Genomic DNA, 72,089 nt, shown 5'->3' with positions numbered 1-72,089 from the left:
TGTACTTTTCATTGATCAAGGTCCTTGCCTTTTATGCTTTCAAATGAGAACTCATAGAACTCACATGCATAATTAACTTAATTGGAATGGCACAAAAACAAAATAACATCAACACGATAGGTTATAAACCTCAAGTCATGTGCTAGCGATGATCAATAAGGTTTATTCTTGATTTGTTCTTGAAACCTTTCAAGACCATTAAGACTCCCACTGACTCCTTGACATATAAGATTCTCTTGTCAGTAAACATTTCTCGACAAACAAATATTCAAGAGTTAGTGTAGCTTTTATCAAGACAAAACACTTCATAAGATTTGGTCCTAGTTGGTCTTTGTCTAATCCAAGACATCAAAACTTCCCACATTTTATGAATGTTATAAACCTTCTTAAGAATTGTCACTCAATGTCACAATCTTAACTCTAAGATTGGTTTTTGGAACGAAGTATGATTGACTTCTTGATTTAACCATTTTTTCAATTCTTGATTCCTCTTCTCAGACATACAATTGTACTAAGACTCACTTAGAGGATCAATTGAGATATGTTTCTTAATCATTAAGACTTATCATAAAACATAATAAAAGGTACTCTCCCTTCTTCTTAGAATAGAGAAACTTTTATCTTTCTGCCTACTTGATTCTTCTTATTCGTTCTGCTATTGATTTAAACTCTTTCAATTAATTTAGAATTACACTTAATCTTATAAGTATAATCATATTTACTAAACTTTTAGTAAATCATGACGAATATCTTTGTTACTCTTGTGGTGGACTTGATTAACACAAAACTTTGTGTACTTTATCTCCTAGTCCTTCACTTGACACTTTGTCAACGAATTAGTCTAATTTCCAAATATGAAATTTCTCACTCATCGTGCAACCAAGTTGCATGATTCCAAGTTTCGGTCCAATTGAAATTTGGGCGATGAGAAACTCTCCCTATTTGGTAAATTCTCAAATTTTCCACAAACAACATAATTAAGAATTAAATCCATTATTGCTAATAATAGAAACATTCAAACATCAATTTTTCATACACGTCATTGCAAGGATAAATAAATAATATAAAATCAAATTTTATTTTATTGCGGAAAAATTTGTCCTTACAATGCAATTCATTGAAAAACTATGCTAATACATATTTCTTAGCAATCTTATTCTAACTCTAAGTAGTAGCTCAAGAATCTAATCTTTAAGTAATGCGATCAAAATCCATTTCTTCACGGTTAGATTATGCTCACTTCTTCCCTTAAGCTTCCTCTCTTTTCTTCGATCCTACAAAACATCAATTGTAATCTTATCACATTATGCATTAAGAATCTAGAATAGGAGCTTAAAAGAGTTAGTCAATGGATTTTACCTAAAGCAGAGCCATACGTTTTGACTCTCCCATCTCTTAGATGTCTTAGGTAAATAGGGCAGCTTCGTCTCCAATGCCCCTTCTCTTGGCAATAAAAGCAAATTGACTCTTTTGGAACAACACATGGAACTACTTCAGACATTGCCTGTCTCTTATGATCAAACTTTTTGATCATGGCATGCCTTTCGTTGCCATTGCCTATATCCATATAGGTCTAGAAGACAAATTCACCAATCAACTTTGCTTTTCCAGTGCGCCAAATCTTTGCTGATTCAGCAGCAATAAGCATGTAGGTGAGATCTATAAGGGTCATGTCGTGGTTCATCATATAGTACTCTCTTATGAACTCACTATATGATTTAGGAAGTGACTGAAGAACCCAGTCAACAGCCAGCTCCTTACAGACAATGGATCCCAACATTCTTAACCTATCAATGTGTGACTTCATCTCTAGGACGTGTGCACACACCGACTTTCCTTCTTCATGTTTACTTGCCAAAAGGGCTTGAGTGAGCTTGAACTTTTCAAGCCTTCGAACTTGTGGGTTAGGGAGAATAACTGGAGGAGGTGGAGGTAAAGAAGCATGATCTCTTGTTCCTCGATCGAATCGTGGAATATCATCTTCATGTGGAAAGCTTGTTCCATGGGATTTGGGAATACCATAGGTGTCATACATTGACATCTACAAAACGGGAGAAAGCAAATTCAAGTTAGTTGATTGATTGAGTCCTTAATAAATCACCCAAATGAGATATTAAGGCTAGGACCCAACACAATACGCTACAACCTAGAAAAAGGATGCCGTAATCTAGTTGCAAAATATTTGAAGGTAAGTGAATGACGATTCACTAATTTCCACCATGAAAACGAAAAGGAAATTTAAGTTTTAAATCTATGAAAATTCCTAGATCCTTTGAGATTCATTGAACTTTTCAATGGCATGTTTAAATCTCGATATGCCCCTCTAGTTTGTGATTGGGATGCCGAGGATCACAAAGCGGGTGTGAATAACCATGCAAAGTTACATGGTGCCCCCATATGTTACAGTCACCTATTCGATGTGCCAGTTAACCACACACGCTCAACATTGAGTCACCCTTTGCTACCTTTGCTTAGAACCATTTAGTGTGCCGGTTAACCACACACGCTCCACTAACGTCTTTGCAAGGGTACAAAGTGTAATTTCATGGAATTGCATCAATTCACTTTTGCCTAAAGTAACTAAGATTGGGAATTTTGTAAAAGCATTTAGTTACTTTTGTACTTCATTATACTTATAATGGAAGGTTTCTGTCCTATCCTACCCGTTCGGCTAACGACCCTCCACTAGTCAAGAGTGCGGTGGGTAAGAGTGGATACCCATTCAATCGCCATTTTATAGGCAATTTCCTTAAACACCCCTTGTAGACCAGCTTCGTGAATGAGGCCTACTAACGGTAAGACTGACTTTTACTCATACTTATATAATATTAGACTTTTAATATTATATATAGTATAGGGTGTACTTTACACTTTTAAAATACTAGTTGGTCAAATTTAAAAAATTATACCTTTAATTTAATTAAATGTAAACCAAAAACTATATGGATTTATTAAATCTCTTTTAATTATACACCTTAATTAATTAATAAAACCATAAGGGTGTGATTTGAACTTTTCAAAACAATACTAGGGTTTTAGAATATAACATTCCTAAATTAAACTTTTAATCAACTTTTAAATTCCAAAACTTGAGGGCAAGTTTTGAAACATTTCAAAACACTAGGGTTTAGAATTTAAGGGGGTGTTTGTTTTAGCTTTTCAAAGCCAAAAGTCCTTTTTGGAAAAGAAAAAAAAAGCAAAAGATGTTTGGCAAACTAGTTTTAGAAGCTACTTTTGATGTTTTTACATAAGGAAAAGGAACTTTTTGGAAAAGTCAGGAAATCCTGACTTTTTGTAACTTTTCCAAAAAGGACTTTTGGGTTTGAAAAGCTAAGCCAAACACCCCCTAAATATACATCAAAATTAAACTTTTAATCAAAAATTTAAATTCCAAAACTTGAGGGCAAGTTTTGAAACCTTTTCAAAACATTAGGTTTTAACTATTTAAATTTCAAAAACAAAACTTTTAAGTTCAAATTTAAATTATAAAACCTAAGGGTGCAAATTGAAACTTTTCAAACTAAATAAGTCAAATATTTATCTAATAATAATCCTATATTATCTATATTTAACCAAATCCATTAATTTTGATAAGGATAATCATTCCAAACATAAAAAATCGATTTTAGGCAATAAAAACAAGTTTTGGTAATTATCCTTAACAAAATCTGCTCAAAAAATCGAAAATCTCGTCAACAGCAACCTGGACTCGTCGAGTCCACTGATGGACTCGCCGAGTTCAGCCTACTTGCCGAGTCCAACTGATGTACTCGCAGATTCGGGGCTACTCCCTGAGTCCATAAATGGACTTACCGAGTTGGGTTTTGAGCACTGATGGGTTTTGAGCAATACATCATTCCTATGGTGTACATGCAAACCCTAATATCTTTTGGATCTAGTTTGTCTAATGAACATGCAATTGAATATCCAAAGCTATAAACCCTAGATCTAGCATACAATTAATCATATTAACATAAAATAGGGTTTAAGATATTACCTTGATTGTTATGTAGTAATAACAATCCCAAATCCTCCTTGTAATGACTTTAGAAAGCTTAGAGTCACAAATGTCACTCCTCTAATGGTTCACAAACACCAAGAGCAAGAGGATGAAGAACAAGGAGAGATGAGGCTGCCAAAACGTGTAAAAACCCTAAAGAACAAGTTCACCACGTTTTTGGGGCTTAAGGGTCCTTTATATACATGTAGGCTATTATGGTTTTGAACTAGGAAACCCTAAACTGAGTGCTTAAGCCCTAAGCAGCCCATGGACCCTTCTTCAATAAGCCTTGAACGATTTCTAATGGGTTTCCCCATAGAATTCGTCAAACCTTATATTATAAGGTAATCCATAGCCCAATTGCAATTATCTTATAATTACAATTCCAGTCCCTTAAGTTTAATTAATCTCTTTTAGCCACAAACTTAATTCTTATTAATTCTTGACTAATATTAATTAAACAATATGATTTCTCCTTTAATATATTATTCCCATAATATATTAATAAATCATAACTAATCCTATATCTCCATAATTCATCCTATCAAGTTGCTTTTGTGAAGGCAACCCAAAAGGACCATGCACCATCGGGTCAAGTACATACCAAAATAGTTATGGACTTAGACACTAATCCAACAGGCTTGACCAACAGTCCCACTGTAGTTTCCCTCCTCAGTCTTCCCTTCTTTCAACTCGGGTTGTTCAATATGTATGGTCGCTTCCTCTAGATTTTGCTGGAGCAAACATCTGGTTTCCTCCATTTAACGATCCAACATCGCGTGGATCATCGCTTGCACTCCGACCATTGATATTGGCTCAGCAGCGGCTACCACAACCGGTATTTGCTCAATCACTAGGGGTTGGTTTCGGTTCCCATTTGCATTCACGTTTCTGCTACGGGTTCTTGCCATCTTGATCTATACACCAAATAAGGCAAATCTAGACCTTTACTTAGGACTGACGTTTAAATCATCCTTACCACTCCGAAACGTTTACATGCTAGTTCTAGTATCGTATTCGTACGTTTAGAATCCTAAACACATAAGGTTTCCAGATCCGGTCGGCAACAGACCATAGATCCGATCAAACTATAGCATAACAAATCATTTAGCACATAAAAGCGATTTAGGCATCATTCCTAAAATAAGCTAGTGCTCACACCTCACAATCATTGCTTAGCATTCTAAGTTTAAGTCTAGAAATAAATCCATATTCCTAGTTCGCTTAAACTACTGCTCTGATACCAACTGTGACATCCCCATTTTCACGGCCAAAAAAGACAGATTTTGTTTATGCTTAATAAAAATCAGAGTACTTCTTTTAATAAAAATGTTATGGAATTTGTTACCAGAAAAACATGATGAATACGTTATTAAAACATTTTCGAAGAAACGTATTTTATTCATTTTAAAACGTTTGGGATGTCATCGTTAATACAGAAACATAAGCATAAACAGAACTTACATTTATTTACACTAGTGATCTACATCTCTTTAAATCTCTCAGTGTAATGTGACTTCATATCAACACCTGTGATATAAATAAACCGAGTGGGTCAGGTTGGGAAACCTGGTGGGTACATAGGGTTTTCAACCCACAAAAATATGATTATTATGTTCAAACAATCAAACAATCAACCCAATTACCCATCCCCATTATCTTCTTTATTCTTAAGGATCTACCCTAAGAATCAACCATTCCTCGTTCATACAATCCTAAGGATCATCCTAAGGAATCATCACGAAGTCCATCGTCACCGGGGTTTAGGCACTAAGTCTGCATAGTCGCCAGAATTTATACAATAGGCACTAAGTCTGCATAGTCGCCAGGGTTTTGGCACCAAGACTGCATGATCACCAGGGTCTAGGCATCAAGTATGCATGATCACCAAGGTTTAGAGTACACCGAGTGAACACATCGTTCACAACACCTATAGGTTGCGAGCCTGCTAGTGTTCCACTGGATTATCTAGAATAGTCCGTGGTTGTCACCCATACTTTGCTGAATGACGAGGACAACGTTTGGGAAAAAGGCTTCTCACATCGTACACCTCTCACCCATACCTCATAGTCTATATCACCTCTCAACTCATCGTCCAACTCATATTTCATCTATTATATCTACCCATGTTTTACCCCAACATTTTCGTAGATATAAAATACATATATAGTTTAACTTATTTAAAACATGTATAAAATCTTTCACCGAGCATAGACAGCAAGTAAACAGACAATATGCACACATAGCACGTAGTAAATACTTCATATCTATGTGTAAGTTGAAGGGGACCATGCACTCACCTGAAAGGTGGTGACTCAGCACTCGGAAAGCTCTTCGATACTCTCAAAACAATTTCCTTCGATAAAACCTAGTATCAATACCACTAGGGTTTAGTCTAACGATAACCGCGACAAATTAATAGTCTGACTATTATTATTATTATATAAGTGTTAAATAACACTCAATATAACTCATAATAATAGCCCAAATAATTATTTTAAGGAACTAATAACATTACTATAATTATTTGGAAGCTATATTAAAAATTGCGTAAGCGTAGCTCACTTACAGCGAATTTTATCGAAAACCGGAACTTTATTTGGAGCAGCGTTTCGAAACCGAAAGACAGTTTTTCTCGGGACTCCGGGAGCCTCGGGGCTTCCTTAGGGTGCTAGGGGGTTTACCTAGGCTTAGGAGGGGGTTAGGGGGTAGTGAGAGAAAGTAGAGTGAGAAAGTTGGAGTGAATTTGTGAGAAAATATGGCAGCCTTCGCAGCCCTTTTATAGGCTAGTCCTCGGACGTACGCTGGGCGTACAGGTCCTCGGACGCGGGGCGTTACCTCGGTCGTACAACACATGTCGTGAAGGGGGTGGGTCATCGTGGACGTCTCGGAACCGCAGAGGGCAGCTGTACACGGCGCGTACCCGAGCTCGGACGTTGGGCATAATGCGAGGGTGGCGTGTCACTCATCCGAAGCGGGTTCATCGGACGGCTGGGAGCTAGGCCACGTCATCAATCCATGCATCAATTTCGCAAATCTCACCCTCAACTTCTAAAAATCGTAACTTTCGCATACGAGCTCCGTTTTCGACGTTCTTTATATCCACGCGAAGGTGGGGACGTAATCTAAAACTTTCGTTTAGACTCCGTCGGCTAATTTTGAATCGATTTTAAATTTTATATTATTAACAGGCCGGGACAGGATTGGTCCGTTAAATCCTCATAACTTCTTCATCCGATGTCCGTTTTCTCCCATCTTTTTCTCGTTACGCTACTCTTAACGAGATCTTCGATTCTCGTTTAGGCCGTGTCGGCTAAAAATCACTCGATCTAATATGCGAATTTCGGGCTGTACACTACTAATCCGAAACTTCGAAAAATCATAACTTCTTCATACGAAGTCAGATTTGGACGTTCTTTTTATCGATGTTCTTAGTTTAACATACTTTACGACTTTTGTTTATATCGCTAAAGCTAAAACTCGCTCTATCGGAAATTCACTATTTACGCTTCCCGGTGCCGTGCCGGTTCTGTCGCGAAACTTTGACGAGTCATAATTTCTTCGTTATAACTCGGATTTCGGCGTTCTTTATATGTATGGAAACGTTGTGACATATACTACAACTTGGTTCAAATTATTTATTCTAAATAATTTTTTGTTGAAAAGTCATTTTCGACCCCCATTGCCTCTAAATTGACTAGCCCGGATCTACGGGCGTTACACTTATGATGGCACTGTAGAAGTATAAGCCACAACCATCAACAATATATATCGAAGATACGAGCACTTCTTCGCTCAACAAGGTGAATCACTAACCTAAACATTTAACATATTTAACTGCTTGGTTAGTGATATACGCAGGCTAGGAGTTTTCAAACACTCTTCTTAGTTAGTTCTGAAGTTCCTGGACTCTCTGGGAAAAAGATGGGAACATCACGTTGGTTTTCTTAAAAAACAATGAAGAGATCGACACCATGGATCTGAACTCCTTGTATAGATTATTATATAGTCAACATTAGGGTGAAACTCTAATGTAACCTACGGCTTGGTGTCGTAATCGTCTTTGTGACAACCCCTTTCTTGGTGAAATACAATTTGGTGAATCCTCTATGTTATTTACTTTTCTGTTCTTTAACTTCTTAGTAACTTTTTTCTTGTTTGTTTTACTTGAAGTATATTCAGTCGACATAAACCTTCAGATGTAACGCCCGTAACTTCAGGCTAGATGTGACATCCCCAATTTCACGGCCAGAAAAGACCGATTTGTTTATGCTTTGTTTTATAAAATCAGAGTAATCCTTTGATTAAAAGAGTCGCGGAATTTGTTCCCAAAATAAAATTTATCAAAGCATTTCTTAAAGAAATGTATTTTCATTAAATAACAAAATCTCGGGATGTCATGTTCCGATACAGACCAAACACATAAACAATATAAAATAGACCTTACAGCAGTTATTTATAATTGCTGATCTATAATCCAAAATCTCTCTTCAAGTCCACCAACTTATACCCTTGTGTCATTACCTGTAATGTAAAGAAAACTGAGTGGGCCAGGCTTGGGAGCCTGGTGAGCATATAGGGTTTTCAACCCACAATAATATAATTGTTATATTTAATCATCAAACAATCAACCCAATTACCCATCCCCATTATCTTCGTTTAATCTTCCCTAAAGATATTATCCTAAGGGTCATTTCCTATATTATATTTACCTCTCATCTCCTTACATCTTATTTCCTTATATGTTTGTTCCTAAGAACTTTTCCTAAGGATAATCGCCTACATCGCATAGACAATACTAATTCGGGGATCACTCCCTCAATATGTGTCTAGTAAGGGTTAGGGTATCATCGCATGATTACGCAGCCACAACATCGCCTGGACTCGTAAATCATAATAAGGGTTAGACTATGATCGCATGAATACGCAGCCACAACATCGCCTAGACTCGTAATTCATAATAAGGGTTAGACTATCATCACATGAATACGCAGCCACAACATCGCCTGGACTCATAATTCATAATAAGGGTTAGACTATCATCGCATGAATATGCAGCCACAACATCGCATGGACTTGTAATTCATTACCTATCTATCATCACCTAATTATCATCACCATTATATCCTCACCTATCTCTTATCACATTATTTCATCACACACCAACTATTTCATCTACCCATGTTCTACCCAACATATTTGTAGAAATAAATTACATATACAATTTAAAACTACTTAAAAACCTGTATAAAACATTCATTCAACATCCATCTCAAGTAAACAACAATATATAAACACCTAACATGTATTTCATAGCAAGTACTTCATATTTATGTGTTAGCAGAAAGTAACCACACACTCACACCAAACATATACTTAATACATTCAAACAATAATTGTATTAAAATCGTGTTTATGAAAGGGACTATACACTCACTTGATCAGAAGATGATCGGACAACACTACGGCTCTAAGAGTAGTAGCTCTTCGGTGAAACTAGAATATCTTCAAATACCTGGCTTCTCGCACGTAGAGCTTCGACTTGGAAACTCCTTTCTCCTCGGGATCTTCGGGGCTTCGGGACTCGCTTCGGGTCTCGGGATGATATTGGGGCTTCGGGGGGGGGGGGGGGGGGGGGTTAAAATAGGGCTTAGAGAGAGTATCGGGAGTGAGAGAGAAGAGACGGAGCAACCAAAGTCGGCTGACCCTTGATTTCTATTTATAGGGTGAAATTTCTGCACTCACGTCGTGAGTTTTAAGTGTTCACATCGTGAGCACAGTAGGTCACTGCGTTCGTTACTTGTCCACTTGCTCTGGAGGCTCCAGAAGGCGTCAGAAGTCAGTTCACGTCGTGAACCCTGACAGTTTTGGGGTTTCGCGCCCGAACTTCAGAATTTCATAACTTTCGCATACGAACTCCGTTTTCGACGTTCTTTATCTCAATGCGAAGGTGAGATTATGCTCTACAACTCTCGTTTAGACTTAGTTGGCTAATTTTGACTTTAATTTTAATATATTATTTTTAGTAGGCCGGGACAGGAAAACTCCGTTCGAAATTCATAACTCCTTCATCCGAACTCCGTTTTCATCTGTCTTTTTATCGTTGGACTACTATTGATGATATCTTCAATTCTAATTTAGAAGGTTTTGGCTAAATATCACTCGACCTCAATCTCGAGTTTCGGGTTGCATACTGCTAATGCTGAAACTTCGAAAAATCATAACCTCCTCATACGAAATCAGATTTAGACGTTCTTTTTATGCACGCTCTCGGTTTAACGTATTCTACAAATTTCATTTAGATCGCTAAGGCCAAATATCGCTCTAACGAAAATTCACTATTTACGTCGCGTTGTGTCGTGCCGGTTCTGTCGCGAAACTTCGACATGTCATAACTTCTTCGTTATAACTCGGATTTTGGCGTGCTTTATATGTACGAAATCCTTGTAACATATACTAAAACTTAGTTAAGATTACTCCTTCTAAATAATCTTCCATTAAAAAGTCATTTTTGATGCTTATCGTCTATAAATTGACTAGCATGGATCTACAGACGTTACACTAGACAATTAAGATATAATAAGTAGTAATTATTATAATTAAAATCGTTGTTTAGGATAATCTATAGTCGTGCGTGTTGTAGACTATATAATATAAGTTCGTACTAAGAAAAATAGGAAAAATCAACCGAATCGTCCCTAAATCGTAAAAATAAGTGCGCCGAAACATGTATACTCACACACACACACACAAACACACACACACACACACACACACACATATATATATATATATATATATATATATATATATATATATATATATATATATAAAGTACACATCGTCCTGATCCCAAAAATATAAATTTCTTAGAAATCCAACTACGTATGAATTAGATATGATTTTTATAAAAATATAAAATCAGTCGTGCACAAAGAATGTGTGACGTCAAAATGTACAAAGAGAATGGTTGACTTTTGGATAAAGTCACCAAAATGAAATTTTAGTACTCTTTAAGATAATAATTTTGGTAAAAGGTGCACCAAAATTGGAGTCCGTACGAGAGAGTTATGATTTTTGCAAAATCATTAAATCTTATGAAAATAGGGACGAAAAATAAAGTTAGAACTAGCTAATGGAGTCTAAAGGAAAGTTGTAGATCTCATAGAGATCTTTCATGGAATATAAAAAACGTTGGAAAAAAGTTCGTATGAAGAAGATATGATTTTTGAAGTTTTCTGAGAAGCGCCACGCACAGGTGGGTTGCACGGCGCGTACCTTCTAGGTGGGGCGTGGACCACCATATTTGCGATACTTGGCAAAAAATGGGAGGAGCAATATCTCAGGTGTGCGCGTCATGCAATTGTGCTATAAATTGGCTTCGACTGCTCATTTTCCATTCTAGATCAACTAGGATGAAGGTATGTGCATGAGTTGAACCATCGATGTGGTCAATGCCACTAAACCCAATGCACCGGGTTTTAAAAAGCTCTCTCCAATAATCATCATTTGATGTTCACGGTTAAAAAGAAGCCTATGCCGGATTAAGGCCTTCATGTTAGTGATCTCGTAGGGCTTCTTGATGGTGGTTGTCTACTTGGAAGAATTAGTGTCGCCTAACATGGTGGTTGTTGGAAAAGAGGAATCATAAGTGGTACAGTTTGCGACGAGAGAGAGTGGGCTCAAAGGGACGTAGAGTGGGTGAATAAATATACAATTACAATGGCCCAAAAGGTTATCCAAACCAAACCCAGAGGGGATCGGATATATACAACAACATTACACTTAAAATACACATTAACATTCATGACAAAAAATGTAACAAATCGAGACAACAAAATTGTGTATACCGAGGTCGATTTATGAACAAAATTTGTACAATGAGAATGGGTGGTTTTGTATAGGTGCTCGTAGTGTCATCGGCAACCACTATTTAAAATTCTTCGTGTCGCTCTACTATGAAATTTTGCGTCTGCACTCACAACGAGGTTGATTTATGATCAAAATCATGATTGCATAGGAGAAAAGAAATCAATATTGCAAAGGAGAAAATCAAAAATGCATGCATGACCATTACCTTATAAATGAATTCAGAAACTACTGTTGAGGTCGATTTCTAGCAAACGAAAATCAAAAACATCATAAAAATTGGCAGTCGGCACTAAACTGTTGCTTGATTGTCGATAATTGTTCCCTCTATTTAGAATCAATTTAGTGGTTCTGAACTTTAAACGACATGCTTCATACTTCAATGAGTCCAATAGATTTCCAAAAAATTAAAATTTATGGTAGTTTTCGTGAATGGAAGAACAGAAACGAGGTATCACAAATCCAAGGTTACACTTTTGAGTTCCATGCTTTTGATTTTTGATTAGTAAATCTGAGTAATCGACAAGGGGGTAAAGACTACATATCATAAAGTCGTAAAGTTCAACATTTAAGGGATGATAGGATCGAATCGGATCCCAATTCTACGATCTTACCCATAATCCCACGATCTTGTCTTATCTTAAGTACAATCTAGTCTGCTTGTTTTTCTATACTTATGATTTTAGGATCGTATTATTTTATGATTGTGATCGAATTTCACAACCTTGGATTTTGGTACTCATTTATTTCATCGCTGTCTTTGTACATCTCCCCCCCCCCCCCCCCCCCCCCCACACACACACACACACACACACCCCCACCCCTCGTGTCGGTATATTATATAATATAGATGGTTATATTCTATAGTTGGCAACTTGGCATGTTAAATCTGTGCATAGATATGAAACATGATTTGGTGGGGGCCTCACTTCCCTTATTCCAATCTTATTATAGCAAACAAATAGAAAGGAAATGAAGAGAATCCAATCTTTTGTGATAAAAGGGTGTTGGAAGTTGGATCTCGAGGTACGTCATACGAATTTAAATATCGATCACTATAGCTTTATTAAAAAATGACACGCATAGCCTCAAAGATGGCACATTTTCTCTGTTTCTGTTTGTCGTCCTCACATTACTCGAGATCTACGTGTACCATAAACAACGAGAAAGAGAGGGCGTCTATTTTATTATGATGCAACTAAATTTTATGATAGAAAGGGTAATGAATGTGCATGACTCGATATATTATAAAAGTTTTAGATATTTAAGAAATAACAGAGGAACACTTGTTTAGAGAGAAAAGTAATTTCAAAATGTCACATAACAATAATGTTAATAGGTGTACCGCTCACCGGCTTTCACTTTTTCCCTACATCTTATTGCCACCTTACATTTCCCACACACCATTACCGATAGAAAATGGTTACCTCACTTCTCTCAAAATATACAGTAATTAGATGTTGTAATGTACAATAATGTGAAACATGAAGAAAAAAAGGTGTGGTGCTTTCTTCTTGCACGGGGACCTCACCATACCACCGTTGTGACACCTCATATCACCATGGTGTGTTATGCCGACACATCTGAAGGCCTAATGTTATGTATAGTAGTTTCACAATCTCAAAAATTATGATCATTTGAAGTTCACATGTTTTTACTTTTGTATTTATTTTCCCTCTATTTCATAGAAGCGATTGACCATTTTTTTGTCCCACATCACTACTTGTCATCGTTCATTTAGTTAATTTTTGTTTTTTTAAGTTAAGTTTGATTTATAAATTTGGACATAGTGTAGATTTGCATGCTAATTTTTATTTTTATTTTTTATATTTTTTTGTTTCTATTTATTTTTTTAGATAAGGGTGAGCATAAACAGATGATACATCATGCTATAATTGTCTGATCCTGAAACCAACATTTTTTTAAAATGTTTAAATAGGTGATATATGTTCCTTAAATATTGTGGGAACCGTTTTCAATACCGGATACCCGGTTCATTATTATTATTATTATTAATATTATTATTATTATTATTATTATTATTACTACTTTAAAAACACAAATAATATATATTGCAAAGTTATCAGAAATTGTCGCCACTTAAAAGGGTGCTAAGAAGTAAAGGCTCGTTAATTTTTTGTAGTATTGTATTATAGCTTAAATTTTTGTGTGATCTTCCTGACTATTTATGAGGATATTATGCAAGTTGTGCTTGTTAATTTGATATCAATTTTCGATAATATGACATATGGCTCCTATAGTTGGTAGAGAGATGAAACTAGAAGTTATTAAATCTTCTTGTGATATTGCTTTGAGATATTTTTTAAATATGAAATTCTATTTTTATGAGTTTGAAGGATCTAAATATTAGGAAGGCGCACTAAGTGAGGTGCCGTTGTAATATAAAACAAACTTAGGTCATCTTTACCAAAAATATTTAGTTTACTATAATTTGATATTCGGTAAACTATAATAGTAATTTATCGTAGTTATAAAGTAGCTTATAAGCTAGTTTATAGATAAGCTAACATTAGATAACTTACTCATAAGCTAGTACAAGTTAAAAGCTAGCTTTCATCTGATTTGTCAAACACGGTCTTAATAACAAAAATGTACCGAAGTTCTTTAATACACATGACAACACTAAATTAAAGGTTGATTGATGTTCTTAAACAAACAATGCTAAAACTATGAAATACTACGTAAATCAAAATATCCCGGAAAGGAAAAACAAAAAATGGAATGGAAACAACTCAAACATTTCTAACCCTAGGTATCATACCGGAATTCAAAATAAGTAACTATATACTTAATTAAAAATCTTTTTTATTGAAAAAACGGTCTGACAGGTAAAAGTTCCAAAAAGTGAGAAATTCAATCGAACCTGTCCTAATTGGTCAAACTTTAGGAACTAGAACTACTCATATGTTCCGGAACCAACATTCTACGATGGTTTCGTGTGTGTGTGTGTCTATATATATATATATATATATATATATATATATATATATATATATATATATATATATATATATATATATATATATATATATTCTAAAAAATGGTTTGATTTGGTTTTTGTTATATCAAAGTTAATTTAATAATTTAATAAAAGATCCATTTTGTTTAATCTAAATACTTAAATGCTTACTAGCATTTCCAAATCACAATACACTAACAAGTTAAGATTAAATACATGTTTAAAATTACAAACCGTAATAAGTAGAAGTTGTTTTCTACAATCTAAAACAACTCCATAAAAATAAACTGAGGAGCACAACCAACTAATTGTGCATATATTGTCTAACTTTAAACCTCTTATATTCAATACAGTGTATTCATCGCATAAAAACTCACATTAACATAACTTAATATCTTCACCACATCAACGCCACATTTATTTGGTATATTTATCATTCTTCATTATCAACTTAATTTTTATGTTCAACTTTTCAATAAATAAAATAGGAATGGAGCAAAATCTACGTACTAGCCGTACGTGGGGCGTACTAGCTGTCTGAGGCGTCGGGGCCAAATCTACGTATGCGCAGCGTACCATTTGGTACACCCAACGTACGCAACAGTTTCCTTCTTAATCTATTAAGAGCTTAATACTATGACTTAATACGTCCAATTGCAGATCCAATGTTAAAATACCACTAAGAGTCATAAAGTTTCCAACTTTATGACTTTGCATGGCCATTAAGTGCTTAATACACAAAATCTTAACATCTTAATGCCTTAAGACCTTTTAAAACATGCATAGAGAAAAAACTAAGCATCAAGACCACATTTTTTTTTACTTAAGACCGCTCACAATGTCTGAGAGGACGACTTATTTGGTTAAGAGCATGTCATGCTCAAGAATCACCATATTTGGGACCAAAAATGCCCTAAATGAAGAAATGGCTAGATCTACAAGATAGGATGATGAAGTTAGATGCTTTTTACCTCCTGTAGGTTGCTAGCAAGTGGAGAATCCCAAATCTAAGTTGCTTCCAAGCTTCAAGGTCCTTGCACTAACTTCTTCTTCTTCAAGAACACCACTAAAATACACAAATGAGCTCAAAATGCACTCTTTTCACTTAGGGTTTGCTAGAGGGTCGTATTCTCATTTGGAGGCCAGTTAGGGTGAAGGTCTTGGGGCCATAAAGTTGTTTAAATATGATTCAAACCCTAAAATTTAGGGTTTGGAACCCTCGCATGTACGCCCAACATACTAAGTCCCTCGCATGTACGACATGGCATACGAAGAGTACGCCCAACGTACTAAGTTCCGACAAGAAATTACCAAAATGTCACTATGGACCATTTTGCACTCTTTCTTATGCACAAGGACTAAAATGCAATATTTATTCATGATAAGGGTTAAAATTGAAAATACCTCATCATCGGGATGTTACAAAAAAAAAGGAAAAAAATGTTACATTATTTAAAATAAAAATAAAATTATAGAAAAAAAATGATACATTATTTAAATAAAATGAAAATTAAATAGTAAAGATTACATCAATTTAATTTTCATCTTCAAGATTTGCATGTCCTCGCGGTGTAAAAAATGATTTCGAAGATTTTTGCAACTCATACCAATCATTGATATAGGGAAAATATTTACGTTTTGGGATTCTTGATATTGTTTAAGTGTCGGATCGAGGACCTCAGAGTCATTAATCATATTTCAATGTATGTTTTTAAGGTGGTTGTAGATATCGTTAAATTCAATTATTTTTTAACCTTATATCGCACCATTTTGACGAAATCTCATCGAGACCTCGATAAACACCTTTACCCATTTCATTGTGGAAATGGTTTAGAATTGTTAGGTAAAGAAAAAACGACAAACGGAACTAGACCTGAAAAATACAAGAAAACAAAAAAAAAACAAAAGCAAAACACATGGATGTAAGTGGTTCACGCTATCTTGTTTTAGACTATATCCAATGTCGAACTAGAGAGAGAGAGGGAGAGATTTTATTCCACGCATGCTTTTTCTACTTCAATATCACATATACGAATGTTCATAAGTATATTAACGATATAGTTTGACCTAAACATCTAAAAGGCCAAGCCGAAATGAAAATAAAAAAGGAAAGAAATTGGCCTGCCTAGGCCATGCTCGAGATCTTGTGGTCTGCACCCAAAATAAAAAAATATTTAGTCATTAAATTTCAGTCTTGATGATAAGTCTCCATATCTAACAATCTCCAACGTGGAGGCTTGATCATCATTCAGTTGTCATCCAAGTTTGTATCCTCTATAACACATATACATACACACATACACACACATGCACACACACACACACACACACACACTCTCTCTCTCTCTCTCTCTCTTTCTAGTCCCTGCTTCTTCTTTAGGTTCCTAGAAGCCCGGTTGAAGCCATGCATAACTTCAACTTATCAGTTGATACCACCTTAGTAAACATATCAGTTAGATTCTTTGTATCAAGGATTTTCTTTAGATTTAATGTAACACCCTTTATCAATTCTCATATGAAATGATATCTCATCTTTATGTCTTTTTTTCGGTTGTTAAACATCGAATTTTTTGCGAGTTGTATTGCATTTTGATTGTCATAGTGGAGAACACAATCTTCTTGTTTTATTCCTAGTTTTGACAGAAAATTCTTCAACCATATCAATTCTTTTCTTTCTTCTGCAATGCCCATATATTCTGCCTTTGTAGTTGAAAGGGCAACATTATTCTGAAGTCTAGACATCCAACTTACTGATGTACCTCTGATAGTGAAAACATACCCATTAATTTTTTTTCCTAAATCCACATACCCCCTAAATCAGCATCAACGAACCTTCCAAAACCACTTTATTTTTGTTGAAACATAAAGCGACTTCAAAAGTACCTTTCAAGTAACTCATTAGCCACTTGACCCCTTCCTAATTCTTTTTACCCGGATTTGACATAAATCTACTTACAAGTCCTACTGCATATGCAATGTCCGGTCTGGTGCACACCATAACATATATCAAGCTGTCAACTACTGATACATATGCGATTTTAGACATTTCTTTCCTGTCTTCATCCGTCTTTGGGGATTGTTTCTTGGAAAGTTTTATCTGACTTCCCAAAGGTGTACTTCTTGGTTTTTCATCAGTCACGTTGAACTTCTCTAGAACCTTTTAGATATGTTTCTAATGTAAATGTTTCAAAGTTCCAACAACTCTATCCTTTTAGATATGTTTTTGATGTACATGTTTCAAAGTTCCAACAATTATGCTCATCTCGAGGATTTATTTAGCAGCTCCAAAGTCCGTTATCTTGAATTTTATGTGGAGCTGCTGCTTCAGTATGTTGATTTGCTATATGCCTGATCTAACAACCAATATATCATCAACATATAATAAAAGAATAATGTAAGAGGACCCAAACTTCTTTAGATAATAGTAATGATCCATCTCACATCTCTTGTACCCATTTTCTGCATGAAGTTGTCGAATTTTAAATATTGTTTCCTTAGGGCTTGTTTCAGTCCATATAAACCATTCTTCAGTTTAAACACCAGATTTTCCCTACCATTCACTAGGAAACCTTATGGTTGGGACCTGTAAATATCTTCACTAAAGTCACCATGTAAGAATGCATTCTTAACATCCAACTGATCTATATGTAAATTTTTAGCAGCTACTATACTCAAGACCAGTTGAATAGTAGTCATTTTCACAAATGGCAAGAAAATTTCATTATAGTCAACCTCTTCCTTCTGTTAGAAACCCTTTAAAACTAGTTTGGCTTTATACCTCTTGCTACCATCAAATTCATCCTCGATTCTGAACACCTATTTAGTTTGCAAAACTCTATTTCTAGTTGGTAATTTAAGCAAGGACCAGGTATGGTTCTTGTCAAGTGAATCTAACTCCTCCTTCATGGCTTTTTTTCCATTTTATAGACTCTTTCATTTTCAACACCTCTGGATAAAACTCTGGATCTCCATTCTCTATTAATAATAGGTAATTAACTGGTGGAGAATATTTGCTAGTGGGTTTCCGATCTCTGGTCGATCTTTTAAGATCAGGAGTTTCAACATCTATCTAATTTGGAGCTTCATTTTTTGACTGATCTGGGATTTTGGTTTTTTATTCTTCATCATCTTTAGATCTCCTATTGACTTCAGTATTTATTGTCTCTTCAACACTCCTACTATTTTCTGAGCCTTTACCTGTTTCAGGTTATAAAACATCAGCATCTGTCAATTCTTCGAACACCTCCTTCTGACTTTGTTTGCTTTTGCTTGAAGTTGATGCTTGATCATCTTTATAAAGGGAATCTTCATTAAAATTGACATCTCTACTCTTGATTACTTTCATGGTTTGGTTATCCCAACATCTATAGCCCATATCATCCATCTCGTACCCGATAAAGATACACTTCTTAGCTTTGGCTTCAAGTTTGCTTTTTTTTTTTTCTGCATTTTTAATCTTGATATAAGCGTTACAAGAAAATACTTTAAGTTGAGAGAGATACTTCATTTTTCTTCCATTCCTCTTCTAGAATTTTAACCTTAATGGGGATTGAGGGTCTATGATTTATAAGGTAAGCAATTGTGCTCACTACGTCTATCCAAAACATTTTTGGCATCCATGCATGTAACCTCATGATCTTTGCTCTCTTGTTTAATGTTATGTTCATCCTCTCTACAAACATCATTTAGTTGATGTGTTTCTAGCATAATCATTAATATTCTGATTTCGTGTTCTGCATAGTAATCGGTTGTCACACCCCAAAACCACGAACGGCGGAAACGTTCAGGGGTGGAGGACGTCATGTACAGTATCACAACAGTGTAAAATAGTAAACAAGCAACAACATCATCCATTGCGTTATAAGTAAAGTTTTAATACATGTGTGTTCTTTCATTGTAATAAGACACCAAAAAAATATATATAATCAACATAAAAGACGAGACTTGTCTGCTCCGTCTTCTCAAAACCTGGCCACCGTACCTGTCTATTGATGACCTAAGAATACAAGTTATTTTGAAAGAGAGTATCAACTTTAAAGCTGGTGAATTCATAAGCATTTAAGTGTCATTTTCTTGCTTTGAAAAGCTGTTTTAAAAGTCATGTAAACCTTTAAATGAAAATGTTGATGTAAGTATGAAAAGCCCTAGAAAATCCCTTATTTTCTATTATTATGAAATGTAGTCTTCAAACAAGACCCGAATGTTTTGTAAGTAAAATGATAGTTTTTCCTTCTATTGACTAGTACTAAAGTACTTAGTCTAACTCATCGTTTATGTGAACATATCACAAAATAAAGTAAACAGGAAAAATATACTTGTGTAAGTGTTGTCACTGGGTACTAGGACTAACACAACATCGCAATAAGCGAAATAGATAACCTAATGAACATCCGAAGATTGTCCAGAAAAAGTATTAATGTAAGTGTTATCACTGGGTACTAGGAGTAACACAACATCGCAATAAGCGAAAGGTATAACCTAATGAACATCCGAAGATTGTCCAGAAAAAGTATTAATGTAAGTGTTATCACTGGGTACTAGGAGTAACACAACATCGCAATAAGCGAAAGGTATAACCTAATGAACATCCGGAGATTGTCCAGAAAAAGTATTAATGTAAGTGTTATCATTGGGTACTAGGAGTAACACAACATCGCAATAAGCGAAAGGTATAACCTAATGAACATCCGAAGATTGTCCACTTGTCCTCTGTAGCAGCAGCAGGTGGGTGGAGGGGTTAGCCCCGATATCGATCTACCTAATATAAATAGTAACCTTAGACCTCCGTAGATGGTCATCGACCACTGGTGCTAATCAGCGGGGTTCGGAATGGTTAGTCCCGCCGAGATATCCCATTGAACCGAGATAGGAAAGATAATTTACACAGAAAGTACTAATAAATTATCCTCGTAGTTCTAAGTACAAGTATCCAGGTAAGTGAATACAGGATAATGCACCTATGTAACAATGTTCATGTATGGTATTCATGTAAGTGTGTTCATGTATCAGGTAAGTATATGTAAACATGTTCATGTATCAAGTAAGCATATGTATATGTACTCATGTATCAGGTAATGTACTGGTGTGGACTCATGAATGAACTGACTCTTGTGATTCCTTGTAATAGGAATAATGTTTGATATCTTCAAATTATCCCTATGATAATTTACTGAAAGGTAAATGGGTTGTTCAAGTAGGTTTATACACTCTTACCACTCAAGGGTGTGGGAAACTAAATGAAAGATGTAAACTATAACATCAATACATATATAAGATTATAAGTGTATATGCATAGTTTAGTTCAAGAATGTAAAATGGTTTTGTAAGACATCTAAGGGTTTTGAACAAATATAAAAGTGACTTGATGTCATTTTGATAAACATTTCAAAAGTAATACATTTGATAACAAAGAATTTTAAAGATAGAAAACCATTTCATGCATCACATTTTGTAGTATGTGAAATCTGTTGAATGAAAACACAGTTATAAAATACATATAGATGATTTAATAACATGTTGTTTTCTACTTGTATTCCCCCCGTTAAAGCATTTAAAATCATTTAAAACATTGATTAGGGGTATGAACTCACCTGTAGATGGTGGTTTGGATGAACTGGACGGCGTAGGATTGTTAGGTGTCAAGTGAGGACTTGTACACACACTACGATCCTAATGAACATATAATCACACATATATGCACTCAATTAGTCTTAAATTACTAATTGATAATGTTAAGACATCCTAGAACATAATAAACACTTTATATAAGTGTTTTAAGCCCTAAGGATTGCATCTAAGCTATTGTGGGACAAGGTACTTAGGTTTAGGGTTCCAAAGGACCCCATATATGAGTTTACTCTCCATATATCCTCACACATGGAGTTTACGGTTGTAAACTCTTGAGTTTACGGCCGTAAACTCCCAACCTTGGTGGTATTTTATGTTTTGAAGTTCTAAATGATTCCTAGAATTATTCCAACTTGGTGGTTAAATCCTTAGAAGGGTTTAAGGCATAGAAACACTCCTTTGAGGAGTTTACGGCCCTAAGGCCATTTCCTTTAGATTTTGCGGCCGTAAAATCTTAAGGAAAGGTGTTTTTGATGCTTTCAAGTCTCTTGCATATGTATGATAGGTTCTAGACTTTTACCTAAAGCATATGAAGGCATTAGGCACACTTTGGTGCCCTTCTTTGATGTTCACGGCCCAAGAACCTTAATAGGGCTGTGAACTCACTTTGAGGGGTGTTTTTGATGTGTTTTGGTCCTTCATTTAAGTGGGAACAATTCCTAGTAAATGTCCAAGGCTTTAGGTGCCTTAAAAGCACCCTTTTGTCCATGATTTTGGAGTTCAAGGTCCAAGATCATCTTGGGCCGTGAACACCTAAACTTGGGTGATTCTTTGATGCTTTATTGTCCCTAATACACTTCTATACAAGTCCAAGGTAGTATCATATCATAAGGGAAGGTATAGACATTGTTTCGGGAGTTTAACGCCCAAGAACACCTTGGGGAGTAAACTCCTAAATCTAGTGATTTAGCCATCTAAATCATGTTATAAACACATAATAAGCTTTCTAACACTACTAGAAAGAGTTACTCACGTTTTGGTATAAAAACCAAAAGATCCGTGAGAGAGAAAATGGCTTTTCTCTAGTTGGAAATGCGAATAATGAATGAATTTGGTTCAGAATTCTATTTATAGTCCTGAGATATTTTTGGCAGAAAATATTTTTATTCCTGAAATGATTTCTCATATAACAGAGTGTTGGAATAACAGTGTTGCACTAAACCCTAGTGCATCCACTCTCCTGATATCTCCTGGGGTGTAAACCCTGAATTACTCAAACTTACGCGAAAAAGTATGAAAATTAACTGTGACTGCTATAACTTCTATTGAAGTGATATAGTTTGTACAGAATGGAAATTTCGGGTTGTCACATCATCCCCCCGTTAGAAGGAATTTCGTCCTGAAATTAGGATTTAAGAAAATAAGAAATTACACATAACTAAGCGAAAAGATGAGGGTATTTCAGTTTCATCTGATCCTCTCGTTCCCAAGTGAATTCAGGTCCACGCTTTGCGTTCCAGCGCACCTTCACTATCGGGATACGGCTCTGGTTTGTTTGCTTGACCTCTCGGTCCATGATCTCTACTGGTTCCTCCATAAAGTTGAGGCTCTCGTTGATCTCGATCTCGTCGAGTGGAATAACAAGAGTCTCGTCGGGCAGACACTTTTTCAAGTTCGAGACGTGGAAGGTAGGATGTACGTTACTGAGTTCGTGCGGTAGATTAAGTTTGTAAGCTACAGGGCCGATTCTCGCGAGAATCTCGAAAGGCCCTATGTATCTTGGATTAAGCTTTCCACGCTTTCCAAAGAGTATCAAGCCCTTCCAGGGTGAGACCTTCAGTAGGACTCGGTCGCCCACCTGGAATTCCAACGGTTTCCTTCGCTTGTCAGCGTAGCTTTTCTGTCGGTCTCTAGAGACTTTCAATCGTTCACGAATTTGAACGATCTTCTCTGTCGTTTCCCGAATGATCTCCGGACCCGTGAGAGTGCTTTCGGGAACTCATCCCTTAGCTAACTGGGTATCACCCACTTCAGCCCAGCACAGAGGGGATCTGCACTTTCGGCCATAGAGGGCCTCGAATGGAGCTGCCTTTATGCTCGTGTGATAATTGTTGTTGTAGGAAAATTCGACGAGGGGTAAATGGGTATCCCAAGCTTTTCCAAAGTCAATCACGCAAGCACGCAACATGTCTTCTAAGGTTTGGATAGTTCTCTCACTTTGCCCGTCGGTCTGTGAGTGGTAGGCTGTACTCATGTCCAACCTAGTTCCTAGGGAATTTTGTATTGACTGCCAGAACCTCGAAGTGAATCTACTATCTCTGTCCGAGATAATAGATAAAGGAACACCATGCAGCCTTACAATTTCCCTAATGTAAGTTCTTGCAAGTTTCTCCATCTTGTCTGTTTCTTTGATCGGCAGGAAGTGTGCAGACTTGGTCAATCTATCGACGATGACCCAAATGGAATCAAGTCCACCCGTCATCTTGGGCAACTTGGTTATGAAGTCCATAGTGATCCGCTCCCACTTCCATTCTGGTATCTCCGGTTGCTGTAGGAGACCGGAGGGTTTCTGGTATTCGACCTTGACCTTTGCGCAAGTAAGGCATTTACTCACAAAGGTAGCAATATCTGCTTTCATGTTAGGCCACCAGTATAACTTTTTAAGATCCATATACATTTTATCTGAACCCGGGTGGACGGAATAACGAGTGTTGTGAGCTTCCGTCATGACCAAGTCTCTGAAGCCACCGTGTTTCATTGTCCAGATCCGATCCATGAGGTATAAGGCTCCGCCACCCTTGACTTCTAAGTTCTTATCCATCCCTCTAAGGGATTCACCAGCCACGTTTTCAGGTTTCAAAGCATCGAGCTGAGCCTCCTTTATTTGTGTGGACAAGTGTGAATGGATAGTTAGAGTCAAAGATTTGACCCTACGACCAGAATATTCTTTCCGACTTAGGGCGTCGGCTACTACATTGGCTTTACCCAGATGATAGTGAATATCGCACTCATAATCACTGAGTAGCTCGACCCACCGTCGTTGTCTCATGTTGAGCTCCTTCTGGTCGAAAATGTGTTGTAGACTCTTATGGTCTGTAAAGATCATGCTTTTTGTACCATATAGGTAATGTCGCCAGATCTTTAGAGCAAACACAACCGCTACTAGCTCAAGATCGTGGGTGGTGTAGTTAACCTCATGTGTCTTCAGCTGTCTCGAGGCATAGGCTATGACTTTACCTCGCTGCATCAAAACACATCTGAGCCCTTGATTTGATGCGTCACAATAGACTACGAAGTCTTCTATCCCTTCGGGGAGGGATAGTATCGGTGCGGTGCACAAGGCTCGTTTGAGCGTTTGGAACGCTCTTTCTTGTTTCTCTTCCCAGTCAAAGGCTACGCCCTTCTGGGTCATAGTTGTAAGAGGTTTTTCTATGCAGGAGAAGTTCTGAATGAACCTGCGATAGTAGCCAGCCAGACCTAGAAATTGACGAATTTCTGTAGGTGTCTTCGGTGCTGACTAGTTCTCGATGGCCTTAATTTTGGAAGGGTCCACGTATATTCCCTCTTCGCTAACAACATGGCCCAAAAATTCGACTCGTGGAATCCAAAATTCGCACTTGGAGAACTTCGCATAGAGCTTCTCCGCTCGTAATGTTTCTAAGACTCTACGGAGATGTTGACTATGCTCCTCCTTACTTCGAGAGTAGATGAGTATGTCAGCAATGAAGATGATGACGAACTGATCTAAGTAAGGACGACACACCCTATTTATCAGATCCATGAATACTGCGGGCGCGTTAGTTAATCCGAACGGCATCACTACAAACTCGTAGTGCCCATAACGAGTTCGGAAGGCTGTCTTGGGAACATCCTCCTCTAACACTCGTAGTTGGTGATATCCGGATCGTAGATCTATCTTCGAGAAGTAATTGGCTCCTTGAAGTTGATCAAATAAATCGTCAATTCGGGGCAAAGGATAACGATTTTTAATGGTAAGTTTGTTGAGTTCTCTATAGTCGATGCACATGCGAAACGATCCATCTTTCTTCTTGACGAACAAGACCGGTGCTCCCCATGGTGAGAAGCTTGGTCTAATGAATCCCTTCTTGAGAAATTCGTTAAGTTGACTGGAAAGTTCCTGCATCTCGGCCGATGCCAGACGATAAGGAGATTTGACTACTGGGGTAGCTCCCGGCACTAAGTCGATTCTGAACTCGACTTGGCGTTGCGGTGGTAAACCAGGAAGTTCTTCTGGGAAGATGTCGAGAAAGTTACACACTTCGGGGATGTTCTGAATGTCTTTCGTCTCTTGACTTGTATCAACGACGTGTGCGAGGAATGCATGATATTCCTTTCGCAAGCACTTCTGGGCTTGAATGCACGAAATGATGCGAAGGCTCGTACTAGGTTTGTCGCCATAGATAACTAAGGTTTCGTTGGTAGGAAGGTTAAGACGAACTGCTTTTTCAAAGCACATGATGTCGGCGCGAAGAAGACTCAACCAATCCATACCGATGATAACGTCGAAACATTTAATTGGGACCGACATGAGATCTATCTTGAAAGTATGGCTATCTAAAGTTAAGGTACAACCTACGTATATGCAGTTTGTACTCTCTGTTTTCCCGTTAGCCATATCTACCGTGAATGAATTATCTAATGCACATGGTTTTTGTTTAAGCAGGTGTGCAAATTTGTGACTTACGAAACTTCTCTCTGCTCTACTGTCGAAAAGTATGCAAGCATATGAGTTATCAAGGAGAAACGTACCAGTAACTATCGTAGGATCAGCTACCGCTTCCTCGTGGCCTAGGGCCATAACTCTCCCTACTCTTCCAGCCATGCCTGCTTTAGGGTAGTTCCTTTTGTAGTGACCCACCTCACCACAACCGTAGCAAGTTTGGCCCATACCGATGTTAGGAACCTGGGCGGCTTGAGCTGTTGGAGCCTGGCAGAAATGGGCTGTGTGCCCCTTCCTGTTTCAGTTAGAGCACTGCATCTCCCTGCAAGGTCCGCGGTGGTGGAAGCTACATTTGTTGCATTTCGGGAGAGATCCAACATAAGTTTTTGCTGGTAAGGGGTTCGCAGGGACAACGGGAGTAACATTGCCAGCATTGATTGCCACAAGTTGTTGTCTCTTAGAGGATTCTTACGAAGCCCCTCTTTTCCTCTTAGACCACCCTTTCTTGTTGTTGTTGTCATTCGGTGGTACGGATGCAGGGATTGTTGGGTTCTGAGGTTTCCGGTGATCGATGAGAGATTGTGCCAGTTCCTTGGCGCTATCGAAGGTAATAGGCCTGGAAGCGATCACACTTGACTGGATCTGGGGCGACTATCCCCAGATGTATCTCTCTATCTTTTTGCTCTCAAGAGCAACCATATCAGTACATAAGTTTGCCAGATCACAGAAACTGTTTGTGTAGGTCGTGATGTCGGATCCAACCATTTGTAGACCCCAGAATTCCTGTTCAAGTTTCTGTACTTCACCTCGAGGACAGTACTCTTTCATCAGCATGTCCTTTAACTTTTCCCAGCTGATGGAATACGCCACCACCAAAGTCAGATAATTAACATGGCCGTTCCACCATGTTAGTGCTCTGTCAGAGAAGGTACAAGCTACAAACTTGACCTTGTTGCCTTCCTGGCAAGCACAAATTTCAAAGACGGATTCCATCTTTTCAATCCATTGTCTCAACACCATAACACCCCCAGTTCCATTGAAGCTTCGGGGTTTGGCGTTCGTGAAGTCCTTGTAGGTGCATTCCCGAGGGTGTCCATGGCTTTCGCCGTGGTTCGAGGGAGGTGCACCTGTTCCTGATCCACTAGGGGCAGGAGCGTTGATTGCTGACACAACAGCTGCAACTGCTGCTGTGAAAGCTGCCTGGAACATATTGACATCGAAAGGATTAGGGGGTTGAAGAGGTTCAGGTGGTGGTGGAGGTGGTGGTATCGGTGCTTCGTTGTTTGGTTTACGTCTGGGATTTCTGCGTGGCGGCATCTTTAACAATACGTTTAAAAGATGACGACATGAATAAGAATAAACGAATAATGAATGTGTCTCATGGAATAACTCCCCATAGTCCAACAACAGAAGGAATAGTATGACTAAATGAAGATAGCAGCATTTGGATAATAATTTCCATAAGATTAGATATCTGTCAATAATACTGGAATTACAGATGTAACAAGTTCGGGAAAAATGGCCTAGAAGTAGGCCTTACATCAACCAAGATGGAAAATTTTGACAGAATTAAGACTAGATCAAGACCTAACAGGTCTAATATTTATAAAGATAGGAAATTAGACCAAAGTTTTACATAAACTAGGTTATATCCAAAAGATGAGTTGACGAGATTCTATCGGCGATGAGAACTGCTAGCATGAGTTCTTGATCCCGATAGTAGACGTTCCATGTCCCTCATACGCCTGTCAGCTCTCACTTGCTGAGCTCGAAGTTCCCTAACTTCAGCTTGAGTTTCAGCAAGTTCCCTCTGCAGATTTGCATTGCGGACTAGAGTCCTTTCATGAGCAGTCTCTAGTTGGCGAATGTGGACAGTGTTAACGCCATAGTTGGCTTCAATCTCCACGACCCGGTCAATAGTTTCTTGACCCAGTATCGTGTTTCTGGAAGTTCTACGAACCATGATGGGTAGGACCCTGTCAGTAGAACCTCCTTCAGTGAGGTTGTAGAAACTTCGGTCTCCATTGTAGGGAATGGGTTGACCTTGTTCCTGACTCCATCTAGTCAAGTTAGTGGCCCACAGAGGTGTGGGTCCTTGAAACGCGGGACAGGGGTTCAGGTTTGGGTTTTGAGCAGCTGGGGGTAGGTTGTTGACTTCAGGCTCCGAGTCAGAACTATTGGAAAACCCCTCAGCATGGTGATCATCCAAAGGGATTGGGTGATCATCTTCTGGTTCTGCCTCTAGCCAACCAACATTGCCTTGGTTTGGGAAGTACGGATCGCCATGGTGAAATCCAGCCATTAAAATCTACGCGAGAAAAGGGATATAAGAAATAGCTAAATAGACGAACCGACTAAGATAATTACAATAAGACCAAATACCCCTATGGTATTTCTTTATGGTTGTGTTGGTAAGTTTTTAGATTTGTTGCCATATCACAACCATTCTTGGGCATATGCTAATCACTCCTCGGACCAGCATAGTTGATCAGGCTATGCCATTCCCAAGACTGACCATATATCCCCAGGCTTACTTGTGATATTCAACAATCGTAATACTTTTGTTCTTGTCATTGTGACACTGGTTTTAGTATGAATGCAGGCACGTATACTTACTTAAATATTTTATTATTTAAAAGTATAACTCTTAGACAGAGTGTTTTAATCCCTATGTATTTATAGTTAGTATATCTTTTATGGGTTGATATACTATATTCACTATAAACAATGCTCTGATACCAATCTGTCACACCCCAAAACCACGAACGACGGAAACGTTCAGGGGTGGAGGACATCATGTACAGTATCACAACAGTGTAAAATAGTAAACAAGCAACAACATCATCCATTGCGTTATAAGTAAAGTTTTAATACATGTGTGTTCTTTCATTGTAATAAGACACCAATATATATATATATATATATATATATATATATATATATATATAATCAACATAAAAGACGAGACTTGTCTGCTCCGTCTTCTCAAAACCTGGCCACCGTACCTGTCTACTGATGACCTGAGAATACAAGTTATTTTGAAAGAGAGTATCAACTTTAAAGCTGGTGAATTCATAAGCATTTAAGTGTCATTGTCTTGCTTTGAAAAGCTGTTTTAAAAGTCATGTAAACCTTTAAATGAAAATGTTGATGTAAGTATGAAAAGCCCTAGAAAATCCCTTATTTTCTATTATTATGAAATGTAGTCTTCAAACAAGACCCGAATGTTTTGTAAGTAAAATGATAGTTTTTCCTTCTATTGACTAGTACTAAAGTACTTAGTCTAACTCATCGTTTATATGAACATATCACAAAATAAAGTAAACAGGAAAAATATACTTGTGTAAGTGTTGTCACTGGGTACTAGGACTAACACAACATCACAATAAGCAAAATAGATAACCTAATGAACATCCGAAGATTGTCCAGAAAAAGTATTAATGTAAGTGTTATCACTGGGTACTAGGAGTAACACAACATCGCAATAAGCGAAAGGTATAACCTAATGAACATCCGAAGATTGTCCAGAAAAAGTATTAATGTAAGTGTTATCACTGGGTACTAGGAGTAACACAACATCGCAATAAGCGAAAGGTATAACCTAATGAACATCCGGAGATTGTCCAGAAAAAGTATTAATGTAAGTGTTATCATTGGGTACTAGGAGTAACACAACATCGCAATAAGCGAAAGGTATAACCTAATGAACATCCGAAGATTGTCCACTTGTCCTCTGTAGCAGCAGCAGGTGGGTGGAGGGGTTAGCCCCGATATCGATCTACCTAATATAAATAGTAACCTTAGACCTCCGTAGATGGTCATCGACCACTGGTGCTAATCAGCGGGGTTCGGAATGGTTAGTCCCGCCGAGATATCCCATTGAACCGGGATAGGAAAGATAATTTACACAGAAAGTACTAATAAATCATCCTCGTAGTTCTAAGTACAAGTATCCAGGTAAGTGAATACAGGATAATGCACCTATGTAACAGTGTTCATGTATGGTATTCATGTAAGTGTGTTCATGTATCAGGTAAGTATATGTAAACATGTTCATGTATCAAGTAAGCATATGTATATGTACTCATGTATCAGGTAATGTACTGGTGTGGACTCATGAATGAACTGACTCTTGTGATTCCTTGTAATAGGAATAATGTTTGATATCTTCAAATTATCCCTATGATAATTTACTGAAAGGTAAATGGGTTGTTCAAGTAGGTTTATACACTCTTACCACTCAAGGGTGTGGGAAACTAAATGAAAGATGTAAACTATAACATCAATACATATATAAGATTATAAGTGTATATGCATAGTTTAGTTCAAGAATGTAAAATGGTTTTGTAAGACATCTAAGGGTTTTGAACAAATATAAAAGTGACTTGATGTCATTTTGATAAACATTTCAAAAGTAATACATTTGATAACAAAGAATTTTAAAGATAGAAAACCATTTCATGCATCACATTTTGTAGTATGTGAAATCTGTTGAATGAAAACACAGTTATAAAATACATATAGATGATTTAATAACATGTTGTTTTCTACTTGTATTCCCCCCGTTAAAGCATTTAAAATCATTTAAAACATTGATTAGGGGTATGAACTCACCTGTAGATGGTGGTTTGGATGAACTGGACGGCGTAGGATTGTTAGGTGTCAAGTGAGGACTTGTACACACACTACGATCCTAATGAACATATAATCACACATATATGCACTCAATTAGTCTTAAATTACTAATTGATAATGTTAAGACATCCTAGAACATAATAAACACTTTATATAAGTGTTTTAAGCCCTAAGGATTGCATCTAAGCTATTGTGGGACAAGGTACTTAGGTTTAGGGTTCCAAAGGACCCCATATATGAGTTTACTCTCCATATATCCTCACACATGGAGTTTACGGTTGTAAACTCTTGAGTTTACGGCCGTAAACTCCCAAACTTGGTGGTATTTTATGTTTTGAAGTTCTAAATGATTCCTAGAATTGTTCTAACTTGGTGGTTAAATCCTTAGAAGGGTTTAAGGCATAGAAACACTCCTTTGAGGAGTTTACGGCCCTAAGGCCATTTCCTTTAGATTTTGCGGCCGTAAACTCTTAAGGAAAGGTGTTTTTGATGCTTTCAAGTCTCTTGCATATGTAGGATAGGTTCTAGACTTTTACCTAAAGCATATGAAGGCATTAGGCACACTTTGGTGCCCTTCTTTGATGTTCACGGCCCAAGAACCTTAATAGGGCCGTGAACTCACTTTGAGGGGTGTTTTTGATGTGTTTTGGTCCTTCATTTAAGTGGGAACAATTCCTAGTAAATGTCCAAGGCTTTAGGTGCCTTAAAAGCACCCTTTTGTCCATGATTTTGGAGTTCACGGTCCAAGATCATCTTGGGCCGTGAACACCTAAACTTGGGTGATTCTTTGATGTTTTCTTGTCCCTAATACACTTCTATACAAGTCCAAGGTAGTATCATATCATAAGGGAAGGTATAGGCATTGTTTCGGGAGTTTACCGCCCAAGAACACCTTGGGGAGTAAACTCCTAAATCTAGTGATTTAGCCATCTAAATCATGTTATAAACACATAATAATATTTCTAACACTACTAGAAAGAGTTACTCACATTTTGGTATAAAAACCCGAAGATCCGTGAGAGAGAAAATGGCTTTTCTCTAGTTGGAAATGCGAATAATGAATGAATTTGGTTCAGAATTCTATTTATAGTCCTGAGATATTTTTGGCAGAAAATATTTTTATTCCTGAAATGATTTCTCATATAACAGAGTGTTGGAATAACAGTGTTGCACTAAACCCTAGTGCATCCACTCTCCTGATATCTCCTGAAGTGTAAACCCTGAATTACTCAAACTTACGCGAAAAAGTATGAAAATTAACTGTGACTGCTATAACTTCTATTGAAGTGATATAGTTTGTACAGAATGGAAATTTCGGGTTGTCACATCGGTAAACTCCTTGCTGATGTATTCACCCCCATTATACGACTTAATACATTTTATCTATAGATTCATCTCATTCTCCACAACAGCTTTGAACCTTTTAAAAGTACACAAAACGCTAGATTTATTTTTCAGAAATTAAACCCATACCTTTCTTGTAACATCATCTATAAAGGTAACGTAATACCAGGAAGCTTATATTGATGAAACTGATGTGGGACTAAAGACATTAGAATGTATCAGCTCAAGCTTCTCAAATTTTGGTGGTTGGCCCATCTTCACGAAAGTAACTCTTTTTCTATTTACCTAGTACGCGTGGTCACAGAAGTAGACTGTCATATTCTTCAACTGTGGGATTCTACCCTTTGAAACAAGCATCTTCATTTCCTTCTCACTCATATGGCCAAGTCTTCGATGTCATAAAGTAGAGGACTTCCCATCTCCAATAGTTGCATTTTCTTCTCCTGAGGTCAACTCCACCATATATAAAGTTCCATTCTTCTTTCCTTGAGTAATGACCAAGTTCCTTTAATTACCTTCCATTTACCTTTTCCAAACTTTACATCATGCCCCTTTTCATCCAACTGTCACAGTGAGATCAACATTTTATTTAGGTCAGGAATGTATTTCACATCCTTCAAAATCCAGGTAGTACCTATTGAAGTTTCTAAGGCTACATCTCTATTACCAGTGATCTTTGAAATTTTATCGTCTGCCAGACGAACAGTACCATTGTAAGGTCTGAAATTTCTCACGGTTTCTTTGTTATGGCAAGCATGAAACGATGCTCCTGAATCCATCACCTAGACTCGATTGGATTCTCTATACAACAAATCAGTGCATCATGGTAGTCTTTAGTCATATTCATCTACTTCTTGCCATTATTTGCATGAGGTTTAGGACATTTATTTCTGAAATGTCCTATTTCATTACAGTTCCAGCAGACAACTTATTTTCTGCTTCTTGATTGTCATCTCTTCCTTGACATTGATCCTTTTCTTCCATGTCCACTTTTGTTTTGTCTTCTGCCCCTCTCTTCCATATTGATTAAACTGGTGTATTCCTTCTCCGAACATCTTCACCAAGAATCAGATCTCTGATGTTTTCGAATGTGAGTTTGGTAGTTCCTGAAAAACTACTGATTGCAGTAACAGTTCCATATTAGCTTTCGGGCAACGAAGATAATAATAATAATGTCTGGACTTCATCTTCAATTTAATTTCAACAGATCCTAACTGGATATTTTCAAGTTGAACTCATTAACGTGGTCTGTCACAAACGCTCTTTCCTTCATCTGTGTTTAGCAATCGTCTGATCAAGAAAACCTTGTTTGTTACGGATGGCTTTTGATACATGGTGGACAACGTCTTTATCAATCTAAATGTGGTATTCTCATTGACGATGTTGTACGTGACATTCTTTGCCGGTGATAATCTGACAACGCCAAGGACCTATCAGTCCAGAAAGTTCCATTGTGCCAGATCCATCTTCTTAGATTTCTGTTAAGCTAACATAACAGTAAGTGTAATTTCTTCTGATAAAAGTAATCCTCACTTTGCATCTTCCAGAATCCAAAATCATGACCTTCAAATTTATCGATTTTCACCTTCCTGTTTTCAGTCATAGCTCTCTGATACCAGTTGTTAGGTAAAGAACAAACGATGAACGGAAATAGGTCTGAAGAATATGAGAAAACAAAAAAAAAACAAAATCAAAACACACAAAACACAGGGATCTAAGTGATTCACACTATCTTGCGATATGTTACATCCACTGTCGAACTAGAGAGAGAGAGAGAGAGAGAGAGATATTTTATTCCACACACACTTTTTATGCTACAATATTTAAGATACGGTCGTTCATAAGTATATAAATAAGAAAATTTGACCCAAACATCTAAAAGGCAAAGCCCGACTAAAAACAAAAAGAAAAAGAAATAGGCTCGTCCACGCTCGAGGTCTTGTGGGACTTTAAATTTCAATCTTGATGATAAGTCTCCATATCTAACAAGAATAACTAAACATGTTTCTTCTTTTTCCTCCCAAGGTTTTTGGGTTTGGAAATTTGGTTGTTCTGTGGTGGAAAGTAAGAAATTGTTCTACATGGATTGTATATGCAATAGCTTTATAACTCAACGGTTAGTCTTCTATTATGTGTAAAATATATAGTCAACTAATGGAATGAAATTGTTGCCGAAAGGATCCAAACAAAACGTAGGGTAGTGGTGGTGGGTATGTCCCGTGACCCATGGTACCGTGATTGATGCCAATTGCCCCATCAAGATTTCTTCCCCTTCACTTCACACACACATACACTTTACACCCCTTCACTTTGGCTATAGTGCTATACCCCACAAACCCTCTTCGTATTGTCCTTTTACTCCCTCTTAAAACCATCACAATACTACAAAAATGTCATATTTGCCCCTTCCTTATTACCCCTCTACTTCATTCTTCATATAAATAACTTCATCTTCCATTCAAATCATCACACACGTTCATTCCAGTGACAAAAATGCATCAACCCATTGACTGGTTTTCTTGGCTATCAAAATCCGGGCTTGAACCTTCACTTATTTACGAATATGGGATGGCTTTCTCTCGAAACGAGCTTGAAGAAGGCGACATAACTTACTTCAACCATGAATTCCTTCAAAGCATGGGGATCTCCATAGCCAAACACAGGTTAGAAATACTGAAACTTGCTAGAAAACAAAAAGGTTCACGTGGGTCACACACACACCCAATTTCAAAGCTCATCATCGCCATGAAAAAGACCAAAAGGACCTTGGCTAGCTACATCCAGACATGGATTCGCCGGGATGAGTCAGCTCTGGTGCTCGTTAGTAAAAGTTATGGTTGGAAAGGTACGATGTTGAGAAGAAACAAGAGATCGGTGACCTTCAAACAAGCTACTCCTCCTACTCTTTTGCTCACTAATAGCTACCATAAGTCCGATAGTGCTAGAATCAACAACTTTGCGAGTCCTTTGGTTTATGATCTCCGGTATGATGAAGGAAAAATTGATGGTTACGATGGTGATGATCATGAGAAGTATGATGAAGAAGATGATGGTGGTTACTGGTCTGGGAGTGGGGGTGGTGTTCAGGAGATTAGATGGGACACCATGTTTCAGAATTTGAAACCTACTTGAGATCTAATAGCAATCATCTTCTTCCCCAATTACCCTCTTTCTTTTCTTTATTTTTTTTAAAATAAATTATTAGAAGAGTTAATGGTGAGATGGATGCTATTTTTTTAATGTTCTTCCACCACTGTCAAGTGTGAACCTTGCTTTGAAAGAAAAAGTACAGCTCTGAATTGTTTTTCTCTGGTGAAAGTCGTAATTTACTTTTAGTAAAGTTTAGCATGCTAAACCTTTAGGGGGTATTCTTGGGATTGATAAAGGGTTATATTTTATGTAATAAAATTGTTCTAATGTTTTAATCCAGAGAAATTAAATATCATCCTATATTTTTTTTCCTATATATCTTTCTATCCATATGAAATGATGACATGTGCTATATTTTGATAAAATTAATTATATTTTTTTGACACTTGTCATCATTTCAAATGGGTAGAAAGATAATTAGGAAAAAAAGTAGGAGGATATTTAATTTCTCTTTTATTGAATCTCCGAGCTCTATAAAGTCGGTATCTTTTATTATGATGTACACATTTATATAATTGGTTTTCGGTTTTCCATCAGTAGGCAATCCTATGAGAGAAGGACCTTGTCCAAACAATCGAAGAATCAAAAAGAAATCCTAATCAATATTACATGAAGTTGAGGGCAATGGCAACAAATGACTGTAACTGTCAAGTCAGCCTTAAAACCGGTTATAGACTCTAAAACTGATATATTTTAGTGTTATTCACTAAAATGACATAAATTGGAACCCAAAACACATAGTTTTAATTACTATCGCAAAATAACCACTTAATTCGCTAATTATTCGGAGAAGTACACTAATATAAAAGGTATATACCGAATTGAAACCATTTCCCATATTCCATGTGATTGTCACCCAAACATCACATGTATTCGTTACTAAGAACTCAATATGTGGCATCTTGCTCTTGTTTCTAAACTTAAGGAACCCATTCAAGTGAGCAAGCAAAGAAGACCTTGATGTTGCTTCGTTAGGTTCTTTATTGCCTTAGCTGAAAGGACTGAAATGAGTCTTAGGACTGATCGGGTTTGAGGACTCACTTAATGAAAGGATTGAAACGAACCTTCTGACTGGTTGGAGATTAATGCACTGCTAATCTTGTAGAAGTTTGCTAAGTTTGTGCACTATTCAAAAAGTCCGCCATGTTGCTAATTATTCGAGAAGCTCGAGAGGTTTACCTATTCAAGAAACTCATGAGGCGCCTTTCACAAAATATGATAGTGGGGACCACTTTAAAATCAATTTCGTGAACTTGCAAGGAGTTTTCCGCAGAGTTGGTGGTCATTTTGTGAAAAAAAAATTGTAACGGTTGTTTGGTTCCAAAGTTTGTCGATTTTGTAAATAGCTCAGCACAACATTTTAATCAGAATACCAACCAAAAAGCTTATAGTCCAACGGTATCAGATGTTGGTGAAAATATATCCATCAGCCAAATGTTAAGAATTCAAGTCTTATTGAAGACAAATAAATAAATAAATTTAGAAGTAATATAAGGATTGTATGTTTACCATTTAATAAAATAACAAACCATGATGCATAAATGATATATTTAGTTACTCATACACTTTAATGAGATGGTACATTTTAGTCAAGTCAACCCATGCTTTAAAATCTATGATTAAAAATTCCACCGGTCCAAGGGCAAGAGGTAGACATACTTATTAGTCATGGGGTCCTTTTAACTTTCAGCCATGGAAGTTTGGCTGCTACACATCAATTCCTAATTAAAAATCTCATGATTCAACACAAAATAACCATATTATATATATATAGCATCCGTATGCACAACTGCACATCAAATTACAATCCCTGATGCACAGGGTACAATCAAACTTCAAAAACCCCCCACAAATTAAACACAACCATACCACTTACCCAGTTTAAAATTGGGCTCATGCTACATGACTATATGTCATCACTACTACAAAATAAACATAATTGTTCAATTATACACCACCATTACATATTAAACTCAGATTAGGTTAACCTGTAACTTTCACAATCACCATGCGCAAACATAAAGTCAACTCAGATTAAACCCTAATCTTCAATGTCCAGCACTTTGAGGCAAACGAAACGACCCACCCGCATAAAGCATTTGGTAAACGGGTCGAATTCTGATGGTTAAAATCAAGCTCAAAATTGTACTTATACAACAAACACCAGCAAGAACAAGAAACGTGAGCCTGAAACAATTGGGACCCATGCAGGTGGACCCACCTTGTTTAGCTTCTTCTGTGTCAAAAACATAACCTGCAAGCATTCCTGAGAATAAAAGAGCACCAATTGGGTTTCCTAGCCCCATGAAGTTGAAGATTAAACCGAAGTTTTTTAACCCAAAAAGCTCAGATGATGTGGGAATCATAACACCAAATTGAGTACCATAGCAGATTCCAAGTAAGGCTGTTGCAATATAAAGTGTTCCTTTTAGAGCGGATGCGTATAGAAGATATGTTATCACCATTATGACTTGTGTTATCATCATCAAAAATGTTCGTGGAATCGTCTTCCACCTGAAAAAAAAAATATTAGCAAGTTGGATTGAGATTTTCAACTCGTTTAATTTAGCAGAGTAATCTGAAGAAAGCTGTTAATTTTTGACGTGAAATCAATCGGACAACTCGTTTAATAATAGATATTTTTTTAATTTAACATTTAATTAGTAGTCATGTTTTGAAACTTTGAATAATTATTTGGTTTTATAACTTATTTAACCAAGTCGAAACTTGTTTTTAAGTAAAGTTTAAAATTTAAACGGGATAACCCAGGTTATCCTGTTTATCCAAGTTGGATAAAAAGTAAACATGTTAACCTTCGAATTAACCTGTTTATCTAACGGATCAGGTTGGGTTAACATAACTCAACCTGATTATTTTGTTGGGTTGGAAAAAACTGATATCAACCCGAACCAATCCAACCCAACCCATTGCCAACTCTATTCTTAAAGCACAACAAATTTCTGCTTTTCATCGTTAATGTCGATGTCCAACATCAGCTAAACACAGTCTCATCTGCTTTTATATATATATATATATATATATATATATATATATATATATATATATATATATATCCGACAATTAATATGCAAAAAGGAGTCTTATCTTTTTGGATAAAAGATTTTACCTTACAAAATATTCTGAAACAACGCCACCTCCAAGCCTGCCGAGAAAATTGCAGAAACTAAATAAACTCAAAAGTGTAGTCGTATCATTAAACCCAAGGGAAACACCAATCTGAGCCAAATTATTAAGAACAGTAACACCAGAGCCAACACCAAAAAAATAAACCAACCACAAAAGCCAAAAATCCGCCTTCACAATCGCCTCACGAAACGTAAAATCCTCCCCTCTTCTCGGCCTTCTCTTCTTCTTAATTTTCACAGCCCCTTCACCCACAGCAAGAAGCGCATCCACCTCAGAAATATCTTCACCCTCATTAATCTTCTCAAGATTCATATCAGAATTCGATGGTGTCAATGTCAACAACGGATCATTCAAAACCGAAGAACTACCAGGCCGAGTAAGCTTCTTGTTAGGAAACAAAGTCATTTTAATTGGAATTGCAAGAGGTGCTAGTAAAAGCACCACCATTATTCCAATAAAAGTGTAGGAAATTGTGTTACTTAGATGCACAACGTCTTTTAGTATCGTGGTTGTGAGAAGAAAGACTGCAAGTACAACACTTGCTAATTGGGTGAAGAGAAAATGCGCGTTTTCTGATGGATCTGCTTCGGAGGGCGTACACGCGCGAATGTAATACATTAGGGATAAACAGATGAAAGGGATACCGAGTGTAAGGAAGAGTAGTAGCGATGATGCGGATCCTTTTAGCACCATGGTGTAAACTTCTGTGACAACTGCAGCACTTAGGCCTACGTAGCCTTTGAGAATGCCTGCAACTGTGCCTCTGCTTAGAGGGAAGTTTCTCATGTTGGTGACAAGGACAGCTGTCCCTAACCATGCACTGCTGTTGGTGGCAACAGCAAGTGCGATCCACAACTGCATATTGAACAGTTATTAGACTCCATATATCTGACTAATATGGTATCAGAGCAAGTTGAATGTTTTTTTTTCCATTAAGTCATGTATAGGTGAAGTGGTTGAATGGATAATGATGTATGTTTTGATAAAGTGTTGTTGCATACATAATGTCTTTCTTTTTTGGATGGAATAAACTGAATGAGACTAGATGACTGTTTTACAGTTAGATTCTAGAAAAAGAAACTACAATATTTATCTATTTTAACATGGGAGGACAAAAAAGAAACTGGGTAAAGGGTTAGGGTGCGTCTGGTTGTGGAAAATTGTTTTCATTTTCCTCGAAAATTGAGTTTGGCTCAATCCGGTGGATTTTCATTTTCCATTTTAGAAATCTAGAAAACTTTGGAAAACTATAAAAATCACTTTTCTAATTTACATACAATTTGGAAAAAAGAAAATTTTCATTTTCTTGGAATTTCTTTGAAAATTGAATCAACCAAACGCATTTTCAAAATTTTCATTTTCATTTGAAAATTTTTATGGAAATCTGGAAATTTTTTCACAGCCAAACGCACCCTCAGTGTCTTGATAAATCAAGCAAGGTTTTTTGGCTTAACCCATTAAGACATTTTGTCCAGGTTAAGTAAAAAAACAGTGATCTAGAGTTGTCCGAATAAAGTGCTTAACTTAGTGACCCACGTCAGATAGAAACAACTCTACCTATCTAATCGTATCTGTATATGTTGAATTCTAAAATCAAGGCTATTTCCTTCAGAAAATTTACTAATTTAGGACCCAACATATCTAATTTTAGGGGGTGTTTGGGAGTGCTTCACGAAAATTATGTTCCCTTTTTCACATTATACATCTACCCAAGAAAGAAGACACAAATATACCAGAAATCTATGAACATAATAGACCACAAGAATTGCAAAGCATCAAGATGCATAAAAATACCATTTTTTAAGGTCAAGAAGACAAATCGATCAAGATGAGTAGGTAGGTAAGAACAGAGTCTTTCAAAGATGAAAGTAAAGAAAAAAAAGTAAAATACTTACAACCCAGTAAGGCACGTTGTGAACAGTTTCACTAACAGCAAGCCAAATGACACCATAACCAAAGAAAGAAGCAAGAACACCGATCAAAAGAACAACCCACGGTGGGTATTTGTTAGAAGCAATGCCCGGAAGTATACCAACATTTTCCCCAAAATCATTAGCAACACCGAGAATTGTAAGCTGTTGCTGAGAAAGACCCAGTACAGATTTCAAAGAGAGGGAGTAAAGAGGGAAAGCGTAGGCGTTGCCGGAGGCGATCTGAACCCAAACAGCGGCGGCAAGACCCACCCACGGCGGCCGGCTTCCTGCTTTTAGGGCCGGCATACTGTATACACTCCGCGAACACCGTTTGATTCAGATACTATATGTTTGCTAAATTAGTGACAAGGAAGTGGGAGAGAGAATCGATTAGGGTAGTAGGTGTACATGAACTATACCATAATCAGGTATGAAGAGAATTGAGAAGAAAAACGACAGACAGAAAGGTTGGATTTAGTGGGTGGGTAAGGGCCTAATTAGTACAAGTCGAGATCAAATTGTCGACCATCGTTCGATCTGTAACAAGTAGCTATCGAGACTCAAAAGATTCATGGTAGGAAGGTCTGTGGTATGGAATGTGGACAAAAAAGGCAGATTAATTTATTATTATTATGTAAAATTTTAACTAATTAATATAATAGTTTATTATTATTATATTACTTTGTGAAATTTAATCATTTAATATGTAAAAAATAAATAATAATAATAATAATAATAATAAGATAAAGAATATTTCGTCAATACGTAACTATAAAAAATGACTAAAGAACAAATTTGTTTTATAAAATAGGTAAAAATAGTTAATAAAATAATGTAAATATTTTTATATTGTTTGCAGTTTGCAAGCATTGAATTAAAATAAAAGATAATTAGGTAATTCTAACCCAGCTGTATTCCTCCTTGAGGTTGAGAGTTCAAGTCTCATGATGGATATAAGTGAAATTAAATGTTAGTTTAGGAGTAAATTATAATATTTGTATTTGCCAGTTACTATATAAAATAATATATAAAAAATTATGTTAGTTTAGGTAATACTATATGTAATCAATTTAAACACCTAGTGACTATTTAAAATAATGTATAAAAAATTCTTGTTAAAAGTCACTAATTTTATTTTTTTTTAAATTTCACGCAATCGGCAATACTTTGAATATATATTCTAATAAATAAAGATCTTTTTGTCACATGTCATATTTTCATTTATTTTGCTATATGTAATTTTGTGGTAATTTTAAATTAATTTTTATTCCACATGTCATTTATGATTTTTTTATTTTATTAAATTTCACATTATATTAAATGTACTAATAAATGCATATCAATTTCATTAATGAACTTTTCTTTTAATTTCAAAATTACCAAGTTAAAGTTTTATTAATTTCTTTTATCTACTTATATAAATTATTTGTTTTTAAAAGATAAAAAAAACACTTTAATTTTTATAATTCAATATTTTTTTCACTTTTCTTATAAATTCAAACTTCTTAAATGTTTAGAATTTTATATTTAATTTTTCTTTTAAATAAGCCCATATAATACATGGGTCTCACACTTAGTATGCATATATATATATATATATATATATATATATATATATATATATATATATTGTTGAAAACACTTCGAAAATAAATAAAAGATTTATATGTATATTCATATTGTGTAATGGAGAGAAAATCTAAGACTCCACAGTATAAATAACATGGTACCATGGTATCAGAACAAGTTACATGTTTTTTTTCTCATCAAGTCATGTATCGGTAAGTGATTGAATGGGTAATGATATCTGATTGGATAAAATATCATTATATACATAATGTTTTTTTTACCAAATATATAAAATATATGAATGAGAGTAAATTACCATTTTACCGATATATTCTAGAAAAAAAACTACAATATTTGTCAATCTTAATTCAAGTGGAATTGGGAGGGGAAAAAGTAAAATATGTAAAGGTTAGTGTCTTAATACATAAAACAAAGTTTTTTTTTTTTTTTTTTTTTTTTTTTTTTTTTTTTTTTTTTTTTGCTTAAACTAGCAAGACATTTTGTCCATGTTAAATAAAAACAAAACAATGATGTATAGTTGTGTGGATTAAGTGCTTCATCTAGACATGACTCTACCTATCTAATATGTCTATGTATATGTTGGGGTTTAATAGAGAAAATTTTGAACAACATATGTAATTTTAGTTTAACTATAAAATCATGTTCCAAGAAAGAAGATACAAATATATTGAAAGCTTCGTCGTAAGGCCCAAGAATTGCAAGACAATCTAGAATTTTGAATTATAGATACAAGGAGACATCAAGATGCATCAACATACTATTTTTAAGGTCAAGAATCATAGTTTTAAAAAATCTATAGAAAAATCGATCAAGATGGGTAGGTAGGTAAAAACATTGTCTTTCAAAGATGTAGTTAAATAAAAGAGTAAATTGCATTAATTGTCTCTCGTGCAGATGTCAAAAAATGTTCGGTCTTTATTTTCAAAAAATAATTCGAATTGTCTCTCGTTTGTTTTAAATTGGCACGCTTCATCCATTATTGGTTTAAATATGCAAAAGTCATCATTTGTGCCACATAAAATGACTATGTTACCTTCCTGCTTTATTTTGTATTTATAAAAAAAAAAATCAAACCCTTTTTTCACATTTATTATTAAATTTTAAACAATTAAACCTATCACCCCCTACCCACCCCTCCCCATAAAATCAAAATGCACCCATAAAATCAAAATGCGGCCACCAGACCACCATCATCTCTTTTTTAGTGTATCTCCCATACCTCCATTCTTCTTTACATCAACATCTTCAGTGGAATGGATTACCCATTCACTTTAACAACATTTTTCAGCAACATCGTTGTGAATTACACGAGCCCGTCGTCAGATCATCGGTTACTTTTATAGTGGAGTAGGATCATCTGAATCTTCTTCTATGGCTCACAGATCCGACATCTTCTTCTGTCGGCACAACTACCATAGGCGTCTTCTTTCTTCTCCTACAACTTGTGGGTTCTGATTAGCAGGTTTAAGGTTTAGTTAGGTTTGATTTGTAGGTTTAAGGTTTGATCTTTGAGGTTTGATTTTCAAGGTGATAATAGGATAAAAAAGGATTTGTTGAAGAAGGAATAACATCAATCGCAGCCGATGTTCAAATCACCCGCTTGATCTTATCAAGGTCTGATGCAATTATGGAATAAGATGGGTGTCAGATTAATCATCGGTGGGATTGGGGCCACTATTGGGAACCCAACCACTTATACAACGTTGTAATTACAAAAATGTGGTGGACAGGGTGGACGCATGACTTCGTAGTAGGTGTTGTCGATGACGTTTTTTGTACGTAGTGACACAATAGTAGAAAAAACAAAAAATTCAAAAAAATTTACACTACGTCCCAAAAACAGGTGTTGTCGGTGCCACTATGGGCACCATAGTGGAACCACCCTTGGTAGGGATGCGATATCAAAGATAGCGAAAAGCAATGGGATCGGAAGCCTTTGGCATAGATCATCACTGACTGTGAAAATCAGTTTATTTAGGTTTGATTTTATGTTCTAGGTTGATCAATTTTTGGGGGGTCGCCAAATCTTTAAGGAGGAAAGGGTGGGATGGATTCAGTGGTGGTTAGACGTGAGAAACAATAAATAGTTAGGGGTCACCGAAAAATCTTAAGTGGGTTACCGACAATGTTTATCTGGTGGTCCACCGACAGTGTTGTAAAACTCGCCGAATTGACCGATTACTCGGTTGAGTACTCCTTACTCGGCCCCTTACCGATGCGAGTTACAGAATCTGGGTACTACCCGATTGGCCCCATACTGAAGCAAGCAGTGTTGTAAAAGTCGGCCAAATTGGTGATTAATATTTATAATATACTTAATTATTTATTATTTAACACACACATGTTATTATAATATATATATATATATATATATATATATATATATATATATATATATATATATCTTAAATTTTCAGTAATTATTGACAAAGTGAGACTAGTGTATCTTTTTCAGATTTTATGTATTTATATGTATCTAATTTTGTTATATATTTCAATCAACTTATGATTTTAACTTATGATTTTGACATATATAACTTTTCTAAAAATATTTCTACATGAATTACCGAATCCGAATACTCACTATTCGGCAGTCGGTCGAACAGGTACTGAATAACGAGTTCTACAACCTTATCCACCGGTTGTTGTTATGGCGACATTTCTTTTTTGGTTATCATAGAAAAAAAGAGACGGGTTAAGAATTAAATAGGTGGGTGGGGTAAGGGTAGACGGTAAGGGGTGGTGGGAAGTGAGTTTTTTTTTTCAATAAAAATAACTAAACAATAAATAAATAGAAAAAAAAATAATATCAATCATGGTTGTCAAAATCACGATCATGATCATAGGATCGTACGATCCTACGATCCTATATATGAAAAACGACTAGGATCGTATTTGGGTTAGGATCGTAAGTATATATATATATATATATATATATATATATATATATATATATATATATTAAATGAAATTTTTATTACTACTTATGTCTTTTATCATTACCTTCATTTTGTATTGTGACTTACAACTAATATTTTGAAGTTTTTATAACTTTTGAATGAAAATTTGAATTTTTGAAATATTTTTCATTTTTAAAATTCTAAATTAAAATTATATTTTATTTTATGGGATTTTAGAATCCGATTCAGATCTTGCAAACCTAAAAACAATCTAAGTTCCCTGTCCTCCTGACAATCTTGATATCAGTTATTATAGATAAAAATAAATAACAAAAGAAATTGATAAGAATAATATAGTCGTTTCATATTAAGAGAGACTAAACGTGAAACAAAAAGAAAAAAGAAAATTAATAAGTGGTTTCATATTAACAGAGACTAAACGTCAAAACAAAAACAAACTAAATCACTATTCAAGTTAAAATTATGAGCAAATATGAATGTGAACGAAGTACTCTAAAGAAAAAAGAAAATACTTACAAACCAATAAGGCAAGTTATGAACAGTTTCAGTAACAGCAAGCCAAATGACACCATAACCAAAAAAACAAGCAAGAACACCGATCAAAAGAACAACCCACGCTTGGTATCTGTTAGAAGCAATGCCCGCAATGATACCAAAATTTTCCCCAAAATCATTAGCAACACCGAGAACCGTAAGCTGTTGCTGAGAAAGACCCAGTACAGATTTCAAAGAAGGGGAGTAAAGAGGGAAAGCGTAGGAGTTGCCGGAGGCGACCTGAACCCAAACAGCGGCGGCAAGACCCACCCACGGCGGCCGGCTTCCTTCTTTCAGGGCCGGCATAGTGTGTATAAAGGTTGGATTTAGTGGGTGGGTAAGGGCCTAATTAGTACAAGGGTGATGAAATTGTCGACTTCGATCTGTGAAGAAATAGCTATCAAAACTCAAAAGATTCATGGTAGGAAGGTCTGTGGTTTGGAATTTGGACAAAAAATAGGCAAATTAATTTATTATTATTCTCTAGATTTCTAACTAATAAAGATAATACTTTATTATTATTATATTGCTTTGATGAAATTTAATCATTTAAAATGTAGAAAACATAAAAAATAATAATAATAATTAAGATAAGAATATTTGTCAGCACGTTAACTATAAAAAAGTTTATTATTAACAAGTTTGTTTTATAAAATAGTTATAAAAATATTTAATAAAATAATATATATAGTTTTGTATTTTTTGCAGTTGGCAAGTATTTAGTTAAGATGAAATGAAAGATAATTAGGTAACACTATATTTATTTATAAAATTATTTTATGTATTTATTAAAGTTTTAGAGGATTAAAACTAATTTTAATAACTTGGGAAAACTAATTCATTGTGTAGCCGATTTAAACACTAGTGAAAATTTAAAATAGTGTATAAAAAAATCTTGTTAAAAGTTTGAAATTTTTTAAAATTCACACAATATTATGTAAAAAAAATATTGTGAAAACACTTCAAAAATAAATAAAAGATATATAGTTGATAGAGCCACAATACCACTACCCTAATAAGTTTTATGTATTTCTTAAAAGCATATATCTGCTAAAACTATTTATAAAAATGATGTTAAAGTTTTAGTTTAGATTATTTATGTCAATACGTATTTTCAGAAAAAAATCAAATTAAAAACCATATAATGGTGGTCGTTGTCATGGCTTTTTTTTTTGGTAAAAAGAAATAACAATGAAAAATGTGTGTTTTTGTGGGATTTTTTAAAACCATATGAAGTGACCTGACGGAATATATGAAATGGGCCCTTTTTATATTATTGTCCGATTTTTCCTATACCTTTTCCTATCAATCTTATTTTTATCTCCCGATACATTTCCACATATTAAAATTTTAAAGTTAAAAAAAAGTAACCAAACAAAATAAAAAAGAGCCAATAATTCATAAAAGAAAAATTCTATGGGGTGTTTGGATAAATAATTTTTAGGTTATTGCTTATTTACTTATTGCGGTGAGAATAAACATTTTTTTAAAATGTGTTTAGAGTAGCTTATTGCGGTGGGAATAAGCAATAAGCAATAAACAATAAATATTTTAAGTGTTTGACAAACAAAACAACTTATATGAGTAAAATAACTAATAAGCGATAAACATTCCTCCACTTACTTATTAAAATCAGCTTATTTTGTTTATTCCTACCGCAATAAGCTGATTTTTAAAGACTCCTATCCAAACATTTAAATTTACTTATTACGGTGATATTAAGCAATAAGCAATAAACAACCTATTTTTTCTCTATCCAAACACCCCCTATATATGCGATGCATAATAACACATGGTTGGTCATCCTCTCTAATAAATGAAAATTATTTTGCCACTTGTCAATCTCTAATGAGTTTTAACACTTGTCATTTTGTAGTATTTTTGAAATAAATATTATTTACTTGTCAATTTCCGATTTGTTTCAAATTTTAAAATTAAATTCATATACTTATATATATATATATATATATATATATATATATATATATATAAAGTATTAAATATAATATATATGAATTTAAATTGTAATGAATATATTTTTTCCTTTCTTATTTTAAAGTTTTATATTAAAAAATATTTACAAACTTACATTTTAATGTTTAATCTTTTTTTTTAAATTAACTCGTATAATATACGGGTCTTACACCTAGTATTTCAATATGGTTAAAAATCTCAAACCAGTTTAACATGTTTTAGTAAACAAGTAAAAAAAATTCAAACATATTACAACTATTTAATTAATAAATAAGTTGAAACCGAATTGATTTTTATGTTTTCCATAGCTAAAAAATAACAAATTGAACCAGAGTTAATCATTTAAATTTACAAAAAGTAAAAAAAAAAAAAAAAAGAATAAAAAAACTCAAAAACTCCAATATTTTTCAAATAAAACTACATAAAATAAAATTTAAAAACTCAAAGACTTGTTCATATATGAAAATAATATACCGACAGCACAAACGCAAACCGAGTGTTAAAAAAACATTATAACCTTAGTTGAAAAATTATCAAAGTTCTGAAATAAACATAAAAATACATAACTACATAAGATATGGAAATATAAAAAGTAAATAGTATAGAAAGTTGTACAAGAAAGTACATTGTTTATTCATGAAAATACACTGCTACTACAAATTGGTATGGGTTCTAAAAGTTCATGGCTTAGTCATGAAAGTATATTTCTGAAAGTTGTATCGGTCTGAAGTTCCAAAATTCCATTAAAAAACCTTTGATATGAACCCAGCAAATTCATGATAGTATACTGCCAGTTGGTCAATTATAAATGGAAAAGTTTAATAATTTCAAAATTACTAGATTGCTAGTGTTTTCAAGATTGAGACTTAATGAGTATTGAGGGGTTCAAGACTATACGGGAGGATTGACAGGGTTCAATATTTGACTAAGTTACTGATGCGATTATGTGAAGAATGGAGATTAAAGATTAGGGATATAGTTGTTTGGAGGTGAAATGGAAAGAGAAGGAGAAGGGTAAAAGGCTTAAGACGATTAGTGATTACATTGTGTTCATGGGTTTAATAAAGGAAAGAAAATAAGAAGAGAAAAAAGGGAGGGAAATTAATGGAAAGATATGATTAAAGTTGTTTGATGATAGAGAACATAAATGAGCCGCATTGAAGAAAAGCATGATTATAGAGGCTTCGCAATCTTTTTATGTTAGGTTGAAGGGTAAATCGGTAAATGGCAAAGCCTTATATTCGTATTAGCTTACGTTAGGAAAGTTAGGAAGATTTTCAATAATTTTTTTTTTTTTTTTTTCTTTTTTTTTTTTTTTTTTTTCTGTCTTCTTAGAGTTCTTTCCACTTACTTCTATTAAAAAAATAATAAATGTTAGTATTTTCATTTCACTTGACTTCCCCTTTTTAAAAGAATTCGTGAACACAATCTTAGGGTTACTATCTAAGGGAGTAATACGTCGCCTCAAGTATATTATTTTTCTAAAGTTGTTAAATTTTTTATTTGATTGTGTATAAACTAATTAATATATTAATTAAATACTAATACTTAATTAATAAATTTCAAATAAAAGAATTTAGAGTATTTAAACGGGTTTGTTGGTTAAAATTTGGTTGGGATTTTCAACCATTTTTAGTTGTAATCCATCTCATTTAATTAAAGGGATTAGACAGATTAATCCGTTTAATTAATCAAGTTAACAATCTCAACTAAACCTACTAATTATTTAGTTTGATTTTTTTGTCAGCTCTAACAAGGACATAAAGATGCAAAGATTTATGAGGTTGAATGTCCAAACAAAAGGCTTATTGGTTGTTTGATTCGTTATCATATATGTGCTACAACTTTGCGTAATTGTTATGCTCCCTACGGATTCAAACATTCATGGTTATAGAGCCTTCAATTCCAGTGTGATTGTACATGCATTGGCCAAATTATTATGTTCATGCAAATCGCTTTTTGGTCCCGTTTTAAAGAATGAAGAAACCGCAAATATCTTATTTGTTGATGGATTAATGATCACACCCATTTTTGCGTTGTTTTATAGCGCAAATTGTACCAGTTTGGCAGAATAGTCAACTTACGTTTATTCTTTGGACATTGTTATCTTTCTTGATCAGGGTTTTTTTATATATTATATAAATCCATTATGGTTTTTGTGTTTAACATTTGCCCGAAGGACCATTGTGGTTGCCTATCTATGATTTTTGGTGTTTTTCATTCAGGTGAGATGTGTTTATCGTTTTTGTTGTAAATGTAGAGCCATATATTCATGATCTATTGTTAAAGTAATAGAATATGTTTTTAATTTCCCTTTTTTCAACTTGTGCCCAAATTAAAGCAATACTTGGAGGAAAATGATTTCATAAATACGTTTATTAGGATTAACTAAAAAAATTGAAAATACATTGTTTTATTATTTTATTAATGTATGATCTTTTGAATCATATAATATAATATATTTTAGAAAGTTTTATCTTGAAAAGTTTAACAATTTATTATATTAAACTTCAAATGTTTAGCTAGTTTTATATACACTGACTTAAAACAAAAAGTTGTTAAATTAAATATATATAATAGTATTATAGAAAACAAAAATTAAAATTAAAATAGTTTATATACTTTTAAAGTTATTATATAAAATTTTAACTATTTATCATAATAAGCGTCAAAATGTTTAGATAAATTTGTATACATTGACTAAAATATTAAGGGGCTAACTTAACTGTATAATATTATTAGTATTATACTAAACAATTAAGTAATATTTACATAAATATTATTTATGTATTTTAGCAAGCATGTAATACAGATAAAAGATAATTAAGTTATATTATATTTGCATAAAAATGCTTTATATCATTAAAAACATTATAAAAAATCAAATAAATTGTAACAATTTTCGTATAACCCAATGAAATTTAGAAAACAATATTTAAATAATAAACATCTTATGTGGATACTATATTCCCACCCCAAAATTGAGAGAGAGAGAGAGAGAGGAGAGAGAGAGAGAGAGAGAGAGAGAGAGAGAGAGAGAGAGAGAGAGAGAGAGAGAGAGAGAGAGAGAGAGAGAGAGAGAGAGAGAGAGAGAGAGAGAGAGAGAGAGAGAGAGAGAGAGAGAGAGAGAGAGAGAGAGAGAGAGAGAGAGAGAGAGAGAGAGAGAGAGAGAGAGAGAGAGAGAGAGAGAGAGAGAGAGATGCTCACTCACCCACCCTTCTACACACCAAGGGGTGATGTTCACCACATTATCCCCCACTGCACTTGTGTATGGGCCATACCCAATGAGTATATGAGTACGTGTTTATAAATATTTAGAAGTCCAAATATCTAAGTTATGTATATAAGTTATATAAAGTATAACTCTTTGATTTTTATAGGATAAAACTATATATATATATATATATATATATATATATATATATATATATATATATATATATATACACACACACGAAGGAAGACACATAAACCTAAAAACTACATTATAAAAGCCCAATAGTTGCAAGACATCCAGAACTTTCTAGTAAGAAATACTCCTATACCATAAAATATAAAAAGTCAACTACCCATTCGTGATAGTTGGATTAACTTTAACCAGATCGAGCTTAGGTCGAGGAGTACTATTATATGAATCCAGCTTCTCCTCTTAGCAATGTGGGACAAAATGAATATTCTAAGCAGGAACACATGCATTCAAGATAAGGTCAAGCATCCTAGTTTTCTAAAGACAAATCAATCAAGATGGGTAGATAAGAAATATAACTTATAAAGAGGACGTTAAAAAAAAAACTTACAACCCAGTAAGGTATGTTGTGAACAGTCTCGGTGATAGCAAGCCAAATGACACCATAACCGAAGAAAGAAGCAAGAACACCGACCAAAAGAACAACCCACGGTGGGTGCTTATTAGATGCAATGCCCGGAAGTATACCAACATTTTCTCCGATATCATTAGCAACACCGAGAATGGTAAGCTGTTGCTGAGAGAGACCCAGTACAGATTTCAGAGTGTGAGAGTAAAGAGGAAAGGTATAGGCGTTGCCGGAGGCCATCTGGACCCAAACAGCGGCGGCAATACCCACCCATGGTGGCCGGCTTCCAGCTTTTAAGGCCGGCATCGTGTGTATATATATACACCGTTGGATTCAGATACTATCTGTTACTGTCTCTTTGCTAAAGCAGTGATATTGCAGAAGAGTATGATCACAATGAAATAACTACTCAAATGGTTATGAGGAGAAGATGAATCGAATATCGACAAAAAAAGTCAGCTTAATTTTATGTGTTTGTGCTTCTTTTAATTTCCCTTTTATACAAGATCTGCCCAAATTAAGTCAATCAATTATCTATTAGGATACTCTGAAAAAATTGTAACAGATTATATTTTTTATTCATAATATTTTTAATTATTTTATATAATATATTTAAATGTTTTATTAAGATAATATTAAGCAAACCCCTTGAAATCTTAGTTGTATCCACATAAATTATTATTATTATTTTGAGATTTATTTTTATTTATTATATTAGTATTACTATTAAATGTAGTATTATTTTATTTAATAGTAATAATATCAAATTATTATTATAATAATGGCTATTTTTATATTTATTGTTTTTGTTATTATTACTATTATATTATTATTTGTTTTTATATATAATTTTATTTTTTGGTTATTAGTTTTATAAGTAACTTATTTCTATGAAAAAAAATATGATATGTATATGGCTAATTTTTTCTGTAATATTTAAGAAAATATTTTTTTTAAATGTGGTCAAATTTAAAAGGTTAAAATGTAAACTATATTTTATTATAAAGCACAACTATATTTACTTATTTAGAGGATTTCCAATTGTTAAGCTCACAAAGATTTATTATTTTGGTCGCATCATTTATTTATTAACTTTTATTTAATAAAAAGCTTTTAGTAAATGTATTCTTCAACAGTTAACCTTTTTAAAAGTTTTTTTTTTCTCAATTTAACTAATTTATCATTTATCCATATTAGTTAATGTTAAATTAAACCATCTCATATAATTTATAATTTATCATTGTCGGATAATTTTTCTAAACCATATAAGATTATAAAGCTATAAAAACGCTAAAATATTATGTAACCGAAATGTTTTATAATATACGGTATTTTTAATTTTGACAATTGTGACAACTACTTTTAAATTATGTAACCTTGTTAAATACTATTTTTTTTAATTAATTCAATTGATTAACTAACAAAAAAAATCATGATATTTAAATTGTTGGATTAGGTGTCTAATTAGCTCATAATTATAATTTGTATATACTTGAACTTGATAGTAGTACAGTTTTTTTGGGTTACTCTCAAACCTAGCAATTGGACATGATGACTTTTAGAGAAAGAGGTTAATTTATTATTTGATTAATATATTGAAATAAGAAGTTTATTAATTATTATGAAAATAATATATTAATTTGAAAAGTTATTATTTAATTAATAATTGATCAGAAATTAATTAGAATTAATTTTGGGATTAATATAATTAATTAAAAGTACAAATTCTGAAGTGTAATTGTTCAATAGTTAAGCAAAATGTTCAAAAACCTTCCATCTTAAGGGTTGGACAGTTTTTGGGGATATTCTAGGGTTTTTAGAATATCTCATGTGAATAATAAGGAAGTGGATAAATACCAAATTGGAAATATTAATTAAATATTTAAATTAGGGTTATTTAGGGTTTCATATTCCCACTATAAATAGGACCCTAAGGCCTTAATTTTTTGGCCACTTTATTATTCTAAGGGTTTGACGAAAATCTCTTCTCATCTCTCCTCCTTCAAGTCATCTTCTTACTAGCTTGGGTGTGATTCCATTAGAGGCACAACATTTGTGGTGTTAACTTCCAAGAGATCTACAAGAGAAGGATCATTGTTACTTACTATAATAACAATAAGGTATGTAGTTCTAAATATTCTTTTGGTATTTTTGAAAATAGATTATACCATATAGGGTTTCTTATTTAATATTCATAGTTATAGGTTCAATAGTGAAAGCATAGATCCTTAGGTTACATGTGAACTTAAGGGTTTTAAGTTTATTTGTTTTGCATAAAACCTATCGGTGATATCAGAGCATTTGGTTTGTTTTCAATTGATTAGCTATAATTGTTGAATTAGATCAATTAAGGATAATAGAAATGAAACCCTAAAAGGCCAAGAATTTCGACTAGGGTTAGGTTTTTTCGAAACCCTAGCCTATTCCTCTTAGATTTTGAAATTAGGGTTAGGGTTTTGAAACTCTAGCCTTCCTCCCCAAGTTTTTAAAAATGGTTTGTTAGGGTTTCCTATTTTAGATAATTATTAGTTTAATTCGATTAGAAAGGATAATTATAAAATTGGATAACTCCTACACCCGAATTTTCGAAAATTAAAGGGTTAGGATTAGGATTAAATTATTTGATTAATTTAATTAGTTAATCCTTATTTGACTTTGTAACGACCCAAAAATCAAGGGTAAAAATTTTATTTTTATTATAGTCAAAACATAAATATCTTTTAATCCAGACATTCCAAAACATAGTTAATTAAAACATTTATCATAGTTCATCCCAAAATCACTTATTGCGGAAAACATGGATGTGCGTGCTGCGATCAAGCCGAACCCTTCCTTCCCAAACTGGTGATACTTGAAACCAAAATTATAAACCGTAAGCACGAAGCTTGGTGAGTTCCCTAGAGCACACCCCACACAATTCACATAACCACATAATCCATATAAGCTATAACAGCCACATAAACAGTATCAACCGCATAAGCCATGCATATAAACATATAGGGATGTCATGGGCTCCTCCCAAGGTCTTACTCTAGGATGCCATGGTCTCATCCACATGGTCTTACACCTAAGTGCCATGGGCTCCCCCACATGTTCTTACATACAAATATCTTTTAATCCAGACATTCCAAAAAATAGTTAATTAAAATATTTATCAGAGTTCATCCCAAAATCACTTATTGCAGAAAACATGGATGTGCGCGCTACGATCAAGCCGAGCCCTTCCTTTCCAAATCGATGATACCTGAAACCAAAACTGTAAACCATAAGCACGAAGCTTAGTGAGTTCCCCATAGCATACTCCACATACTCCACATAACCACATGATCCATATAAGTTATAACAGTCATATAAACCATATCAATCGCATAAGCCATGAATATAAACATATATGGATGTCGTGAGCTCCTCCCAAGGTCTTACTCCAGGATGCCATGGGCTCCCCCACATGTCTTACACCTAAGTGCCATGGGATCCACCATGGTCTTTAGCTGGAAAGCCATGGGCTCTCCCACATGGTCTTACATTCAAGTGCTATGGGCTCCCCTATGGTCTTTACCTGAAAAGTCATGGGCTCCCCAACATAGTCTTACATCCAAGATGCCATGGGCTCCCCCATGGTCTTTACCTAAAAAGTCATGGGCTCCCCCACATGGTCTTACATCCAAGTGTCATGGGATCCCCCATGCTCTTCCATGCAAGTATCACAAAGACAACTAGCATACCACATACTACATAGTCAAATAGCATACTACATAATCACTAGCATACCACATATACATGCATACCATACATATTAGTAGTGAATTGTTTGGTTGTCAAACCAACAGATAATGGGATAAAAGAATATTAATAAAGCTCAAATCACTGCTATTTCATATACTAAAGATAGTATAGAGTAAGTAGGGTCGGTCCACAGGAATACATGACTTCTTATCTTGCCATATTTTCACACAATATACAAATAATATTAAAATGGGGGATTGTGTTTGAACTTGAATTAAACTTCATAAATAAAATAAGATTGATAATAAAACGCAGTAAAAGAAGTACATTTCCGATTCTGACTCTTATACATGTATTATGTTGAAAAATGTAATATAATTATAATTCATGTTCAATCTAGGTTGGTAAGTTGGATATTAACAAACTCTAATATCCAAATTGGCAAAAGTATTTTATTCAAAACAAGCTCTTCAAATAAAACTTCATTTAATTGATTCAATTCAAATAAGCTCTTGCATCAAATCATTAAATGACATTAAGTTCTTGCACTAATTACCAACAATGTTTAACATTCCTCTTAAGCTTGGGAATATAAACATTTAATCTTTGATTGCACTAATTTTGATCTAATTACAACCAAATAAGTGTGTGTTACTAACATCAAATCATAAAACATATACGAATTTCATAATTTGATTAACTAGATTGACTAGAGCCCTAATTCATTGATCAAGTGAAAAGGAAAACCAACCAAACACATGATTAAGATCAAATCAAAGATTACTAGATGTTAAACACAAGTCAAATTCAAGTTACAACCTAACAACACATACTTAAGAATTCAGATTCGGAAATGATAATGAAATCAACCACACATGTCTAGGTTGAACTACAAATCAAACAAGTTTAAACTTCACATTGACTTACAAAAAGGAAATTAAAGTGTTTCCAAGTGTTAATCTACTTGCAAAAGCTTTGAAAATCGCCTTCTCTTTGCCCAAAATCCAACCTAACTCCCCACCAAACTGATTGTCCGAATTATATGAGAGTAAAACTTCTTTAAAAACTGTCGAGACGTTTACACGACCAGTGTAAATTAAAGGGTGCCATTTACACGGCCGTGTAAACAAGAAAAGTAGATTGCTCAATCCTTCCAGGCCTTCGAAGTAGAATGCTCTTGTATATACGTTTACACGGCCTGTGTAAATTGTAGGTATACGTTTACACAGCCGTGTAAACTCCTGTGAAGCCAAATTCCTTATGTCTTCATTATCTCTCTCTTCAATGCTCCAAAACTTCTGCAACTTTGTCTCCAATTCTTTTTTAACTTCCTCCAACAATATCCACCCTTCAAAAAGTCCCTGAAATATCATAAAAGTGTGTGAATGGAATTGCATCATGAAAAATCCCAAAAAATATGCAAAATGCATGAGTTTAAACCTAAATGTAATGCACTTTTATGAACTAAAACTACAAAATGAATGCATGAAATGCACCTAACATGAATTTACAATAAAGTCTACAACTAACTGAATGGGCCGGCCTTGGTGCCTTAGACCCATTGGTATAGTGAGAAGACTTACCTCGAATGAGGAAGCTCCCGAATGACATCCTTAGTTGCTGTCCCGCCGACTTCCCAAGCTATCAATACCAATCAATATCCCAATTAGCAAATTGGGTTCCATACTATAATCCATACATGGGGTAAAATGACCATTCTACCCCTGACCTAATATGATCCAAAACTGAGACCCAAGCCTAAACAAAAGCCTAACACTATAATGTCCATAAATCCATCAATGGACCTAATCCGTGAAGGCCCAATACCAAAAAGGCCTAAAATACTGAATGGTCAAGCCTAGTCAACTCCTGGTCAAGTCAAAGTCAACGGTCAAGGTCAACAGTCCATGTTGACCTAACTCGTCGAGTTCCTTCATTGTTTAGAAAACTAGGTAAAACCCTAGCCACTTGCCAAGTTCACTCAGTATCCAGAAAACGGGAAAACTCGACCCAACTCATCGAGTTGCTAGAGCAACTCGTCAAGTTTCCCTTGTCTCAACATATTCAGCCCCTTTTCAGTCAAATCTAAATCCCCAAACTACAGATCCAACCCCCTAGGATGGAGATACCACGTAAAGTTGCTAACTTTACATTCATGCAAGACATTAAAGGCTAAAAACACTTAATCAAAGCTTTCCATGGGACTTAGAGCATGAAGGAGGGACAAGACTTGATAAAGTTGGCAATTTTAAGTTCCCAAAGGCCGTGAGATGTCCAGATCTAAAGCCATATCTTCAAATCATGCTCAAAACCAAGAATGGTACCAAACTAGGTTAATAATGGTCATAAACTTTCATAGAAGGAGATCTAAGAAATGGAAAGTCAAGGTTTCCACTTTATACCTTAAAATGGTTGCCACACTAGAGGAAATCCCGGATCTACTGCCTTCCACTCAATCCAACCTCTTCAAGCTTCAAGTTCCTTCCAAAAGAGCACCAAGAATCACTTTCCAAGCTCACATACACACAAAATGGGAGATGAGACACGATTTATGGTTTATCTAGACAAAGGTGGGGGGGGGGGATAAGGAGGCTACAAGTGAGGCTTAAGGCATTTAAATAGGGTACAAACCCTGAAAATTAGGGTTTTCCTTTCCAGCGTCTACTCGTCGAGTTGGGGCCTTCCAACTTATCGAGTAGATCCTTCATCCCGCGTCCAAAATGATCTCTACTCGACGAGTTGGAGTTCCCCAACTCATCGAGTCCCCGCCCAAAACTCTAAAAATGTTAAAAACTGCCCAATACCTAAACCAAGCGTTACAGATTTAATGTTTTTAATTAATTGTTAATTAATAGATAAATACTAAACCAATTTTTGGTTTATTTTACATATAACTTAATTGATTATTAATTTTCAAATTTTAAAACTTAAATAAACCTAGTATTTTGAAAAGTTTTAAATACACCTTATACTATATCTAAAATTAAAAGTTTAATAATTATTATATGTATAAGGCTAAGTTAGTCAAATCGCTAGTACGCCTCATTCACAAAGCCATGCTATAAGGGGAGTTTAAGGAAGCGGCCTACAAAATGACCACCATTGGGTATCCATTCTTACCCACCGCTCTCTTGTATGGTGGAGGGTCAGTAGCCGAACGATGTAACGACCCAATTTTCAAAAGAAAATTTTCATTTTTAAATAGTCAAAAAACATCTTCCATAAACCATAGAATCTCAAATACATTTGTTTTCAAATTTTTATCAATAACAATATTATTCCAATCATCAAAGTGTCCCATAAAAACGCCTGAGAGAGTGCATGCTGCGTCTGTTGGATTAGATTTCTAAGCACATAACTATTTCTGGAATATACTTGACTCGATTGGCATGGTCCATTTGGGTTGCGTGGTACCGGAACAATTTGGATAGACTTTTGTGAGAAAAGGATAATTATGATTTGTTAATATATTATAAGTTCTAATATATTAATATGAAATCATATTATTTAATTAGTATTGATCAAGAATTAATTTGGAATTAATTCTGTGATCAAAAGGAGACTAATTAAATAGATGGGGATTGATTGTGTAAATCAATCATTCTTATATATGTGGGCTTATGATCCATAGTTCTTTATATTGGGCTAAACCCATGGAGTAACCCATGGATACTTCATGGAGGTTTTAACCCATGGAGCATGAAGAATATGGAAAGACATGAGTTACATGGTGTAACCCTAATAGCCACAATATATAAGGACACCATGGGTCAAGAAATTGGCACTAGTGTGTGTACACATGAGGGCTAGCCGATTTGAGCATAGGAACCTTTTCTCTCAAGTTATTCCAAGATGTTGGTGATGTTATGTGAACCATTTGAGGTGTCACACTTGAGGCATTATTCTCTTAATCTCCTTGGAATCAAGCTACATGAAAAGGTATGTCTTCTAACTTTTTTATATTACCCAAGTATCAATGATTGTATACTAGTTAGGGTAATACCTTGGAAAGTTCAAGTTTGCATGTATAATAGAGAAAACATAGATCCAAGGCATTTAGGGTTGCATGTACACCATAGGAGTGTTAGAATGTTCAAAACCCTTCAGCATCATCAAGCCTTGCCCTTGCCCTTAGGCTCAGATATACCTGCAACAGATCCACAAACTGTAAGATAACGCTTAGTGAGTTCCCCAGAGCATACCCCATACAATCTACATAATCACATAATCATATTAGCTATAAAAGCTACATAACCATATAAGCCATGCATACAAACACATAGGGAAGCCATGGAATCCCTCCAGGATCTTACACCCAATACCACTGGAACCCCCACATGGTCTTAACTTCCTGCCATGGGGACCCCCACATGGTCTTCCTGCCATGGGAACCCCTACATGTTCTTCACTACCAAGCAAAACATGCAAATATACTAGGATCCCATGGAAACCATCCAAGGTATTACACCAAATTCCTTGGAAACCCCCACATGGTCTCAATCTACTGCCACGGGAACCCCCCGTGTTCTTCCATGCAAATGTCATACTAATATAACGCATAATCAATCGACAATCCACATATCATAAAATGGGTTGACTTGGTGCCTTAGACCCATTGGTATGGTGAGAAGACTCACCTCTCGTGAATGCTGAACTGACAAGATAAGATTCGATAAGTCCAACACACAACTCCAACTCAACTGCCTATAAGCATCATGTAATTAACTTGTCACAATCCCGAAAATACCATAAATACCCTCAAAGTCAACCCTGGTCAAAGTCAAGGTTAATAGTCAAGGTCAACAATCCATGTTAACCTCAACTCGTCAAGTGCATCTAGCAACTCGTCGAGTTCCTTAAGAGTCCATACAACCAAAATCCCGAGTCAACTCGCCGAGTCACATGAGCAACTCGTCGAGTTCCATCAATGTCCAGAAGACCGAAAACGCATGTAGACCAAAAAACTATAATCCTTCACTGAACTCACTCAGAATCTCGAAAACGTGTAAACCCTACCTGAATCGTCGAGTCCCTTCAACCCTTTTTGTGTTCAGACCTTTTGAGTGGGATCCAAGGTCCCAAACTCTAGATCCAACTCCTTCTATTGTAGTTACCACGCAAAGTTTCAAACTTTGCGTGCATGCAAGGCCTCACAAGGCTAATACACTAAAACTAAGGTTCATACAAGGTTTTAGTGCATGGAAAGGGCCTAAGCTGGATAAAGTGAGCAATTTTATGTCATTGAATACCTAGAGGTGTCTAGATCTGGAACCATATACTTGTCACAAGTCCAAATCCGATTATGAAACCGTTTTGGCACCAAAAGTGACCATTTACTTCCAAGAAATGAGATCTAAGCAACTAAAGGTCAAAATAGTGACTTTATACCTTAGGATGGTCGCTAATACATAGTAGATGCCGGATTTACTGCTTCTCTCTTTGCTCCTTCTTCTTCAAGCTCCAAAATCCTTTACAACCACACCAAAATCACTCTCAAAATCTCTCTCTCTCTCTCTCTCTCTCTCTCTCTATCTCTCACTCAAGAAGGTGCAAGGCTCAAACTAGGGTTTCTTTGGGTTGTGAGAACGATGGAAGAGGCTGCAAATGAGCCCTAAGTTCTTTAAATAGGGTACAAACCCCTGAAAAATAGGGTTTCCCTTTACAGTGCCTACTTGTCGAGTCGGGGCCTTCCGAATCGTCAAGTAGATCCGAAGTCCCGCGTCCTTATAAATGATTTCTACTTGACAAGTTGGAGCTCCCCAACTCGTCAAGTCCTAGCACAAAACCCTAAATTTTTTCAAAATTAAATAATATCTAGAACAGGTATTACAAACGGATTTGATAGGACACTAAATTCTCATTAAAAGTATTAAAACATTTTATTTGAAATCCCAAATCTGGTCACTGTAGGAAAAATGTGAATTAGTATGCTAACCAATAAAATTACACCTTACACTTTTCAAGTCGTTAGTGGAGCATATATGGTTAACCAGCACACTAATAGGAACTAATAAAGAGTATTAATGGGTATCTAAAAAATTATCATTGTTGATGGAGCGTGTATGGTTTACCACTACATCAATTGGGATGATAAATGACAATGAGGTTACCAAGCACATTTGCATGGTTATTCACATCTTGTTTGTGATCCTTGATATCCCAGTATCAAATAGAAGAGCATAATTTGAGATTAAACATGAAATTGAATAGTTTTCAATGATTCTCAAAAGACCTAGAAATTTCACTTAATTTCATTTCTTTTCTGGTGGAATTGGTAAATCATCATTTACCTACCTTTATAAAATTTACAATTAGATTACGTCATCCCTTTTCTAAGTTGTGAATTATATAGTTGCGTTCTAGCGTTAGTATTTTATTTTGGGTTACTATATTAAAGATTATTCTTATCTAACTAAAACTACCTTCCTTTTATAGATGTCTACTCCAACTGATGCTTCTGCTTCCTTGTAATACCCGAATCGCCAGGTAAAAACTCTTGCAATTATTTCAATTATTCTTGGATTAGACTTGAGTACGTTGGCCGTACACAATGTACACATGGCGTACTCCTATGCACGCGTCAAAAGAAGATGTCCCCTACGTACGATGGGCATACCCATGCATACGTAGGGCGTATGCAAGCCAGGGGAAAACTCTAATTTTTAGGATTTGCACCTTATTTAAGCTCATTAAGCCCCCAAAGTCCTTCACCTTATCAACCCTCATTGCCTTTTTGAGCTAATCTTGAAAACCTAGCCATCTTTAGAGTATTCTTGATCTTACAAAGAGTTTTTGGGTGTTCTTTTGTGATCTTGAAGAAGAATAAGGCTTGAGGAAAAGCAGTGGACAAGAAGGGGCTTGTAGATCTAAAGGTTGTTCAACATTTTAGCTCATTGGAGGTATAAAGTCTGAAACTTTTTCATTATAATTCTAGATCTAAGTTTGGAGTAGAACTTGCATATTTTGGTCCCATAACCTTGGTATCATGGAGTATGGAATACTCCAGACCATTTGAGCTGTCCATTTGGGCTCTTAAGGGTGCATGAAGTCATAAAAATCGGATCTTGGAGGTTACAACTCAACCATGCATGAGTTGGTGACCACTTAAGGGAGATAAAAGGCTTAATCCATGGTTTGAGTCCCATTAAGTCATACAAAGCATAATTTTGCAACTTTATGGCTTAATGCACTCTAATAAACTTGGATCTAAAATTGGATGTTAGGTCTTAACTGATTAAGACCTTAGAATGTGGATTTGGCCAGCTGCAGCGTACGCTGGGCGTTCCTAGACCTACGTTGCGTGTACAAGTTTAAGGAACCGACTGTGCAAGGGTCGTGAATACACCGAGTATACTATTGGTAGGCTAAGCATAATCATCAGAGAGGATTTTGGGCTTTTTAGCCTCGGGCCATTTCTGACTTATAGACTTGGGGCTTCGTTGGGCCGCAAGCTTTTTAATAGCGGGCCTTCTTAATCTTGGGCCCATTTTCGATATGGTCTATCTTTTGGGCTTTGGGAATAATTGTATTTAGGACTTGGTGGGTTAGGCCCAATAAGCCAAGGATTGAGCAACCTTTTTACCTTTGAAGTCGGGATTTAGGGTTTGGACTCACGGGTTAGATTATTGACCTAATTTCTAATTAGGGTATCTTTACTTGTGATTTAGTAAGAGGATTTTACAAGTCAATAGCCTGAGTGTGATTTGATATCTTCAGTCTGAGGTAAGTTTCCTTCACTATATATGTGGGTCGAAGGCACCAATGTCGGCCCACTAGATTATGTTTGTAGTATGATGATTGTCTTTGTGACAATTACCTGTTATGCATGTATCGGCTTAATGTATATATGAATCTTATTGCTATGATTATATGTGTTAGTGGTAGGGGTAAAATAGACCCGATACCGGTTGAAAGATACCGAAGGGGGTGAAATAGACCCGGTACCGGTTAAAACATACCGAAGGGGGTGAAATAGACCCAATACTGGTTGAAAGATACCGAAGGGGTTGAAATAGACCCTGTATGTCTTTTACTGATATATATATATATATATATATATATATATATATATATATATATATATGGTATGGGGTATTTTAGGGGAACTCACTAGGATTTGTGCTTACGGTTTTCAGTTTATGTTTCAGGTACTTCCAACTCGAAAGGGAAGTGCCCGACCTGATCGCATTGTATCCACCTATTTTTTTCCCTATCACGTGATTTTGGGATTTTGTACTCTGATAATATTTTACTATGATATGCTTTTGACTGGTTGATGTGATTATCATACGATTGGAATGATTTAAAATGAAAATTTTATCTGATTTTTTAGGATGTTACAAGTTGGTATCAGAGCCTTGGTTTGAGGGATTCGGGTATACTCTCGGGTATGCCTGAACTCAAATCGAGGATTTCGTATATTTTCCATAAAAAGAAACATTTTAATTAAGGAATCTACATAAAAGAAAGGGTTGTGATGCATACAATCAGCCGAGCTCAAGTAAGTCTTCCCAAAATACCTATACATGTTATATGTTTTATGCTATGATATGAGAATTGCATGATAGATTAGGGCTAAGGAACTGCTCAGAATTTCATGATATAATGCTAGGAGAGATGCCTTTTTTGCCTATTGTATGAGCATATAGATTGCATGCTAGTATGAGATTAGTTATTGTGTTCCGATTTGAATTGCTTGATGCTCAAATGTTGCGTGCTTTGTGCTATTAGGAATTTTATTAGTACCAGCTGACTAGTGGACAAATGCGTTTGATTACATATTCTTGGAATTGTATCATTTTAGAAGGACAAGTTTAACTTTATTGTGCAACTCTTGTTTGAGTCCAACCGTTGTAGTGTGGGACCTTTCATGTAAAGAGTTATCTAGTAGCCATAGTATGTAATTGTATTCGTATGGTAGTTAGATGGTATTATTGGGATTTCCTTTTACAGTTGATAGCAGAGAGTGGTGAGGAAAGGAACCCAAGGAACTCCCTGGAATATGTATTGGTGCGTAGGATTCCTCATAGTATGAGGAGAATATTAGATATGAAGGAGTGATTTGGAGGAGTCAGGGTAGTCCTCGAGGAAGGTATAGATAGGTGTGGAAGGTAGTATTGGGCTCGTACTACTGAAAGCACAAGATTTATACCTAAGACCAGGAAGACCACGATGAATCTGGGAAGCTCGAGATTGTGAACCTCTTCGTGTGTTTACTGATTGTTTATGTGTTTATGTTTCAGCATGGTGGTGACACGTAATAGAGCAGGGGGTTTAGGATCTAGATCTGTGTGACACCCGGTTTTTTTTGTAACATGTGTTATTTTATGAAATATAGATATTATGAAAGGGATAGGTGAGATAAACCCTAGAAAGGGTTAATTTTAGAAATGTTAATTATTAAAATTTTATTGAAGAATGTTGTAGTTCGTGTGATGGGGATTCTGTGGAAATAAAGTTTGCTGAAAACGGAGTCCGTATGAGAAAGCTATAGCTATTTGAAGTTGAGATGAAAGTAGAATGCTATTATGAGTAAGTAAACGGAAGTCAAGTCAAAGGTAAACCTCTGACCACCACGACATGACATTTGACTCTCACGATGTGAGCAATTAATTCTCATGACGTGAGATGCGATGAATCGACAAGACACGTGGCGGAAGAGTGCGACGCGTGACAGGACCAGGTCTAGACACTGCTCATGACGTAAGCTTATAATGTTCACGACGTGAGAGCTTGCAGAGTATAAACATGAGTGTTTTGGTGTCAATTGGAGGATTTTGACACATTTGAGCGGAGATGTTGTCCGGGAGTCGTTTACGTGATATTATATCGGTGGAGTTATACCGATATAAGTGTGATACGGGCCGAGTTATGTGACCGTAGAGGTATAATGTACCCCGTTATTATGTAGTTGTTTTATAAAACATTATTGTTGGGATTGGATAGATTTGGGTATATGTTATGTACATATACTTGTACCCATGATATGGTGCTATTATAGACCTGTTGGTGAGATTTGTAAGTAAATCTCACGGTAAGATAATTAGTTGGGACTGTCAAGGTTATAAACCCTAATTTATTGAAATGTCCCGATATGATATATTTTATTATTGGCTTATGGGGTTAAGCCTAGTATTGATATATTATTGTATTTAATGAGCTTGGTGACAAATTGTCATGGGGTGTAGTTAAGGGTAAATTATAACAGGTTCTAAGGAACTTGGAAATTTTTGGTTAGGTACCGTTTTGTGACGGACGGGAAAGCTGTATAGTTCAAGGACCGAAGTAGTGTGTCAACCAAGTGATCAGGTGAATAACACTACTCTAACATCCGTTGTTGTTGGTACCTACACATTTTAGTATATGTGTATTGGTGAATATTATGACATTATATGGTATAATTATTTGAATATGTTATCTCGGATTGGAGATATGGTACTTGATTTGTTAAATTGGTTATAATGAAATACTGATATATATATGTATGTATGTATGTATGTATGTATGTATGTATGTATGTATGTATGTATGTATGTATAAGGTTATATCTATCTCGGATTGGAGATAGTATCATTTAACAGGTTTGGGCTTAGTGCTTTACTTAGCATGGGATTATTATGCAAAAAGGTTTATGTTAGATATCTTAGGAGATATTGTGAATATATCTGCCTAATGGATTATTGGTTATTTGGATTATGTGTTTATGTTATTGTGGTTATTATTCACTAACCCGTGAGGCTTACGTTGTTTGTTTGTAAATGTTTTGTAGGTTAAAGATTGTAGTGCCCGACTCGATCCTGTGCATCCTGCCAGCACGATCCTTGTGATAGCTTCTTGTGCTCCAGTGTGCTAGTTTATACCAAAATTGTGACATCCCCATTTTCACGGCCAGAAAAGACCGATGTTGTTTATGCTTTATAAAAATCAGAGTACTTCATTTTATAAAAATGTTGCGGAATTTGTTCCCAGAAAAACATGGTAAATACGTTATTAAAACATTTTCGAAGAAACGTATTTATTTCATTTTAAAACGTTTGGGATGTCATCGTTAATATAGAAACATAAGCATAAACAGAACTTACAATTATTTACACTAGTGATCTACATCTCTTTAAATCTCTCAGTGTAATGTCACTTCATATCAACACCTGTGATATAAATAAACTGAGTGGGTCAGGTTGGGAAACCTGGTGAGTACATAGGGTTTTCAACCCACAATAATATAATTATTATGTTTAAACAATCAAACAATCAACCCAATTACCCATCCCCATTATCTTCTTTATTCTTAAGGATCTACCCTAAGAATCAGCTATTTCTCATTCATTCATTCCTAAGGATCATCCTAAGGAAACAACATGAAGTCCATTGTTGCCAATGACACATTGGTCAAGCGCAGCTGCTAATATTGTCACTTAGGCTCAGCTGCCAGAATTAGGACATTTTCTATGAGGCGCTTCTGCCGATATTGACCTTTAAACACTACTGTCATGGTCATAAGGCTCCCTATTAGGCGCAGCTGCCGATACTATCCTTGGAGCGCAGCTGCTAGGACGTTTACCGTAGATCTAAATCATCTACGGGTTGTGGCGCAGCTGCCAGTGCTCATCTATAGGGTACTAGGTCCACTGCTGCCAATGTATACCTATAGGGCACTAGGTCCGTACTACTAATGTTCCTCTATTTCAGCTTTTATCCATCATCATTCATCTACCCATGTTTTACCCAACATATCTTGTAGATATAAAATACTTTATACAGTTTACATCATTTAAAACATGTATAAAAATCTTTCACCAGCATAGACAGCAAGTATTTAGACAATATGCACACATAGCACGTAAATTTATAATAAAATACTTCATATCTATGTGTAAGATGAAAGTAACTATGCACTCACCTGATTAGGTGGTGATTCCGAACTCAGACAGCACTTCGTTATCTCAAAACAATTTTCCTCGACAAAACCTAGTATCAATACCACTAGGGTTTAGTTTTTAACGTTAACCACGACTAATTAATAGTCTAGCTATTATTACTATTATATAAGCGTTAAATAACACTCAATATAACTCATAATAATAGCCCAAATAATTATTTTAAGGTCCTAATAATGTTACTATAATTAAATAAAATCTATATTAAATATAGTATAGGCGTAGCTCACTTACAGCGAGTTTTTATTAAAAATCGGGCTTCGCTGGAGTAGCGTTTCCAAGCCGAAAGCTTTTCTTCTCGGAGCCGTCGGGCGCTCCGGGGCTTTCTTCTCGTGCTAGGGAGGTTCCGTAGACTTGGGAGGGGTTTAGGGAGGCTAGAGAGAAGTTAGAGATAGAAAGAGAGGCTTATGGTGTGAAGAAAATATGAGGAGTTCACCCTTGTATTTATAGGAGTTTTATAGTAAAGTAGTCTCTAAGCTTCGTCCGTAACTTTTGCATACGAGCTCCGTTTTTGTCTGTCTTTTTACCGTTGAGTTCCTATTAATGAGATCTTCAACTTTCATTTAGACCTCGTTGGCTAATTCTCATTCTATCTCGGATTTACAAAACTGTATCGAATTCGCCGCGCTCGAAAAGTAGGGACTAAGCTTCGTCCATAACTTTCGCATACGAGCTCCATTTTTGTCTGTCTTTTTACCGTTGAGTTCCTATTAATGAGATCTTCAACTCTCATTTAGACCTCGTTGGCTAATTCTCATTCTATCTCGTATTTACGAAACTGTATCGAATTCGCCGCGCTCGAAAAGTAGGGACTAAGCTTCGTCCATAACTTTTGCATACGAGCTCTATTATCGACGTTCTTTATATCCACGCGTTGGTATTTACGAGTACTACAACTTTCATTTAGATCCCGTCGGCTAAAAATCGACCGATCAAAAATTCAGATTTCGGGCTGTGCACTGCTATGCTAAATCTTAGAAAAATCATAACTTCCTCATACGAAGTCAGATTTGGGCATTCTATTTATCGATGTTCTTAGTTTAACATATTCTACGACTTTCGTTTAGATCGCTAAGGCTAAATCTCGCTCTATCGTAAATTCACTATTTACGCTTCCCGGTATCGTGCCGGTTCCATCGCGAAACTTCAACGGGTCATAACTTTTTCGTTATAACTCGGTTTTCGGCGTTCTTTATATGTACGAAAACCTTGTAACATACTCTACAACTTGGTTAAGATTATTTATTCTAAATAATCTTTTGTCGAAAAGTCGTTTTCGACCCCTATTGCCTCTAATTTGACTAGCCCAGATTTGCGGGCGTTACAAAAATGTTGTAAAATTTTATAATTATGGAATGTATTTTAGGGTATACCTAGAGTGAAAAATGTGGGCGTTTCAAGATTGTATTAGAGTTTTGGTTTAAGTGTATTAGGTGCTTATAGTAAATACCTAAACTTCAACCGTAAGGTGGAAAATGTTACTTGATTATGCCTGGTAAAAATAACTTGGAACAGTTATATATATTATATATATACGCATATTGCGGGAAGAATTTTTGTGCACGACATGGTATCTGTGCTATGCACGACGTAGTGGGTGTTGTGATTCGTGATGCGATTTAAGTTAAATTATATGGTGAGATATTAGTAATAAAATTGTTTGAATAGTTAGAATTTTTGCAAAATATCGTTTTGTAATTGTCGAGACCTATTTCCCTATCAATTAAAATCGATCGCAATTAGGAAGTTGGACATTGGACGATATCGTGTACGAGAATATGAGCGGTATTGCAGCGGACGACACGGTGTACATGGTATGTTTCGATATACGGTTGCGAGGCCGACAACGGGATGTGAGGCGTGACGATTAAAAGTATCTAGTGCAGCAGTTGCAATTTGTGATATAGTTGAAATGAATAATAGCAACATACTTTGATCTCACGATGTAAGCACGTTGTTATTACGACGTGAGCATTAAGTACACTGCTATAATTGAATTGTGTAGGTCACGACGTGAGGAATGTAGATCACAACGTGAGGAAGGTAAGGTCACGACATGGAAGATGTAAGACCACGACATGAGAGACACAAGGTGAAGAATAATCATGGCCACAACGTGATTATAAATGAACCACAATGTAAGGATTAAATTTTGTCTAAGGCTTGCTTTAAGCTAAATGACCGGTTTTGGATGATGGGCTTCGAAATTGGTATGTACGGTTGATTGATGTTTAGTATCTATCTTTCAACTGTGTGAGCTAATAGTTATTGACCGTGTTTGTGATACGAGATTAGAGCCACAATGTGGCTAGAAATTATGAAGTTAAAAGTGTGCTCTAGATTGAAAGTAGGATACTTAATATTAGCCATCATGAATTTGGGAGACGCGAGGAGAAATATTTTCGGGATATGAAATCGGTAGAAGAAACTAATACTTCAGATATGAATTTTGGAGGTAGTAATATTTTTGAGATGAGTAGTGAATATGAGTAAACTTTGTTTTACTTACAAAATTTAGATTCATACATTTTTCATAAAGTGGCAATGACATGAAAATATTGGTGTTTAAAGTATCCTAAGAACAATATGGAAATGAATGTAAGGATAACTTTGGTATCAGAGTTATCATGTGAATTGAAAGGAATTATAGTGTTATCTCGGATTGGAGATACCACAGAAATGGAAATACATACACATACATACATATCTTTGATTTGGTGGTTATGTTGGATTGGAGATACCACTGGTACATATATGATTTGGTGGTTATCTTGGTTTGGAGATACCACTGGTACATGTATGATTTGGTGGTTATCTTGGTTTGGAGATACCACTGGTATGGGTATGATTTGGTGGTTATCTTGGTTTGGAGATGCCACTTGTACAGGTAGGATATGGTGGATATCCTGGATTGGAAATGTCATTGGAACATGACAGGTATGACAAAATGGTTATCCTAGATTGGGGATACCAATGGAGTGTGACAGTTATGACATGATAGTTATCCTGGATTAGGGATACTATTGGAACATGAAACGATATGGTGGTAATCTCGGATTGGAGATACCACATGAATTGAAAATATAGGTATGTGTATAAGTGTATGTATGGTAATCTTGGTATCAGAGTTACCATGAGAATAAGGATGAATTATTAATCTTACTGGTTGACATGATGCTAGATAGGTTGACTTTGAAATGTCATATATTAACAACATAATAAGAGGTTGCTAGGGTGAGAATGAAATGATATCTTCGTAGTGTGAATATATTAAGGAATAGGTGTTTAATTGACCTACTGGATGTATAGAAGACACCAGTATTGGTGGATTTTCTATGTATCTGATTTACATTATGGTATTAAAGACCATAATGGATTGGGTGGATTCAAGAAATTTTGATGTAATAAATTTATTTGAATGATGAGATGTGGAAATGTGGTATTAACCGATATGATATTTTGTAATAATTGATAACTAATGGTATGTGTGATCTCGGATTGGAGATCATGGTGTGTAGTTAATTGATTTGGTAATAGTGAAATACTCATAACTTGAAAGGAGTAGTAAATCGAGTATCTGGTGATAGTTGAGAATGGTAAATAGAAATAGTTGATTTTAATTAAGTAGTAAGTGAGTACTACCTGTTGCAAAGAATATGATGACAATAAATAAAATTTATGATCAAGTAGAATTATTTAGTGATAGTGAATACGTTTCTATCCTTATTATGTGAGGTTCTTATGTGTTATGAACTTCTCACGAAGAAGTGTTAGTCGATTGTGAGGCTCGAGGAAAAGTGTTAATAATCGAAAGGAAGTTTAAAATGAGATATAGAAATTCGAAGGTAATTGATAGCTCATAACCATTTTATATTGAAAATGGTTGTCATTATTGATAATGATATATGTGTATTGTAGTGTAAATGTATTCGAAACTTATGCTAAGAAAACAATAGTAAATTGTGATATTATAATGTACAACAATGAATTTTTATGCAATTGTAGTGGAGGATGTGATTCAATAGTTCTTCTTGGAAAGAATATAAGTTAATGGAATTTTTTATTATAGCACGAGACTTCAGGAGATTCCGAGGACGAATCTTTTGAAGGAGGGAAGACTTGTGACGCCTGGTTTTTTGTAACATGTGTTATTTTAAGAAATATAGATATTATGTAAGGGGTAGGTGAGATAACCCTAGAAAGGGTTAATTTTTAGAAATTTAACTATTAAAATTTTATTGAAGAATGTTGTAGTTCGTGTGAAGAGGATTCCGTAGATATAAAGTTTGCTGAGAACAGAATCCACATGAGAAAGTTATGGCTATTTGAAGTTGAGGTGAAAGTATAATGCTATTATGAGAAAGTCAACGGAAGTCAAGTCAAAGGTCAACCTTTGACCACCACGACATGAAACATGATTCTCACGACGTGACATTTGACTCTCATGACGTGAGCAATTAATTCTCATGATGTGAGATGCGATGAATTGACAAGAAACGTGGCGGAAGAGTGCGACATGTGGCATAACCAAGTCTAGACACTGCTCACGAAGTGAGCTTATAATGCTAAAGATGTAAGAGCTTGCAGAGTATAAAAACGATTGTTTTGGTTTCATTTGGAGGATTTTGACACATTTGAGCGGAGATGCTACCCGGGAGTCGTTTACGTGATATTATACCGGCGGAGTTATACCGATATACGTGTGATACAGGTTGAGTTATGAGACCGTGGAGGTATAATTTACTCCATTATAATGTAATTTTTTTTATAAAACATAATTTTTGGGATTGGATAGCTTTGAGTATATGTTATGTAAATATACTTGTACCCGTGATATGGTGCTGTTACGGACCAGTTGGTGAGATTTGTAAGTAAATCTCACGGTAAGATAGTTAGTTGGGATGTGTATTGGTGATTATTATGGCATTATATGGTACCTCAGGATGGTATAATTATTTGAATATGTTATCTCGGATCGGAGATATGGTACTTGATTAGTTAAATTGGTTATAATGAAATATTGAGATATATATATATATATATATATATATATATATATATATATATATATGGTTATATTTATCTCGGATTGGAGATAGTATCATTTGACAGGTTTGGGCTTAGTGCTTTACTAAGCATGGGATTATTATGCAAAAAGGTTTATGTTAGATCTCTTAGGAGATATTGTGAATATATCTGCGTAATGGAGTATTTGTTATGTGTTTATGTTATTGTGGTTGTTATTCACTAAGCCGTGAGACTTACGTTGTTTGTTTGTAAATGTTTTGCATGTTAAAGATTGTAGCG

At 35.3% G+C, this 72,089-nt stretch overlaps 2 protein-coding genes across 3 annotated transcripts; one reads left to right on the top strand and one right to left on the bottom strand.

Moving 5' to 3' along the window:
* The first annotated feature begins 34,523 nt into the window (after positions 1–34,523).
* LOC145102740 (uncharacterized) lies at positions 34,524–35,540 on the top strand. Its single transcript, XM_079040208.1, has one exon. The coding sequence runs from the start codon at positions 34,570–34,572 to the stop codon at positions 35,206–35,208; it is 639 nt and encodes a 212-aa protein (XP_078896334.1). The 5' UTR covers positions 34,524–34,569; the 3' UTR covers positions 35,209–35,540.
* Positions 35,541–36,966: 1,426 nt separating this feature from the next.
* On the bottom strand, positions 36,967–45,766 carry LOC145102739 (protein NUCLEAR FUSION DEFECTIVE 4-like). Of its 2 annotated transcripts, none has more exons than XM_079040207.1 (3): positions 45,314–45,766; positions 38,354–39,228; positions 36,967–37,740 (listed from the first exon to the last, which is right to left on the bottom strand). In XM_079040207.1, exons 1-3 carry the CDS (start codon positions 45,635–45,637, stop codon positions 37,275–37,277), a joined length of 1,665 nt encoding a protein of 554 aa, XP_078896333.1. In that variant the 5' UTR covers positions 45,638–45,766; the 3' UTR covers positions 36,967–37,274. The 2 variants fall into 2 exon arrangements, with proteins under 2 accessions (XP_078896333.1, XP_078896332.1); XM_079040206.1 differs by lacking the exon at positions 45,314–45,766 and adding an exon at positions 40,269–40,860.
* Positions 45,767–72,089: the final 26,323 nt, after the last annotated feature.

This window comes from Lactuca serriola, chromosome 4, assembly GCF_051521515.1.
Source record: "Lactuca serriola cultivar US96UC23 chromosome 4, Lser_US96UC23_V15, whole genome shotgun sequence".
NCBI lineage: Eukaryota > Viridiplantae > Streptophyta > Magnoliopsida > Asterales > Asteraceae > Lactuca > Lactuca serriola.
Note: the sequence above shows the minus strand (reverse complement) of the source record. Positions and strands in the feature narration are given on the sequence as shown.

Excerpts from the sequence above, each read along its gene's own strand:
- LOC145102740 (XM_079040208.1), top strand. The coding sequence starts at position 34,570 with ATGCATCAACCCATTGACTGGTTTTCTTGGCTATCAAAATCCGGGCTT.
- LOC145102739 (XM_079040207.1), bottom strand. The coding sequence starts at position 45,637 with ATGCCGGCCCTGAAAGAAGGAAGCCGGCCGCCGTGGGTGGGTCTTGCC. Across the intron at positions 39,229-45,313 it reads ATAACTTGCCTTATTGGTTT|TTGTGGATCGCACTTGCTGT; the intron begins GTAAGTATTTTC and ends TTCAATATGCAG. Across the intron at positions 37,741-38,353 it reads GTTTCAGAATATTTTGTAAG|GTGGAAGACGATTCCACGAA; the intron begins GTAAAATCTTTT and ends TTTTTTTTTCAG.